The sequence below is a fragment of the Pristiophorus japonicus genome, chromosome 26, assembly GCF_044704955.1.
Source record: "Pristiophorus japonicus isolate sPriJap1 chromosome 26, sPriJap1.hap1, whole genome shotgun sequence".
Classification (NCBI taxonomy): domain Eukaryota; kingdom Metazoa; phylum Chordata; class Chondrichthyes; family Pristiophoridae; genus Pristiophorus; species Pristiophorus japonicus.
The window spans coordinates 12,883,922-12,953,838 of NC_092002.1; the positions used below are offsets into that span (position 1 = coordinate 12,883,922).

The following is a 69,917-nucleotide window of genomic DNA, read 5'->3' on the forward strand; positions in this document are numbered from 1 at the left end:
TTCCTTTCTGTCTATCCTTCCTGAATATTGAATACCCCTGGATGTTGAGTTCCCAACCTTGGTTACCCTGGAGCCATGTCTCCATAATCCCAATTACATCATATCCGTTAACAGCTATCTGCGCAGTCAATTCATCCACCTTATTACGAATGCTCCTCGCATTGAGACTCAGAGCCTTCAGGCTTGGTTTTTTTAACACTCTTTGTCCTTTTAGAATTATGTTGTAATGTGGCCCTTTTTGATTTTTGCCCTTGATTTCTCTGCCCTCCACTCTTGCTTTTCTCCTTCCAACTTTTGCTTCTGTCCCTTTTTATTTCCCTCTGCCTCCCTGCATAGATTCTTTTTAGTTTGACTTTACTCTGCATATCGCTCCTGTAAAGTGCCTTGGGGCCTTTCGCTATGTTGAAGGCACTATATAAATGCAAGTTGCTGTTGAATCTCCTTCCTATTTTTAGGCTGCCGTTCCTAAAGAAATTGAAATTATTTTTGAAATTTGAAAATGGTTATTTTATATGATAAATTGTAACCAGAATCGTGGATTCCCTCAAGGGTTCCGTCAGTGCACTGCTTGAGTGCAAAGTTTGACTCAATACACCAAAAAAAGCAGCCGACTCCAAAAAACGGCACAAATTACTGGGGAAAATGGAGCCCAATGAGAGGTGATCTAATTGAAACATATAAAATTCTTAAGGGGCTTGACAGGGTTAGTGCTGAGATGATGTTTCCCCTGGCTGGGGATTCTAGAATACGGGGTCACGGTCTCAAAATAAAGAGTCGGCCACAGGATTCAGAGGAGGAGAAATGTCTTCACTCAAAGGATTGTGAATCTTTGGAATTCTCTATCCTAGAAAGCTGTGGATGCTTAATCTTTGAATATTCAAGACAAGTGTTACATTTTTGGGAACAAAGGAAATTAAGAAATATGGGGATAGTGCGGGAAGGTGGAATTGAGGTAGACGATCAGCCATGATCTTGTTGAATGGTGGAACAGGCTCAAAGGGCCAAGTGACCTACTACAACTCCGATTTCTTATGTTCTTTTGTTAATAAGAATGCTTCTTATAAGAAAGTTAATATGGAAAGATTACTCTGTTGTATACCGTTTATTCCTACAGCTTGCCTGTACCAGCCAGTACTTTGCCTATGTAACAAAAGTCACTGCAATGCAAAAAATTCGTTGATTAAAGCATTTTGAAACATTTTGTGTGAAAACTTCTATTTAAATGCAAGTTTGTTATTTCTTAGCAATACTATCATAGGGCCAGTTCATTTGAAATTGTGAAAGGGAAATCGTGTTTCTATGGAAGCACACTCAAGTTATTGCCTTGGCTCACATCACTCCAACATGGTCAATCCAAATAGATTGGCTTAAATGGAGGTTGATAAGGGAGCTTTGTAAGCAAATATTTCTCCGAACTAAAATATTTTTTCTTGACAGATGGGAGAACTCTTTGGATAAGTATCGGCTTTCAATAGTAGCTACCGGTGAAGTTACTTTCTTCAACTTGCCATGCACAATAGGAAACCAAGCTCAAAGGTAGCTCAGGTTGGAGACTGTGCTGCGGTTGTAGCCCTATCTCTGACTGCACTGTTTTTGAGTGTGTATTATGTGAGCTGCGGGTCGGGCTATAAGAGCTGAAGCGGTGGGCCCTGGAACACCGTGGCCCCCTGACCTCATAGAATCATAGCAAATTGGTGCAGGAGTAGGCCATTCGGCCCTTCGAGCCTGCACCACCATTCAATAAGATCATGGCTGATCATTCCCTCAGTACTCCTTTCCTGCTTTCTCTCCATATCCCTTTAGCCGTAAGGGCCATATCTAACTCCCTCTTGAATATATCCAACGAACTGGCATCAACAACTCTCTGCGGCAGGGAATTCCACAGGTTAACAACTCTGAGTGAAGAAGTTTCTCCTCATCTCAGTCCTAAATGGCCTACTCCTTATCCTTAGACTGTGTCCCCTGGTTCTGGACTTCCCCAACATCGGGAACATTCTTCCCACATCTAACCTGTCCAGTCCCATCAGAATCTTATATGTTTCTACGAGATCCCCTCTCATTCTTCTGAACTCCAGTGTGTAAAGGCCCAGTCGAGCCAATCTCTCCTCATATGTCAGTCCAGCCATCCTGGGAATCAGTCTGGTGAACCTTCATTGCACTCCCTCAATAGCAAGAATGTCCTTCCTCAGATTAGGAGACCAAAACTGAACACAATATTCCAGGTGAGGCCTCGCCAAGGCCCTGTACAGCTGCAATAAGACCTCCCTGCTCCTGTACTCAAATCCCCTAGCTATGAAGGCCAACATACCATTTGCCTTCTTCACCACCTGCTGTACCTGCATGCCAACTTTCAATGATTGATGTACCATGACACCCAGGTCTCGTTACACCTCCCCTTTTCCTAATCTGCCGCCATTCAGATAATATTCTGCCTTCGTGTTTTTGCCCCCAAAGTGGATAACCTCACATTTATCCCCATTATGCTGCATCTGCCATGCATTTGCCCACTCACCTAACCTGTTCAAGTCATCCTGCAGCCTCTTAGCGTCTTCCTCACAGCTCACACCACCACCCAGTTTAGTGTCATCTGCAAACTTGGAGATATTACATTCAATTCCTTCATCTAAATCATTGATGTATATTGTAAATAGCTGGGGTTCCAGCACTGAACCCTGCGGCACCCCACTGGTCACTGCCTGCCATTCTGAAAAGGACCCGTTTATTCCTACTCTTTGCTTCCTGTCTGCCAACCAGTTCTCTATCCATGTCCATACATTACCCCCAATATCATGTGCTTTAATTTTGCACACTAATCTCTTGTGTGGGACCTTGTCAAAAGCCTTTTGAAAGTGCAAATACACCACATCCACTGGTTCTCCCTTGTCCACTCTACTAGTTCCATCCTTAAAAAAATTCTATTAGATTTGTCAAGCATGATTTCCCTTTCATAAATCCATGCTGATTTGGACCGATCCTGTCACTGCTTTCCAAATGCGTTGCTATTTCATCTTTAATGATTTATTCCAACATTTTCCCCACCACCGATGTCAGGCTAACCAGTCTATAATTCCGTTTTCTCTCTCCCTCCTTTTTTAAAAAGTGCTGTTACATTAGCTACCCTCCAGTCCATAGGAACTGATCCAGAGTCAATAGAATGTTGGAAAATGATGAACAATGCATCCACTATTTCTAGGGCCACTTCCTTAAGTACTCTGGGATGCAGATTTATTGAATGAACTGAATTTATATACCCCAGCTCATGTGATGGGATCATTAGTCCAGGCTTCTGGATTACTAATCCAGTAACATAACCACTATGCCACCGTACCCAATACTGTTAGGTTTGTAAGGTGTGCATTTACTTCACAGTACGATCTCTACTGCATTAAGAGACCGTCACTCCCCTTAGTGCTTTTGAGGGGGGGTCCATATGCAGTCAACCTACCCATCTTCGACAACTCTAAATAGGATTGGACAAGCTTTCAGAGCAGGTCAGCTTTGGTCAGGATACAACGTGCAATGAGTAGACTAGGCCTATATTCCCGAGAGTTTAGAAGAATGATAGGTGAAAAATTCATAAGGGGCTTGACAGAGTATATGCAGGGAGGATGTTTCCCCTGGCTGGGGAGTCTAGAACCAGGGGCAGAGTCTCAGAGTAAAGCGTTGGCCATTTTGGACTGAAATGAAGAGAAATGTCTTCACTCAAAGGGTTGTAAATCTTTGGAATTCTCTACCCCAGAGGGCTGTGGAAGCGCAGTCCTTGAGTATATTCAAGACTGAGGTCAATAGATTTTTGGATACTATGGGGATCAGGCGGGAAGGTGGCGTTGCGGTAGAAGATCAGCCTGAATGGCGGAAAAGTAGTTGGGCTAAGAGATGGGGCGCACAAGAGGCTCCAATCTTCTGTGAGGATTACCGGTAACAGTCCCAAAAATAAGGCTAGATCAACGTAGCGATTGGAATGTAAGCATACCATCAGAATTCACTGTAGAGCTCCCTTTTTGCACCAGGACAGGATATCATTTGTCGGCACTGTAGCATATTTTACAACCCAATTATTTAATAATTTAAGGCAACTGGCTAAAGAATTTGAGCGAGTTGTGATGATCTGAAAAGGCGATGGAAGCATATTCAATTTCAAAATGGAACTTGATATATACTTCAAAAGGAAAACAATTGAAGGGCCACGAGGAAAGAGCAGAGGGAATGGGACCAATGTTCCCGTAATTTTTGGGGGGGTGCGTGGTCCCTTCAACACTAGACGCATGAGCGAAAGCTCAACAAAACCTGTATTTATATAGCACCTTTTTAACGTAGTTAATTGTCCCAAGACGCTTCACAGGAGCGTTATAAAAACAAAATTTGACACCGAGCCATGTATGGAGAAATTAGGGCAGGGCAAGGAGCGCCTTAAAGGAGGAAAGAGAGGCGGAGAGGTTTAGGGAGGGAGTTGCAGAGCTTAGGGCCTTGGCAGCTGAAGGCACGGTCGCCAATGGTTGAGCGATCAGGGATGTTCAAGAGGCCAGAATTAGAGTAGCGCAGATATGTCGCTGGGGGGGGGGGGGGGGGTGCGGTTGGGGCAGGAGGAGATTACAGAGATGGGGAGGGGCGAGGCCATGGAGTGATTTGAAAACAAGGATGAGAATTTTGAAATCGAGGCGTTGCTTAACTGGGAGACAACATAGGTCAGCGAGCACAGAGATGATGGGTGAACGGGACTTGGTGTGAGTTAGGACACGGGCAGCAGAGGTTTGGATGACCTCAAGTTTACGGAGGGTAGGACGGGGGAGGCGTGCCAGGGGTGTGTTAGAATAGTCAAGTCTAAAGGCATGCAAGGCAAAGCTGGTAAGTGGCCTGCAAGGGACCTCCAGCCAGCTGCTCGGCCGCACAGCTTGGCGGGAATGTTGCAGGATAGCTCTTTCAAAAAGCCAGCACCATGTGCCGAATGGCCTCCCCCTGTGCTACAAGGTTGTATAAAATACGACCATTCGCCAGACAGGTATTTTTTTAATGATCTGTTTTTGCTTGAATTACTTCAGCTGCGCTATCAGTCGGTCTAGCTTGTCTCTCTTGGTCCCGGAGAACTCTCCCACCTTCTCCTGGCACCGGTAGAAGTGGAATGTGGGCATGCAGCTAATGGCTGCAGCCCGGGCCAGAGCCTCCGATTCATCCACGTCCACTTCCACGAAGATGACATCGCGGTACTGGTTGGATCTCATCTGGACGAAGGGCTTGATGCTGGAGCAGTTGTTGCACCAGCGGGCCGCGAAAAAGACCACGATCAGGGTCTCCTCCTCTTCCTCCAAAAGGGTCTCGAACTGCCTCCGTGTCCTAATGGGTCTCAGTACCATATTGCCGCGTCTGCCCCCACCTTTGCGGGTCTGCTCATGGTCCAGCCCGCATGTCTCACTAGCAGCCCCGCCCCGATAGTGACGTGATCTCAGCGTCATGTAAGTCACGCCCACGACTTGCAATGCAAGACCCTCTTGGGTCAACTGGGAAGAACCTCAAATGCTGACCTATCTCTACCAAATTGGATGGGAACGACCCCGGAGTCTGGGTGGGGAGGTGAGCGAGTCAGAGCCTGGAGTAACCGAATTTAAAAAAATCCAACTCCCAGAGATTCATCAATGGGCGAAACTGCTGGCCAGATGATTGACAGCAGTCCAAATCGGGAACCGCCCAGTTCTGAGTGGCTCAATTGTTGCCAGTTGACAGCCCAATCAGAATGTGCAGCAGCACTGCTTGGTTGCCAGGCAATCGTTTGATTGGTCGCTTGGGTTCCTGCCCTTTATGATGTCACGTGGGAATGCCCATTGGCGAGCCAAACAAGAGTCAAGTTGGGCCAAGCAGCTGCTTGCAATCTTAGTTCTGGGCCAACAGCAAATTGGGACATCTATAGGGAGGCTGTGAGCGTGTGGGAGGGGGGGAGGGGAAAAGGGGAGCTGCCAATACTCCTGTTCCTGCTGCAGAGTTTGAGAGGGGAAAGGAACAGTTACCAGCAAATTGGGACATCTCAGGAACTAACTCAGTGTGCTCAAGGAGTATCCAATGTTAAACTCAAGAATATTCTGAGTATTTTAAACTGTTTTCTAACATCTTTACAACAGTGATCTGCAGAAGTTTCAGATTGTACCCACACGTACATGTTTAGAGGGTGCCCACGATGCAGATTTTCATTACAAGAGTGACTACACTTCACAAAGTACTTAATTGGCTATAAAGCGCTTCGGGACGTCGTGCGGTTGTGCAAGCTGCTATATCAATGCAAGTCTTCCTTTCTGGATGGGACAAGCAGTAGATACATTCTCCGCAAATGCAAAGAATAATTGGAAATGAGCAGAAGATATCCGCACCTAATCTAAAGAGAAAAGACGGAGTAATATTTTCGGTGTGGACCCTTGGTACTGCAAAAAAACACATTCTGCCAAAAGAGCTCTTAACAGAATGAGGGGGAAGGGTGACCGCAGAACATGGGGAGGGGTGCCTGGAGTAGTAAAGGTATAAAGTTGTGCAAAAAGGGTTATTGGAAAGCTAGAAAGAGGTAAAAAAAACCTGGTGGATGATACCAGATCACCTCAATAAATCAAAAAGGCACATTAAAAAAAAACAAGAGGGTGTGAGTATGGGGTGAAATGCACGAGCGAGATGCACAAAGAAAATAAAACCTTTCTGAAATAGATAAAGTAGAAGGAAATTAGAAGAACAAGAAAGAAAATGTGGAGGGAGGGGAGTGTGTTTAACAAAATAGCTGGAAATATTGGATACACAGCAGACCCCCACCAGTACCTGAATGAGAAAAGACAGGCCAATTTGCCTCCCCATTCCCCACATGCCACTATGCTTCCTCAGCAGCTTCTGCTTCTGAGAAAGTGGAACAGCTCAGGTCAGTGTTCAATCCAGTGGGCTGCAGAGTACCCAAGAGAAAGACGAGATATTCTTCATTGAGCTTTCAATCTATCTTGGGGTGTGGGAGTTACTGGCAAGATTGCCATTTATTGCCCATCCCCAATTGCCCTCAGAAGGTGGATTGGGGATTAATACAACAGAATAGCTTGCTCGGCCAACCATCGTCATGGGCGGTCCCTCGAACGAGGATGACTTGCTTCCACATGAGTTCACAGATGTTTCAATGAAGGACTCAATGTTCCAGTCGTGGAAGATGCCTCTGTGTGGATTTTTTTTAACGTGTGGCTTGACAGAGCTAGGCCTTTACCCAGTTAACCAGGACGACTGGAGACCTGCTCTGCTGCACGGACCTAATGCGTGCACATATCGCAGTGTGGGCTGGGCCCGTGCTCCCCCTGGGCCCTCTGCTCTTCTGGGCCCCATAACATTCAACCACTTCAGTGTGAGACTAGAGACAGGCTGGCTAAAGCTTCCTTTCCTAAAGGACATTGGTGAACCAGTTTTTTGAAATAACAGTCCAACATCTTTAATGGATGCCAGTTTTTTGTTATTTCCCAAAATAGTTTCCTCAAACTGCCATGGTGGGCTTTGAACTCGCATTCTCTGGATTATTAGTCCAGGCTTCTGGATTGCTACTGTCAGTAACATAACCACTACACTGTTTCACTCATTACTGGTTAGAATAGTGTAGAAAGGCAGAAAGAGGATGAAGTGGCACTGGGAGTCCTAGTGATCACTTGCAGACAGAACTGAAGTATTTTTTTTATTCGTTCATGGGATATTCACATTGCTGGCAAGGCCAGCATTTATTGCCCACGCTAATTGCCCTTGCCAAGGTGGTGGTCAGCTGCCTTCTTGAACCGCTGCAGTCTATGTGGTGGTTTGGTACAACTGAGTGGCTTGCTAGGCCATTTCAGAGGGCAGTTAAGAGTCAACCACATTCCTGTGGGTCTGGAGTTACATAAGGATGGCAAATTTCCTAAATTACATTAGTGAGCCAGATGGGTTTTTACAGTAGTTTCATATCACCATTAAATTCCCCAGCAGCCGTGGTGGGATTTGAACACGTATCTATGGACCATTAGTCCAGGCCTCTGGATTACTCATCATCATAGACAGTCCCTCGGAATCGAGGAAGACTTGCTTCCTCTCTAAAAGTGAGTTCTCAGGTGACTGAACAGTCCAATACGGGAATTACAGTCTCTGTCTGTCGCACGTGTGACAGTCATTGGAGGAAAGGGTGGGTGGGGGAGTGGTTTGCTGCACGCTCCTTCTGCTGCCTGCGCTTGTTTTCTGCATGCTCTCGGCGACAAGACTCGAGGTGCTCAGCGCGCTCCCAGATGCTCTTCCTCCACATAGGGCGGTCTTTGGCCAGGGATTCCCAGGTGTCGGTGGGGTTGTTGCACTTTATCAAGGAGGCTTTGAGGGTGTCCTTGAAACATTTCCTCTGCCCACCTGGGGCTCGCTTGTCGTGTAGGAGTTCCGAGTAGAGCGCTTGCTTTGGGAGTCTTATATCAGGCATACGAACAATGTGGCCCGCCCAGTGGAGCTAGTCGAGTGTGGTCAGTGCTTCGATGCTGGGGATGTTGGCCTGATTGAGAACACTAATGTTGGTGCATCTGTTCTCCCAGGGGATTTGCAGGATCTTGCAGAGACATCGCTGGTGGTATTTCTCCAGCGATTTGAGATGTCTACTGTATATGGTCCATGTCTGAGTCATACAGGAGGGCGGGTATCCTCTACAGCCCTGTAGAGCATAAGCTTCGTGCCAGATTTGAGGGCCTGATCTTCGAACACTCTTCCAAAGGTTGCGCTGATGCACTGGAGGCAGTGTTGATGTCTAGACCAGTAACATAACTACTACCCTACCGTACTGTTTCATGAAACAGTCACTCAATCTGCATTTGGTCTCTTGACAAGAACATTCGGTATCCTAAATTGGAGGAAGTGTATGTAAATTGCTGTCTTGCACAAGAGTGTTTGAGAGCCTAGACAATGGGGCAGGCAAGAGTTGAATGAACAGATGTTGCATCTGCTGTGCTTGCATAGGAAAGCGGCATTGAAAGTCACTGTGATGTAAGAATAAACCAAGAAAGATCCCACAAAAGAAGGGAGGGGATGAAAGCTTGTTGGTGGGATCCTATTGTAGATAACAGATTTAAAAAACATAGAAACATAGAAAATAGGTGCAGGAGTAGGCCATTCGGCCCTTCTAGCCTGCACCGCCATTCAATGAGTTCATGGCTGAACATGCAACTTCAGTACCCCCTTCCTGCTTTCTCGCCATACCCCTTGATCCCCCGAGTAGTAAGGACTTCATCTAACTCCTTTTTGAATATATTTAGTGAATTGGCCTCAACAACTTTCTGTGGTAGAGAATTCCACAGGTTCACCACTCTCTGGGTGAAGAAGTTTCTCCTCATCTCGGTCCTAAATGGCTTACCCCTTATCCTTAGACTGTGACCCCTGGTTCTGGACTTCCCCAACATTGGGAACATTCTTCCTGCATCTAACCTGTCTAAACCCATCAGAATTTTAAACGTTTCTATGAGGTCCCCTCTCATTCTTCTGAACTCCAGTGAATACAAGCCCAGTTGATCCAGTCTTTCTTGATAGGTCAGTCCCGCCATCCCGGGAATCAGTCTGGTGAACCTTCACTGCACTCCCTCAATAGCAAGAATGTCCTTCCTCAAGTTAGGAGACCAAAACTGTACACAATACTCCAGGTGTGGCCTCACCAAGGCCCTGTACAACTGTAGCAACACCTCCCTGCCCCTGTACTCAAATCCCCTCGCTATGAAGGCCAACATGCCATTTGCTTTCTTAACCGCCTGCTGTACCTGCATGCCAACCTTCAATGACTGATGTACCAAGACACCCAGGTGTCGTTGCACTTCCCCTTTTCCTAATCTGTCACCATTCAGATAATAGTCTGCCTCTCTGTTTTTACCACCAAAGTGGATAACCTCACATTTATCCACATTATACTTCATCTGCCATGCATTTGCCCACTCACCTAACCTATCCAAGTCACTCTGCAGCCTCATAGCATCCTCCTCGCAGCTCACACTGCCACCCAACTTAGTGTCATCCGCAAATTTGGAGATACTACATTTAATCCCCTCGTCTAAATCATTAATGTACAGTGTAAACAGCTGGGGCCCCAGCACAGAACCTTGCGGTACCCCACTAGTCACTGCCTGCCATTCTGAAAAGTACCCATTTACTCCTACTCTTTGCTTCCTGTCTGACAACCAGTTCTCAATCCATGTCAGCACACTACCCCCAATCCCATGTGCTTTAACTTTGCACATTAATCTCTTGTGTGGGACCTTGTCGAAAGCCTTCTGAAAGTCCAAATATACCACATCAACTGGTTCTCCCTTGTCCACTTTACTGGAAACATCCTCAAAAAATTCCAGAAGATTTGTCAAGCATGATTTCCCGTTCACAAATCCATGCTGACTTGGACCTATCTTGTCACCTCTTTCCAAATGCGCTGCTATGACATCCTTAATAATTGATTCCATCATTTTACCGACTACTGAGGTCAGGCTGACCGGTCTATAATTCCCCGTTTCTCTCTCCCTCCTTTTTTAAAAAGTGGGGTTACATTGGCTACCCTCCACTCGATAGGAACTGATCCAGAGTCAATGGAATGTTGGAAAATGACTGTCAATGCATCCGCTATTTCCAAGGCCACCTGGGATGCAGTCCATCAGGCCCTGGGGATTTATCGGCCTTCAATCCCATCAATTTCCCCAACACAATTTCCCGACTAATAAGGATTTCCCTCAGTTCCTTCTCCTTACTAGACCCTCTGACCCCTTTTATATCCGGAAGGTTGTTTGGTTCGGTATTCACAAAGGAGGACACAAAGTACTTGTTCAATTGGTCTGCCATTTCTTTGTTCCCCGTTATGACTTCCCCTGATTCTGACTGCAGGGGACCTACGTTTGTCTTCACTAACCTTTTTCTCTTTACATATCTATAGAAACTTTTGCAATCCGTCTTAATGTTCCCTGCAAGCTTCTTCTTGTACTCCATTTTCCCTGCCCTAATCAAACCCTTTGTCCTCTGCTGAGTTCTAAATTTCTCCCAGTCCCCGGGTTCACTGCTATTTCTGGCCAATTTGTACGCCACTTCCTTGGCTTTAATACTATCCCAGATTTCCCTTGATAGCCACGGTTGAGCCACCTTCCCTTTTTTATTTTTACGCCAGACAGGAATGTACAATTTTTGTAGTTCATCCATGCAGTCTCTAAATGTCTGCCATTGCCCATCCACAGTCAACCCCTTAAGTATCATTCGCCAATCTATCCTAGCCAATTCACGCCTCATACCTTAAAAGTTACCCTTCTTTAAGTTCTGGACCATGGTCTCTGAATTAACTGTTTCATTCTCCATCCTAATGCAGAATTCCACCATATTATGGTCACTCTTCCCCAAGGGGCCTCGCACAACGAGATTGCTAATTAATCCTCTCTCATTACACAACACCGTCTAAGATGGCCTCTCCCCCAGTTGGTTCCTCGACATATTGGTCTAGAAAACCATCCCTTATGCACTCCAGGAAATCCTCCTCCACCGTATTGCTTCTAGTTTGGTTAGCCCAATCTATGTGCATATTAAAGTCACCCATTATAACTGCTGCACCTTTATTGCATGATTTTATATACTTTTAAAACGTGCTTTTATATAGCGCCTTTAACTTAGGAAATTGTGCCCTGGCTTCATAGGAGCATAATGAGACAAAGAGTGACACCGAACCAAAGGAGGTATTAGGGGCCCAAGTTTCCACAAGAAAAAAAACGGGCGCCCCTCCAAGCTGGGCGCCCGTTTTTCGCGCCACAAAGTGCGCCGAAAGAAATCCTCGGTATTCTCCACCTACTTGCAGGTCCTCTGGCCCTCGGCGCAGCCAGCACGAGCTGTGGGGGGGGCGGAGCCAGGTCCCTGCACTGAAAACAGTGCCGGGACCTCTGCACATGCGCGCTATAGTGGGCACGCAAGTGCAGTAGCTCCAGGCGCCGAACTGCGTGGGAGGGGCCCGAAGCGCGCAGCCCCTAGCCCTGGCCCAATGGCCTCACTGGGGCTGCGTGAATAAGGCTCCTCCCACGGCCAGCTCCTGCTTCCCCCCCCCCCCCCAGACTGGACCCGACACTCGCTCCCCCCCCCCCGCCTCCGGACCAGACCCAAAACCCGCTCCCCCCCTGCCTCTGGACCAGACCCGAAACCCGCTCCCCCCCCGCCTCCGGACTAGACCCGACACCCCCTCCCCCCCGACTGACCCGCGCTCCTGTTCCCGCTCCCCGCCCCCCCCCCCCCCCCCCGATTGGACCCAACCCGACCCGCGCTCCTGCCCCCCGACCCGCCCCCCCCCCCCCCCCCCCCCCCCACTGGACCCGACCCGACTCCTGCTCCCGGACTGGATCCGACCTCCCCCCCTCCTCTCTCTCTCTCTCTCCCTCCCCCCTCTCTCTCTCCCCCCCCCCTCTCTCTCTCCCCCCCCCTCTCTCTCTCTCCCCCCTCTCTCTCTCCGCCCCCCCCCCCTCCTCTCTCCTTCCCTCTCCCTCTCTCTCTCTCCCTCTCCCCCCCACCCCCCCCCCCCGACCCGAACCAAACCGAACCTCCCCGACCCGACCCAACCCAACACCACCTACCTGTAAATCTGGTGCTGGGGACGGGCCCTGCCTGAAGTCTTGGGCTGGCCCGTTCAGCCTTCGGTCCTGAAAGGCCTCCCTGAAGCACTTTCACATAGGTAGGAAGATGGTTTATTTAATCTTTTCTTTGCTTATAAATGTTTATTCAGGTTGGATTTATTTGTATAATATTTGTATAAGTATAAATAAGGATTTATTATCGAATTTAATGACTTCCCTTCCCCCCCTACCTCATTCTGGGCGCCTAATTTGTAACCTGCGCCTGATTTTTTAATGTGCAGAACAGGTTTTTTCAGTTCTACAAAAATCTTCACTTGCTCCATTCTACTTTAGTTTGGAGTACGTTTTCACTGTGGAAACTTTCAAATCAGGCGTCAGTGGCCGGACACGCCCCCTTTTGAAGAAAAAATTCTGTTCCAAAGTAGAACTGTTCTACCTGACTAGAACTGCAGAAAAAAAAATGTGGAGAATTGCGATTTCTAAGATAGTCCGTTCTCCACCAGTTGCTCATAAAAATCAGGCGCAAATCATGTGGAAACTTGGGCCCTAGGAGAGGTAACAAAAAGCTTGTTCAAAAGAGGTAGATTTCAGGACGGTCTTAAAGCAGCAGAGGTTTTAGGAAGGGAAGGGAATTCCAGAGCATAGGACCTGGGGCGAAGGGACTGTAGGGGTGTGTAAGAGGACAGAATTGGAGGAACGCAGAGTTCTGGGACGGTTGCAAGGCTATGCGAGGTTAGAGAGATAGCAAGGGGTGAGGCAATGGATGGATTGATTTGAACACAAGATGTGTTGGTGGATCAGCACGGGGTGTTAGGGATTTGTGTGATAGGATACGATCAGCAGAGTTTTGGATGAGCTCATGTTTATATAGTGTGGAAGATGGGAAGCCGACTAGGACATCAATGGAATAGTTGAGTCTGGATGTAACAAAACCCTTCTGATCGATCGGATTTCTGCCATTTTCAAATGTTCCTCCTCTCCCTATTTTCAACACAACTATTAGTCCTTAAAATTTTCGAGGGAAAGTGGACTTAAATTCAGATCAAAATTCAACAACAAGCTTTCATTTTTCAACAATGGAACAAAGAATATTTAAGAAAATAATAAACCCGTACAGATGTCTCAAAGTATAATGCAAAAATGTCCTCGGGACCACCTCTTCCAGAAATCTGGCACAGTGGTCTGTACATGGCTCAGGCGACTGATGCTCCCCATCAGTGTGAAATACTGTACTCTGTGCCAAATGGGACATTTGAACTGCAGTCTCTGATGACTCCGGGTTTGTGCGGTTTAATGGTATTTTTGAATCCAAGGTGAAGGGGGGCATTCAGGGGTAACCCAAATGCGGCTTGTGTATCGATCACCGCTGTGGGTAATCATAGAAATTTACGGCACAGAAGGAGGCCATTTGATCCGTCGTGTTGTAAGATTTATAAGATCTGTCAGAAGAGACTTACGTCCGTGACCACAACAAACCATACTGGGTACAGGTATTTTGTAAGTAAGCACAACAGATTTTATTAAGTAATTTGCTTCCAGTACAAAGAAATAATACTTAACAAGATGATAGTTAACTGGCTATTGCTTGAATCCTCAATGGTAGTCCAGAGTGACTGCAGTCCTTGTCTCTTACTGTGTTCTGTTGACTGTAGTCCTTCAGTTTCCTTCTGTGTTAGCGCTGCCCCCAAAGTCCAATAGCTGTTACTTTGTACCCTTTTCCTCCCATACAAATGCTGAGAGAGTCTGCAGCTGTCTCAAGCTTACAATAGATCATTCTAAGTCTGTGATTCTGACCTTCTATGTTATCTCTGCTTCGTCCCTGAGAACTTTTACAAAACCTGTCGCAGAATTCATTACTGAGCTTTTACAAAATGGTACATGCTGCATACTTTTATCTTATTGATTATTATTTGGCCTTGGCCATTCTAGTTCTAAATGAAGCTGTTTCAGCAAATTACAAAATAATGGTGGTTAACATAATAATGGTTCTCCCATCATGCTTTACTTAAAAAGTGTTAACATAATAATGGCTTAATCTACCATGACGCTTTGCTTAAAAATGGTTAACATATGCTTACACACATTTTAGTTTTATCAAATGTTATAATTTTTATCATAAAGCATTATAAAAACACTATTACAACATGCAGGTAAGTTTTATCTTAGTGTCTGTGCCGGCTGACAAAGAGCTACCCAGCCTAATCCCACTTTCTGACTCTTGAGGCTAGATTTTCACGTTTTTTACATAATTAACCCCCACTTAAAGTCCATTTTACCGCTGAAATGACGTATAACGCCCATATAGCCACAAAATGGAAACTGACAGGTATTTTTCGGAAACTTAGCGCTGAGCGTTACTTTCCCCATATGCATAACGCCGGGAAAAAATAATACCACCCGCCCACATTTTTGGGGCGGAATCATCAGAATGGGCGAAATCAACACCCATAATATCGCCGAGCTTTACTTTCCGCACGGAATTAACACCGAGGTTCAATAATACCGCACGCCCATTTTTTTTTGTCAAAGAGCGAAACTAACGCCCAGGAGATCGCCCACCATCACTTTCCCCACTTCACACACATCGGCCACAATATCGCTCACCCAAAAAAACGCCCAGAAAAAGTGGAACTGTTCTGAACTAAAGCCAGCGATGTGGCTTCCATTTTTTAAATCGCAGTTCGCTTCATTCAAAAGGCAGCTTCAACTTCAGGGGAGTTTGCATTGACTCTGGAGTTCTCAGGTGAAGTGACCATCTCAACAGACATATTTTCAGACTCTGGACTATTGGGGATTTACTCTAGGTGTATTTTAGTGAGGAAATTATTGCTTCTGATCAATCGCTATTATACTTTCATTGCAATGGGGCCAGCCATTTCTCAGCCTGCATTGATTAATATGCAGATGCTGCAGAGTGCAGATGGTTCAATGTGTGATGCATATCATTATGTCCCCAATTTAATACGTGCAAGAATGAGGAGGAGGGCCAGACCATACACACCCCGCACGTACAGGGAAAAGAGGTCTTACCTCGACATAGCCGACCACACCTGCCTTCAGAGATTGCGCTTCCACTAGATGGTGATCAATGAAATATGTGAGCCCATTAGGCCACATATGCAGCCTGCCATCAGGACATCAGTGTCACCACGACATTGTCTTTCTATGCATCCGGTTCCTTTTGGGCCTCCGCGGTCGAGATTTGCCCTCTGTCTCACCATGCAACCTATCGCTGCATTAGATAGGTCATGGAGGCCCTGTGCGTGAGAAGGATAGACTTTATCAGCTTCCCCATGACCATGGAGGCTCAAACTGACAAGGCTGGAGCATTCTAACGCATTGCTAAGTTCATAAGAAATAGGAACAGGAGTAGGCCATATGGCCCCTCGAGCCTGCTCCGATGGCTGATCTGATCATGGACTCAGCTCCACCTCCCTGCCCGCTCCCCATAACCTCTTATCCCCTTATCGTTTAAGAAACTGTCTATTTCTGTCTCAAATTTATTCAATGCCCAGCTTCCACAGCTCTCTGAGGCAGCGAATTCTACAGATTTACAATTTCTCCTCCGGGTGCAGGGAGCTATACAGTGCACTCACATCGCCATGCAGCCACCTTCTCAGGACCCGGAGTGTTTTCGTAACAAAAGGATTTCACTCCCTGAAGGTCCAACTAGTTGTCGACCACAACAAGATCATCATGGCAGTGAATGCCAAATGTCCGGGCAGCTTCGATGAGGCTCACATCATGCGTGAGAGTGCTGTCTCTGACATCTTTAAGAGTCAGCCACAAGGACAATGCTATTGGTGATAACCAATATGGTTGATGGCTGATGACCCCCCCTGCATGACACCCACACCGAGGCCGAGAAGTGATACAACCAGAGCCACAGAGACACACTCATTGTGGTCCAGAAAACACTAACTGTGCTTAAGCAGCGCTTCAGATGTCTGGACCACTCCGGAGGGGAGCTACAATACAACCCTGAGCAAGTCGGTAAATTCGTGGTCGTGTGCTCCATGCTGCGCAATCTGGCTATCAGGAGGAGCCAAGAATTGCCAGAGGGGACTGATGCTCCACCTCAGGAGAGAGAGGAAGAGGACGACGTGAGGCTGGACACTGACCTAGGGCCACACAATCAGGCTGGCTATGCAACCATGCCCACAAACCCCTCCAGACTGCAGGAAAGGGCCCGTGGTGGCTACATAGCTGCAAGACTCTTACGTGAGGAGCTGATATCTGAACGATTTGCCTGAAAGAACTTTGCTGTGAGTGACAACGCTGACACACTGCTATGTGTGTGTGGCTCAGACATCAATGGTGCCCATCACCTTGGTGCCAGTTAAAGTTTACGTTGATTGAAGTTAAGTTTTATTTAACCCTTTCATATTCAGGAATCACCAGTGTGTAACGGTTCAGCTATCTGAGATAATGCGCAACAAGGTTATGTTCAATAAAAAAAATGTTATACCAACATTGGTCTGAAATCATAAGTATCACAGGCAATAACACCCAACCCCCGCCCACACCCCACTTTTTCCACCATTGACATCAAGCAACACAGAATGCAAAGCAGGAGGGTGGTCCCCTTCCCCCATACATTACAACAAATTACATACACCCAGATGGAGATATCACCTGCGGACATGCACCTCACTTTCCTTCCCCGCTCCCCTTCTTCTCCCCACCTCTACCCCTTCCCCTCCTCGCTCCACGATGCCTGGCCGAGGAGCTCCTCAGGCGGTGCCTCACTGGGGGAGATGAAGGCAGAGGCGGTGGTTGCACGGGTACGGGAGCGGGGGGTGCCGAGGGGGCAACATTCTCTGATGCAGAGCAGAATCTTGGTCCTTGCTCTCATCTGTCGTTTGCAGTAGTGGTGCAGAACCTAGGGGTGGAGTGCCGCGCTCTGGGACCACTGGGAGGTCTATGCCAGCAGTGTTCCTGGCTAACTCATCCAGAGCCTCCACCATCCGCGGAATGTACTCCGTCATGGTGGCCAGCTGTCGGGATATGCCCTCCAATGCTTTGATGAGCTGGTCACCAATATCTACAGTCCTCCTGGACAACTGTACCATCTCTCCGTTCTCATGTGGTGCTCGTGGACCAGACCTTCCGCGTCCATGAGGCCGCCGTGGGGTCGGCGCCGTCCTGGGGACAAATGGGGTGTCCTGTGGCGAGGTGCTTGGGGCCGGTACCTCCAGAGTGGAGTCGGGAATGATCGGGGGACCATTAGATGGCCCTGGAGCATAGCGATGCAGGTTCCTCGAAGTCGGCGCTTTCATCCGTGGAGAACAGACCCAGCGGATTGACCAGATGTAGGAGAGTTGGGCAATGCGTCCCCACCTTCTGGCCTCTGTGGCCTTGCCTGGGGCCGCGCTGCTGGCTGAGCTGCAAAACACAAATGAGGTTATTAGAGGAGAAGAGGATGCTAGGGTCACAAGGTGAGTCCAGCGCTACACAACAGCATATGCACGACAAAAGCACCACCGCTATCAAAATCAGCACAGACGTCACATTTCATGACCATCAACACATTTGTATTGCAATGATTTTCATTATTTCTAGGACATTTTAGAATCATCTGTCATATATGATTGTTCGGCTATGAGTGGGTGTAGCATCTATTGAATCACACAATGGTGTAAGCTTTACTCACGTGGCATCACTTCAGGGTCTGCAGATGCTTCCGTGGGTGTCCAGGTGTGCTTCCCCACGAGTGCGAGCACCCGCTCCTCCATGTCAGTGATGTCGCTGGGGACTGGTGGCCCCCCACCCGTTCGCCTCTGCACGGACCTCATCGTCGATAGCTTCTTCTGTAACAGGTGACAGGACGACATGGCATGATATAATTGCTAGGTACTGTCAGAGACTGATAGAACACATAACCGACAGATGTAATCATGCTTATTATGATAATTATCATTCTTTACCTAAAGACGTGCAGCGTGACCGCAGGCTTTGAGTAAAACATTCCCGGTAAAAGTGGAAGACTTCACATCTGCTGATAGTCACTCATGACTGTTACAAATCAAATTATATAAATACATAAGTACATGTAAATAAATGTAATACTTACTCTTGCGGATCCCACAAGGTCGTTCCATTGTTTGCGGCATTGGTTGCCCTCACGCACCTTGTTGGTCGCCGACGAGACCACCTCTGCTATCTCGATCCATATTTTCTGGTAGGCCTTTGGGGTGGGCTTCCCACGCCCTCCCTGTGTCAAATCACCCCAGCGTAACTCAAACTCCCGCAGGAGGAAGGCATTTGCCTCTTCCGAGAACCTCCTTATTCTTTTGCGCCCTCCAATGTGCTCCTCTCCCACCTCACTGTTCTCTCCAGTGTTAGTCTCCACAGCGTGCTGTGATTCCTCCTCCTCTCCCTCCATTATAGGCCAAATTTGGGCAAATATGTGGCTGGTAACAGCTAATTCTTGTTTCCCTATTTGCTGTAAAGCTCTAAAGTCTCCCTCCTTCCTCCCAAAGCAGCCATACCACAGCCACACATGCCTTCAGTCCCTCTCAGCTCCCTCTCTCTCTGTCACCTCTTCTGCGCATGTCCCTTGACCTCCTGAATCATGGGAATCAAGTGATGCCATGCCGTTGCTAAGGACGGCGACACTTTACGGCAGAAGATCAGCGAGATTTAACGCTGCCACCCATTTCATATCGCTCCTGGTAACGCCCAATTTCAAAAATGGGGACTAGGTGCTTTGAGAATGGGCAAGAAGCCGGCGATTTGAAAACTCATTATTACCGCCCATGCCGGAAATAACACCCATTTTTGGGTGATAAGCACAAAAGTGTAAAATCTAGCCCTTGGTCTGTAGCCTTATAGCTAACAGCACTTCATGTGCATATCCAAGCACTTTTTAAATGTGATGAGCGTTTCTGCCTCTCCCTCACTTTCAGGCAGTGAGTTCCAGACCCCGCCACGCTCTGGATGGAAAAAGTTCCCCTCAACTCTCCTTTAGTATTCAGTGTCTCACATAAGGCGCTAGATGCCCATTAGCCCAGCCACAACCATCATTTTACTGTGATTGAAAGGCCGGGGCCATCAGGAGGGCGATGGCTGCGAAGTCAGGTCGCTGATTGCAGTGTGGCAGGCACAGCAGGAGGGGCAAAGGAGCGGCAAGTGTTTGTAGTAGGAAGTGACCGAGGCCCAGGAGAGACAAGGGCCCAGGGGCAGCGCGGCCCAGCCCACACTGTAATATGTGTGCACACTAGGTCTGTGCAGCAGAGCTGGTCTTGATTAATCCTCGCCACTGGACCAAGGCCTCGCTCTATCAAGCCCGTGTGGTGGCTGGTGTGCAACGGCCACCCCACGTTAAAAAAAATCCACCCACAGGCATCTTCCACCCTTTAAGATGTAGTTTGGAATATTAGGTCCTTTATTGAAACACCTGTCAACTCATTCCTTTTTGGTGTGGAAGCAAGTCATCCTTGCTTTGAGGGACTGCCTATGATGATGATGAATTGTTTTTTTTAAACCAAAAATTATTGCTTATGATATTCCTACAAAACCAGCAGATGGGGGTAACTGGTGTAGTGGGTTAGACCTGGGCATTTCACCTTGGACCTGGTTTCAGATCGATGGGACGGCTCCTCTGTCTCTGTATAGGTCCAGAGTTTGTTCTGTCTCAATCCAGTTCCTTGTGGGCATTGCCACACAGTAGATCTTTTTGTTTCTATAATAACTTTGAATAAAACATAGGGAAACGTATAAGCTAAATAGCTGTGAAAGCTCACAGGTTTGGAGAGCTGTTGAATTGTGAGTGGCTTAGCCAGTCACATGATGTTCACAAGACTCAATAAAACCCCAGCCAGTTGGGTTTAGGGGATCCACGATGAGGCATGCGGTTGTGAGCCTGGTGGATGAACTGGTAATGTGTAGTGTGATTGTTAAACCTAGCTTTCGAGCCCATTGAGGGGCGGCGTTTAAGCCCATTGAGGGGCGGCGTTCGCGCCCAGAGAGGGGCGGCGTTTAAGCCCATTGAGGGGCAGCGTTTAAGCCCAGAGAGGGGCGGCGTTTAAGCCCATTGAGGGGCAGCGTTTAAGCCCAGAGAGGGGCGGCGTTCGCGCCCAGAGAGGGGCAGCGCAGTATTTAATATCGGCCGTGTCGTGGCCCAGGAATGGCGCAGCATGTGACATCAGAGGAGTCGTGACTCAGGAGCGGCACAACATTTAACAGCAGCGGGGTTGGGCTCAGGGGAGGAACAACAGAGCTTGGTCTCCAATTGTCTTGGTCAATCCTTGCCACTGGAACAAGACCTAGCTCTGTCAAGCCTGTGTGATGGCTGGTGTGCAACGGTCACCACACATTAAAAAAATCCATGCACAGGCATCTTCCACCCTTTAAGATGTAACTCATTGAAACACCTGTGAGCCCATCTTTTTTTGGTGTGAAGAGCATCATCCGCGTCACGAGAGACTGCCTACTATGTTAAACCTTTGTTAATAAACCAACTAGTTATTAATAGCAATGTGCTGCAAAGAATCCATGAAGCAAATACATTATACTATCCAATTAGTCCCATTTCCCCCGCTCTTTCCCCATAGCCCTGAAAATTTTTCCTTTTCAAGTATATATCCAATTCCTTGGTTAAAATACTATTGGATCTGCTTTCAGGGAATGTACTCCAGAGCATAACAACTTTGTGTAAAAAAAAAAATTCTCATCTCCAATGCTCCCTGTAATCATTTTTGGGCCGTGTAGGGCTTTCAAAATACAGCGCATGCGTGGTTTATGCATTGAAAAGCCATCTGCACGGGTTCTCTGGAGTGCTGCGTGGCCACTCATCTTAAAGGGAACATAAGAAATAGGAGCAGGAATAGGCTTTTGGCCCCTCAAGCCTGCTCCACCATTCAATAAGATCATAGCTGATCTTGGCCTCAACTCCACTTCCCCGCCCGCTCCCCATGACCCTTGACTCCGTTATCTTTTAAAAATCTGTCTATCTCCACCTTAAATATATTCAATGAGCCAGCCTCCACAGCTCTCTGGGGCAGAGAATTCCAAAGATTCATGACCCTCAGAGAAGAAATTCCTCCTCATCTCCGTCTTAAATGGGCGACCCCTTATTCTGAAACCATGCCCCCTAATTCTAGATTCCCCCAGGAGAGAAAACATCCTCTCTGCATCTACCCTGTCAAGCCCCCTCAGAATCTTACACGTTTCAATAAGATCACCTCTCAGTCTTCTAAACTCCAATGAGTATAGGCCCAACCTGCTCAATCTTTCTTCATATGACAACCCCTTCATCTCAGGAATCAACCTAGTGAACCTTCCCTGAACTGCCTCCTGTGCAAATATATCCCTCTTTAAATAAGGAGACCAATACTGTACGCAGTACTCCAGGTGTGGTCTCACCAATGGCCTGTACACTTGTAGCAGGACTTCCCTACTTTTATACTCCATCCCCCCTTGCAATAAAGTCCAACATTCCATTTGCTTTTCTAATTACTTGCTGTACCTGCATGTTAACTCATCTCTGGCTCTTTTGCCAGCTTACCTTCAATCTGTGCCTGCAACAACTTGCATTTAAATAGCATCTTGAACGTAACCACAGTGTCCTCTAGTTACCGACCCTCCTGTCAGTGGAAACAGTTTCTCTTTTTTTTGCTCTATCAAACCCCTTCATAATTCTGAACCCCTCTTTCAAATCTCCCCATAATTCTGAACCCCTCTATCAAATCTCCCCATAATTCTGAACCCCTCTATCAAATCTCCCCATAATTCTGAACCCCTCTATCAAATCTCCCCATAATTCTGAGAAGGACAATCCCAGATTCTTTAGTCTCTCCACACTGCCAATACTCAACTCGTTGCCAAACACAGCATGTACCTTGGCGGATTTGCACCTCTTCAGGGAATTCCCTGGGATGTTAACTGTGAATCGACTTGAAATAATATCTCCGTACATTTCTCTCATGTGCACACTTTTTTAATTGCAAAAATCTGACATGTGCACGAATGGTGTGATGGACCAATGATTTGGGGCGTCAGCCATAAGCCACATCCTAATTTGCAGTAACACCATCCTGGCACCTTGCATAAATGTTTTAACATCAATACTCACTATAAATTAAACACCCCGCTATCTTCTCAGGCTTTTATAAACCACCTCCAATAAACAGCTGTCTATAAAGGAACAGTCAGTCCCATTTCTCCGTGAGCAGATTGCTGATTTTTTTTTGACTGTGGGTTGATGCATCAGTTATTGGTCTTTTCAAGCCTTGTGAGGATAACATGGCATATTCTGAAGTTCTTTTTTGTGAAAAGGATAAATTTTGAGCATCTAATTTGGAGCAGATAGGAACGATTCGGACCAGAGACCGAGGCTGTCACGCTGGAGGTGTAGAGTCTCCGCAGCATCCTGCAAATCCCCTGGGAGGACAGATGCACCAATGTTAGTGTCCTCGCTCAGGCCAACGTCCCCAGCATCGAAGCACTGACCACACTTGACCAGCTCCGTTGGGCAGGCCACATTGTCTACATGCCTGACTCTCAAAACAAACGCTCTACTCAGAACTCCTACACGGCAAACGAACCCCAGGTGAGCAGAGGAAACATTTCAAGGACACCCTCAAAGGCTCCTTGATAAAATGCAACATCCCCACTGACACCTGGGAGTCCCTGGCCAAAGACCGCCCTAAGTGGAGGAAGTGCATCCGGGAGGGCGCTGAGCATCTTGAGTCTCGTTGCCGAGAGCATGCAGAGAACAAGCGCAGGCAGCGGAAGGAGCGTGCGGCAAACCAGTCCCACCCTCCCCTTCCCTCAACCACTGTCTGTCCCACCTGTGACAGAGACTGTAATTCCCGTATTGGACTGTTCAGTCACCTAAGAACTCACTTTTAGAGTGGAAGTATGTCATCCTCGATTGCAAGGGACTGCTTATGATGATGATGTAGAGTGCTCTGGATACTGCGTCTAGTTCGGGTCGCCAAAGCACAGAGGAACATCCAGACCCTGACTGTGGTGGAGAAGGACCACAAAGCTACTGTCAGAGGACAAGGAAAAGTTAGGAAAACTCTTCAGCCCTGAAAGGTGGAAGGTCCTTAAGCATTACACAAGATACTAAAAAAATAGTTTTTAAATTTTTTTTTTAAAAAGCTTCATCTGGACCAATTTTACAAGTTAAATAACAGTTGCAAAAGGTGACATTAGGGCTGACATCAGAAAGCACTTGTGTCATGCAGAGTGATCGCTATCTGGAATGGGCTCCAGGAAGGGAAGTGGGCAGAAACTCGGGGATCGGTCATAAGAACATAAAAACTAAGAGCAGGAGTAGACCATTTGGCCCCTCGAACATGCTCCGCCATTCAATAAGATCATGGCTGATCCCATCCTGGCCTCAACTCCACTTCCCTATCCGCTCCCCATAACCCTTGACTTCCTTATCTTTCAAAAATCTATCTCCAACTTAAATATATTCAATGACCCAGCATCCTCAGCTCTCTGGGGTAGAGAATTCCACAGATTCTCGACCCTCTGAGAGAAGAAATTCCTCCTCATCTCAGTTTTAAATGGGCAACCCCTTATTCTGAGACTATGCCCCTAGTTTTGGAATCCCGCACTAGGGGAAACATCCTCTCTGCATCTACCCTGTCGAGCCCCCTCAGAATCTTATATGTTTCTATAAGATCACCTCTCAGTCTTCTAAACTCCAATGAGTATAGGCTCAGCTGCTCAACCTTTCTTCATATGACAGCTCTTTCATCTCAGGAATCAACATCCTGAACCTTCTCTGAACTGCCTCCAGTGCAAATATATCCCTCCTTAAATAAGGAGACCAAATTTGTACACAGTACTCCAGGTGTGGTCTCACCAACACCCTGTACATTTGTAGCAGGACTTTTATACTCCAACCCCTTGCAATAAAGGCCAACATTCCATTTGCTTTCCTAATTACTTGCTGTACCTGCATGCTAACTTTTTGAGTTTCATGTACAAGCACCCCCAGATCCCTCTGTACCGCAGCACTTTGTAATCTCTCCCCATTTAAATAATACGTTGCTTTTTTATTTTTCCTGCCAAAGTGGATAACCTCACATTTTCTTCCTTCTGCCAAATTTTTGCCCACTCACTTAGCCTATTTATATCCCTTTGCAGATTCTTTGTGTCCTCCTCACAACTTGCTTTCCCACCTTTTTTTGTATCATCAGCAAATTTGGCTACATTACACTCAGTCCCTTCATCCAAGTCATTAATATGGATTGTAAATAGTTGAGGCCTCAGCACTGATCCCTGTGCCACCCCATTAGTTACAGTTTGCCAACCTGAAAATGACCCATTTATCCCGACTCTCTGTTTTCAGTTAGTTCGAGTGGAATTTAGATGCTATGGGAAAGTGGGATTGTGGTTTTTTTTACTTGAATAACATAGATGGGTACAATGGCTTCCTCATTATTGAGTCTAGTCCCAATAGGCATGCTTCACAGGAGTCCCTCCTACCCGAGGTCTTTGAAGCATTTATCCTTTCTCAATAAGCCAACTAGCTGGCATGTATGATAGATGAAGTTACAATATAGATCAGCCAAGATCTAATTGAATGGTCGAACAGGCTTGAGCAGTTGAATGGCCGACTCCTGTTCCGAGCTGAAGAAACATGTTGATAAAGAAACTAGATCAAAAATCAGTCACATACTTGGGTCAGCACTTTATAATGAACGAATAAACTCAATAAAGGCACTACCTTATATAGTACTAAGTCAAACAGCTCAGAATGTCCCTGGCTCAATTCCTGCTGATGATCCGATTCAGGGTGTTTGTAGGGAAGCTACAATTGACCTCAGAACCCCTGGTCTAAGGAAGAGGGGAAAAAATCAGCTCGGATTCCTGACTGCTATCCAATTATCACTGCTGGAAAAGTGTGCGGATGTGAGGCGAGGTCAGAATGATGCCATTCCGTGGTCGAATGCCCTGCTGACACGCATTGTCTGGACTCACTCATCATGAATGGTGACTTGGGCAGGCTTCTGGGTGCCGACCAATTCCTGTGGAACCATACACCTTCCAGAGGCAACATTTTCAGGAGAAAATTGGAACACGAAATTGGGTTGGGAGAGGAGTACCCGCTTGCCACAGAATTTCACTTCATTATGTCTTAATCCTGCACTCAGCTCTAGACACCCTGAGCCATGAATGCTTTCTGATTTGCCATCCAAGTCTCTCACTATTCAGACACTTATTTGGGGCAGTGGGAGTTGAATACACAACATTTTTTTTCCTGAAGGCTTAAGATTACAAATCACCAGGTAACCGTGACATTACGCAGAAGCAAGCCTACAAGAGACAGTGACAACACTTCAAAAAGTAATTAATTGACTGTAAAAAGAACTTGCATTTATATATGAACATAAGACACAAGAATTGGATCAGGAGTAGGCCCATCAAGCCTGCTCCGACATGCAATAAGATCATGGCTGATCTTCAATCTCAACTCTTTATTTTCTGCCCGATCTCCATTATCACTTGATTCCCTTAAGAGTCCAAAAATCTCTCTCAGCCTTGAATATACTCAACGATTCAGCATCCACAGCCCTTTGGGGACGAGAATTCCAAAGATTCACAACCCTCGAGTGAAGAAATTCCTCATCTCAGTCTTAAATGGCCAACCCCTTATCCTGAGACTGTAACCCCTGGTTCTAGACTCTCCAGCCAGGAGAAACAACCTCTCAACATCTACCCTGTCAATCCCCCTCAGAATCCTTTGTTTCAATGAGATCACCTCTCATTCTTCTAAACTACAGAGAGTATAGGCCCAGTCTATTCAATCCCTCATCAGATAACCCTCTTATCCCAGGAGTCAATCTCGTGAACCTTCGTTGCACCACCTTCAAGGCAAGTATATCTTTCCCCAGATAAGACCAAAACAGTGCACAGTACTCCAGATGTGGTTTCACCAAAGCTCTATACAATTGTAGCAAAACGTCCTTACTCGTACTCCAAACCCCCTTGCAATAAAGGCCAACATGCTATTCACCTTCCAAATTGCTTACTGTACATGCATACTAACTCTCTGCATTTCCTGTTCAAGGACACCTACATGGCGCTTTCCACAACTACAGGATGTCCCAAAGCACTTTACAGCCTACTTTTGAAGTGGAACCAATGTAGGAAATGCGGCAGCCAATTTGCGCCCAGCAAGCTCCTACAAACAGTCATTTAGTAATCACCAGATAGCTGTTTTAGTGTCTGTTTTTAGTTGAGGGATAAATGTCGGCCAGAACACCAGGGAGCACTCTTCTTCGAAATAAGGGATCTTTTACATCCACCCGAGAGAGCAGACGGGGCCTCGGCTTAATGTCGCATCCGAAAGGCAGTTCTCTCTCAGCCCTAGACTGACAGCCTGGATTTTCTTTGGCGTGGGACTTGAACTTGCAACCTTCTGACTCAGAGAGGCGGGAGTGCTACTACAGGGCATTCAGACATCCCAAAAACATGAAATGCATGATGTAAATATACTCTTTCTTAATGTGGGAGCAACACAAGCTTTTTACTCCCAACCAGCCCCAATCCAAAATACCCGTGTCTAAGCTTCCCTTTGTAACCCACACCTTTCTAAGGTCCCATTTGGCGCCCATAAACCATTGTGATTGACTTCTAACTGCCCTCTGAAATAGCCAAGCAAGCCAGCCAGTTGTTTCGAAACCGCCACAATAGCAGCATTCAAGAACTTGGTGCGCCAGTCTACTCAATCTCTCATCACACAATCCTCTCATCCCAGGAATTAATCTCGTGAACCTTTGTTGTACCACCTCTAAGGCAAAGCATATCATAGAAAATAGGTGCAGGAGCAGGCCCTTCGAGCCTGCACCACCATTCAATAACATCATGGCTGGTCATGCAACTTCAGTACCCCCTTCCTGTTTTCTCTCCATACCCCTTGATGCCTTTAGCTGCGAGGGCCACATCTAACTCCCTTTTGAATATATCTAACGAACTGGCCCCAACAACTTTCTGTGGCAGAGAATTCCACATGCCCACAACCTCCTCGGGGCAACGCGGGACGGGCAGATAAATGGCGATGCCTGCGTCGCAAGGGTGAACGTTCAGGAAAAAAATGCCTCCCTTACTTTCTCTGCTTGGATTTTTGTTTTAAGATGCAGATTTATTTCTCCCGAAAATTCAAACAAATTATTATTTTTTTTCTCTAAGTGCTTTCTCTCTATTTTCTTTTTAGAGGGGGATTGGGATTAAATTGTGACTGGCCGCTTCACTGCAGCTCGTCTAGCAGGTGCTCCAGCTTCTCCCGCTTGGTGCCCGAGAACTCGCCCATCTTGGTGGAGCGCTTGTAGAAGTGGAAGGTGGGCATGCAGGTGATGCCGGCCGTGCGGGCCAGCGGCTCGGCGTCGTCCACGTCTACCTCGACGAACACCACGTTGGCCAGCTGCTCGGACAGGTTGTAGAAGTGGGGCCGGATTATGCGGCAGTTGCCGCACCACTCGGCCGAGTACATGATCACCACCAGCTTCTCGGTCTGGCCCAACAGGCTCTGCAACTGCTTGGCGTCCTCCACGTGTTTCACCACCATGGCTGCTTCTGGCCCGCTGCCCCCGCCCACCAATGTGGGGTCCCGCCCCGTTCCCCATAGTGACGGGGGCGGGGCGCGTCAGCCCTCTCCAGCTCCCATTGGCTGATTCTCATTGAGGTCGCTACTTTTTTGTTGTTGCGCCCTCGGGTGGGGGAAAAGAGAGCAGGAAGGCGTCGATTGGCTGGAATGCCTCTCACAAAGTGAGCTCCAAGAAAATGTGGCAGGCAATTTGGCGCACAGCAAGATCCCATCTCAATGATCCAACTCATCATAGGCAGTCCCTCGGAATCGAGCAAGACTTGCTTCCACTGCCAACGTGAGTTCTTTGATGGCTGAACAGTCCGATACGAGAGCCACTGACCCTGTGACAAGGTGGGACAGACCTTCGTCGAGGGAAGGGGTCGGTGGAGCTGGTTTGCCACGCGCTCCTTCCGCTACCTGCGCTTGACCTCTTCATGCTCTCGGCGTTGACACTCCTTTGGATGCTAACGGTAGCATAGTTTGGGATCTGGAATATTAGGTCCTTCATTGAAACAGCTGTGAATTCATCCCTTTTTGGCGTGGAAGCAAGTCATCCTCGAAACGAGGGACCGCCTATGATGATGACTGGACTAGTAATCCATTGGCCTGGACTAATGATCTGCAGAGGTGACTTCCCCCACCACGGCAGTGAGCCCCCTTGCAGGGGGCATTGGTTTAAAGTGCACAATTAAATTAGTTGAACTGGTGATGTGAAGTGTGATTGTTAAACCTTTGCTAATACTGATACAACTACAGTGAGAGTGAACCCAGGACCCTGTGAGGAGAATGTAATTTCTAGTAATTAAATAAATGTGGAATTTTTAAAAATCCAGTGTCAGTAATGGTCACCATGGAACTTTCGGATTATTGTAAAAAAACTGGTTCGCTAATGTCCTTTTAGGGAAGGGCATCTGGTCCTTATCCGGTCTGGCCTCTGTGTGACTCCAGACCCAATGTGGTTTACTCTTAACTGCCCTCTGAACTGGCCCAGCGAGCCACTCAGTTATAACAAAGTGCTACGAACAATAATAAGAACAAAACCAGACAGACCACCCGGCAACGCCCACATCCCATGAACGAATAAAAAAAAAACTTGTATTTACATAGTGCCTTTACAGAGGGATTTGAAAACAAGGATGAGATTTTTTAAATCAAGGCGTGGCTTAACTGGGAACCAATGTAGGTCAGCAAGCTCAGGGGCGATGGGTGAACGGGACTTGGTGCAAGTTAGGACACGGGCAGCCGAGTTTTGGATGACCTTATGTATACGGAGGTTGGAATAGTCACGTCTAAAGGTAACAAAGGCATGGATAAGGGTTTCAGCAGCGGATGAGCTGAGGAGGGTGACTTTGGACCTATGGTTCCCAAAGCTGTCGACTACTGGCAGATTTCTCACCTCATGTCTGTTGTAGACTAATTGAAGATAGAGCACACGGTGTCCACCAATATGCTTGTGGCCTTTCGCGAGAGATGGGTGCCGGAGGGACTGGAGTGTATCATCACCCCCGGCAACCAAATTTTAATTTGACCGTTTAAAGATTAAAGTTTCATTTGTTTAAATTGTCGGTTTTAGTGCCCCTTTAATAAGGAGGCATTTGATTTACATTTGATTTATAGGTGCAACTAAAATAGTTGTAGACTAATTGATAGAGACTGATTGCTGTGAATAGACAACTCCATTATCGTATCATGTGACTACCAGGATGGTAGAGGGTGAATTAGATGGACCTTGGTTGTTTTTTGTCTAGCAATTCCTATGTTCCCTGTCTGCCCTTTAGACCCCATGGCACTATTTGAAGAACAGAGGAGGTCTCCCCGCTGTCCTGGATAATATTTATCCCTCAACCAACATCACTAAAACAGGTGATCTGGTCATTGCTGTTTGTGGGACCTTACGGTGCACAAATTGACTGCTGTCTTCGGTCTCTGTCATTGGTCCCCGCCACAAACTCCTTTCCCTAGCCACTGACTCCATCCTTCTCTCTGTCTGAGACCTTGGTGTCGTATTTGACACAGTGATGTGGTTGCACATATAACCGCACGATCACCAAGACCGCCTCCATAGCATCGCCCGTCTCCGTCCCCTGCCTCAGCTCATCTGCTGCTGAAATCCTCATCCATGCCTTGTTACCTCGAGACTTGACTATTCCAATGCTCTCCTGGCTGGCCTCTCATCTTCTACCCTACATAAACTCTAGCTCATCCAGAACTCTGCTGCCCTTACCCTAACTCGCACCAAGTCCTGTTCACCCATCACCCCCTGTGCTCGCTGACCTACATTTGGCTGCTGGTCCGGCAATGATTCGATTTCAAAATTCTCATCCTTGTCTTCAAATCCCACCATGGCCTCGCAAGGCCAGCACAAGGTTAGTCAATGAACTTGCACATGGATTATTTGAGACCCATGTCTTAGTATTCACTGCCATAACCGAGTACCGACCAGGATTAACCCCTTCATGACCTTCCTTCCTCTGCCACATTCCAGGACCATGGGAGCCTTCTCCACTTTGCTTGATTGTCCATGCTTTTCTCCCCTCGACTGTAACCATTCACACATCCCCTGGATGTACATTTTATTTCTCTCGATCACCTTCTTTTGCTTTGTACTATCATTACTTCTGCCATTTAATAATTTGCTTCCCTCCACCCAATCACAGACCTCTTATCTTTTGTTCTCCCTGCCCCCCACCCGCCCTCCTCTTTCCCTGGCTTGCTCCCTGATTACAAGCTGTTCATCTGTAACAGCTTCTAGTTCTGATGAAAAGTTATTAACCTGAAATGTTAACTCTACGATCCTCTCTCCACAGAGGTTGGATGTGTTTCCGGCATTATCTGTTTTTTATTTTTAACCTTGCTCGTGTCTACGGCTCTATTCCACTGTGCAGAGCATTTGCTCACTGAGCTACTGGGATGCTCAGATTAAAATATGATCAATAGGTCTTTTTACACTGCAGCAACTCGCCAAGGCTTCTTCGGCAGCACCTTCCAAACCCCCTAGAAGGACAAGGGCAGCAGGCGCACGGGAACAACACCACCTCCACGTTCTCCACCAAGTCACACACCATCCTGACTTGGAAATATATCGGCCGTTCCTTCATCGTCACTGGATCAAAACCCTAGAACTCCCCTAACCGCACTGTGGGAGCACCTTCACCACACGGACTGCAGCGGTTCAAGAAGGTGGCTCACCACCATCTTCTCAAGGGCAACTAGGGATGGGCAATAAATGCCGGCCTTGCCAGCGAAGCCCACATCCCAGGAATGAATTTTTTAAAAGCCCAGTAATCAGCCCAGTGCGTTTTGTTACTGGGTCTGTGGTGAAAATGAAAATTGTTTAACACAAATTACCGGTGGTTTGATGCTTGCTACACTGAATCTGCAATAGCGATTCCCAACGTAGGGCACTAAAGATAAGATTTGGTAATAGTGTCTAAAGGGCACTTACTGCAGCGAAACAGGACACTTGTACACAAGCAAGTCGTTTGCAGTCACAAGTGTACGCACATAGTGGGGGTTAAGGGAGTAAAGGTTAGATCAAGCAGTTTGCTCAAACATACTCAGATACAGAAAGGATATTAATTATCAATGCTGCTGCTTTATAATTTTCAAAGAAAAATGGACACAATTAAAATATACCAATATCCCATGTAATAAAAGTAGAATATGGCTTATTCAGTGAATGAAAGAAAGATTTGCATTTATATAGCACCTTTCACGTCCTCAGGACGTCCCAAAGCACTTTTCAACCAATGAAGTACTTCTTTTAAGTGTAGTCACTGTTGTAATGCAGGAAACACAGCAGCCAATTTGCGCACAGCAAGCTCCCACAACCAGCACTGTGATCGTGACCAGATAACCTGTTTTTGTGATGTTGATTGAGGGATAAATATTGGCCAGGACACAACGAGAACTCCCCTGCTCTTTTTCAAAACAGTGCCATGGGATCTTTTACATCCATCTGAGAGAGCAAACGGGGCCTCGGTTTAATGTCTTATCCGAAAGACGGCACCTCAGAGTACAGCATTCCCTCAGCACTGCACTGGAGTGGCAGCCTAGATTTTTGTACTCAAGTCTCTGGAGCAAGTCTATGAATCCACAATCAATGATTCTGATCAGAGGGTTTGGAACCCTCAATGCTTGGAGAAACATTGTATAATTTGACACAAATTATACAATGTTACAATTGACACAAAACACTATTGGTAAAAGAATTATGAATGAGCATATATTAATATTGTGTTGGGGTCTGGCTCCAAGACAACCTCCAGGGCCAGTCTTTGTACATGAACCTAGGCTGGGAGGGTTGGCAATCCTGACTTTTATATAAACGATCCCTTTTAAATTCTAAAACACTCAGTTGGTCCAGCTCCATTCCAGTCTTTGATCGGAGATGTGGACTAACGCAGAATCTCAAGCAGAAAAGATGCGCACGAAAGCTGCTGGATTATTGTAAAAGCTCAAATAATAGACCAATGCTCATCAATGAAGGGAACCCACAACCCGTACATGTGACCATTCCCACATCGCACTAGAGAGGGCACAGAGGGGATTTACGAGGATGTTGCCTGGAATGGAGAATTTTAGCTATGAGGAAAGACTGGATAGGCTGGGTTTGTCTCTTTGGAACAGAGGAGGCTGAGGGGAGACCTGATTGAGGTGAATAACATTATGAGGGGTCTAGATAGTGGATAGGAAGGGCCAATTTTCCTCAGAAAAAGGGTCAATAATCAAGGGGCATTGATTTTAAATGACTGATAGAAGGATTAGAGGGGAGTTGAGAAGAAGTTTTTTCACTCAGAGGGTGGCGGGGGTCTGGAACTCACTGCCTGAAAGGGTGGTAGAGGCAGAAAGCCTCATTGCAATTAAAAGTACTTGGATCTGCACTTGAAGTGCCGTAACCTGCAGGGCTATGGACCAAGAGCTGGAAAGTGGGACTGGGCTGGCACAGACATGATGGGCTGAATGGCCTCCTTCTGTGCCGTAAATTTCTATGATTATGTGCTCAGCTCAATGCCCTCCAAAGTGGCCTAGGAAGTTATAAAAACAATAGCCCACCTCAACTTTCTCAGCAACCAGGGATGGGCCATAAATGCAACATTTCCCGTGTGACCCGTATCCTCATACTTGGCTAAAGACAATGGATGCTGCTAGTCCAGCTCCCTGAGCCAATCAGTACTATTTAGTGCTCTATCCTGGGGGTTATTTCTCATGTGCAAGACCAGTCAGTAAGTATCCTTCAATTCCCCTAGAGCCCAATAATCTATCTCATCATCATAGGCAGTCCCTTGAAGTGATGATGACTTCTCTGGACTCTGGGGAGGTACCAGCGGATTGGAAAGCAGCTAATGTAACGCCTCTGTTTAAAAAAGGGGGCAGACAAAAGGCAGGTAACGATAGGCCAGTTAGTTTAACATCTGTAGTGGGGAAAATGCTTGAAGCTATCATTAAGGAAGAAATAGCGGGATATCTACATAGGAATAGTGCGATCAAGCAGACGCAACATTCATGAAGGAGAAATCATGTTTAACTAATTTACTGGAATTCTTTGAGGATATAATGAGCATGGTGGATAGAGGTGTACCAATGGATGTGGTGTTTTTAGATTTTCAAAAGGCATTCGATAAGGTGCCACACAAAAGGTTACTGCAGAAGATAAAGGTACGCGGAGTCAGAAGAAATGTATTAGCATGGATAGAGAATTGGCTGGCTAACAGAAAGCAGAGAGTCGGGATAAATGGGTCCTTTTCGGGTTGGAAATCGGTGGTTAGTGGTGTGCCACAGGGATCGGTGCTGGGACCACAACTGTTTACAATATACAGAGATGACCTGGAAGAGGGGACGGAGTGTAATGTAACTAAATTTGCAGATGACACAAAGATTAGTGGGAAAGCAGGTTGTGTAGAGGACACAGAGAGGCTGCAAAGAGATTTAGATAGGTTAAACGAATGGGCTAAGGTTTGGCAGATGGAATACAATGTCGGAAAATGTGAGGTCATCCACCTTGGGGGAAAAAAACAGTAAAAGGGAATATTATTTGAATGAGGAGAAATTACAACATGCTGCGGTGCAGAGGGACCTGGGGGTCGTTGTGCATGAAACTCTTTTTGAGTTTACCTGAAAAAAACATAAACATTAAACCGTGCCACCCGCCCTGGATGACACAGCAGACATTTACAAGGCCCTTTTTTTCTTTTTTTTGTGGTTTTTTTTTGTGTTTTTCTTTTTTTTGGTTTTTTTTTGGGCGCTAAAATCACATTTTTTCCAGTGCCCCCTATAAAAGGGGAGGGGGACACTAAAAGCACCGGCAATTAAAACAAATTAAACTTTAAAACGTAATATCAAATTAAAATTTGGTTGCCGGGCGTGATGATGCACTCCAGTCCCTCCAGTGCCCACCTCTCGCGGAAGGCCGCGAGCGTACCGGTGGACACCGCGTGCTCCATCTCCAGGGACACCCTGGCTCGGATGTAAGAGCGGAAGAGAGGCAGGCAGTCAGGTTGAACGACCCCCTCGACCGCCCGCTGCCTGGACCGGCTGATGGCACCCTTGGCCGTGCCCAGGAGCAGTCCTACGAGGAGGCCTTCGGACCTACCCGCTCCCCTCCGCACAGGGTGCCCAAAGATCAGGAGAGTGGGACTGAAGTGCAGCCAGAATTTCAGGAGCAGCCCCTTCAAATAATAAAACAAGGGCTGCAACCTCGTGCATTCCATAAAAACATGGAACACGGACTCTTCCAGACCGCAGAAATTGCAGGCGGCCTGGGAGTCCGTGAACCGGCTTAAAAATTTGTTGCACGGCACTGCTCCGTGCACCACCCTCCTGGCCAAGTCCCCGATGAATAGTGGGAGGACTCCCGCATAGAGTGCCCTCCATCGGGGACCCCCGCCTCCTCCGGACGGCAAGATGGTACGCCATGGCGTGTCCGGACGGCCGGCGAGGATGGCAAAGTTGAGAGTGTGCAGGAGTAGCCCGTACAGGAAACCCCTCCGTGCGGAACTGAAAGGCACGGAGGGGATTTCCCCGAGGCGGCTCAAGTTGTGAGGCGCCGGCCCCCGAGGGAGGTTCCGGGATTTGGCGCCAATGAGGAATTCCGTCCGGACGGGGGTCGGTTCGGACGGGATCTCCCCACGTGCTTGAGCCTCCTCGATGCACCTAACAGAATCAGGGCCCAAAGCTGTTTTTAGCGACTCGATGGCTTCGGCCGCGTGGCGGACGTCGGCTGAATTTAGGCGCCGCGCCAGCGTGCCTGGCGCCATCCAGCCCGCTCCTCCGCCATCGAGCAGGTCCCTGACCCTGGTCACCTCACCAGCCACAGCCCTCTCTTCCGACCGCCACATAAAACCTCGGTCGTGGAGGTACGGATTCCCGAGCAGCGGCTCCTGCAGGACAGCCGCCACTCCAGCCGGCGGAGAGCTGCGCTTGGTGGAGACTTTGTTCCAGACCCTGATGAGGTCCCTGTAAAAGACAGGCAGCTCCCGGAGGGCGGTCCTGACACCCCCCCAAGTTCACAAACAGGAGCTGCGTGTCAAAGAAATACGTCGCCAGAGCGCACCACCTAGGAGGGGGCTCGACGGAAAGGTATCTCTGCAGGGTCTGAAGACGGAAAGTCGCGAGCTGGGCGCTGACGCACACCAACGACTGACCGCCCTCCTCAAGCGGGAGACTCAAGACCGCAGCAGAGACCCAGTGCTTCCTGTTGTTCCAGAAGAAGTCCACCAGCTTCTTCTGTATCTTGGCGACAAACGCAGGGGGAGGGGTCAAAGTGACCAGCCGGTACCACAACATTGCGGCCACCAGCTGGTTTATGACTAGCGCTCGACCCCTGTAGGACAGCACTCGGAGCAGTCCTGTCCAGCGCCCGAGGCGAGCGGCGACCTTGGCCTCCAGCTCCTGCCAGTTCGCTGGCCAGGCTCCCTCGTCGGGGCTAAGGTAGACTCTCAGATAGAGGAGATGGGTCGTGCTCCAGGCAAAAGGCCTGAGCTCCTCCGGCAGGGAGTCCACCCACCACTGACCCACCAGGAGTCCGGAACATTTCTCCCAGTTGATCCTGACGGAGGACGCGGCCGAGTAAATCTCTTGGCACTCACGCATCTTCCGCAGGTCTGCGGGATCCTCTACCGCGAGGAGCACATCATAGGCGTAAGCCGAGAGGACGACCTCCACGCCCGGCCCTTGCAGAGCCAGTCCCGTCAACCTCGTCCGCAAGAGGCGCAGGAAAGGCTCCACGCAAACGGCGTATAACTGGCCGGACATGGGGCATCTCTGGCGCACCCCTCTCCTAAAGCGAAGGGGCGCTGTCAAGGACCCGTTAACCTTAATCAGACACTCCGCGGCGGCGTACAAAAGTCGGATCCGGGCGACGAAATGCGTCCCGAACCCGAAAGCGCGCAGAGTTCCGAGCAGATAGTCGTGATCCACCCTGTCGAATGCCTTCTCTTGGTCGAGGGATAGGAAGGCGACCGACAGACCAGCCTCCTGGGAACAATGGATGAGGTCCCGGACCAGATGGATGTTATCGTGGATTGTCCGGCCCGGGACTGTGTAGGACTGGTCGGGGTGGATCATGTGGTCCAGCACGGCACCAAGGCGAGCAGACATCGCCCTGGCGAAGATTTTGTAGTCCGTGCTGAGGAGGGAGACCGGGCGCCAGTTCTTAAGGAGGCGGAGATCGTCCTTCTTAGGCAGCAGGACGATGACTGCCCTGCGCCAAGAGAGGGGCATCTCCCCGGTCGCCAGACTTTCCCCCAGGACTCGCACGTAGTCGCTTCCCAGGACGTCCCAGAACGCCCTGTGGAACTCCACGGTCAGCCCGTCCAGCCCCGGGGTTTTTCCCCTCGAGAGCCGGTCGAGGGCACAGGTCAGCTCCGCCAGGCTTAGCGGAGCTTCCAGATTTTCGGCGCCCTCCGGGCTGACCTTCGGCAGGTCCTCCCACAAAACTCTACGCGCTTCCTCGCTGGACGGATCCGGAGAGAACAGAGCCCCGTAATATTCACGGGCCCTGTTGTTGACGCCCTCCGGATCCGAGACGAGAGAGCCGTCGTCGGCCAGCAGCGTCAAGAGCTGCTTACGGACACTCTGCCTTTTTTCCAGCGAGTAGAAGAAGGGGGAGCCGCGGTCCAGATCCCGCAGGAACCGGATCCGCAACCTCACGAACGCGCCTCGGGACCCGACGAGCTGCAGGTCCTTCAGCGTGGCCTTCTTCGCTTCGTACAGCGTCCGCAGGGCCGGGTCCTGGACGACTTGACCGAGACGGGATTCCAGGTCGAGCACCTCTTTTTCTAGGCGCCCGACCCTGGCCGCCTGCCTCTTGGTCGACCCCCTCGCGTACTCTTGACAGAAGACGCGGACGTGAGCCTTGCCCGCGTCCCACCATAGCCTCAAGGAGGGGAAGCCCCCCTGCTTCCTTCTCCAGTCGGACCAGAATCGACGGAACGAGTCCTGGAACCGCACGTCCTCCAGCAGCCGGTTGTTAAAGTGCCAGTACGCGGACCCCGTCCTCGCGCGGAGCGAAGCGAGCTCCGCCCACACCAGGTGGTGGTCCGAACACGGCACCGGCCGCATGGAGGCCGCCGGGACGCAGGAAACGTACGCCCGAGACACGTAAAGGCGGTCGACTCTAGACCATCCTACTCCAGGCCTCACCCAAGTAAAGGCGCTGGAGTCGGGGTGGAGATTTCGCCAGACGTCCACCAAGTCGAAGGACCCGACCAGGTCCCTCAACTTCTCCATCGCCGTCATGCACTGCGGGGCACCGGAGCGGTCCCTCGCCTCGAGGGTGCAGTTAAAATCCCCCCCGAGGACAATGCAGTCGCCAACGTCAACGGAGCCAAGAAGAGCGGACACCTCTTCAAAGAAGCGCGTTTGCTGCGGGCCGCGCTGAGGGGCGTACACGTTCACGAGATGGAGCGGCACGTCCCCCTGGCGAACAGTTATGTGCAGCAAGCGGCCTGGCACGGGCTCCTCGACCCCCAAGATCTCCGGCTGAAAATGCGGGCCCAGCAAGATGGCCACCCCACTAGAAGTGGCGGTGAGGTGGCTCATGCGGACCTCTCCTTGCCATTCCAGGAGCCACGTGGCTTCGTCTCCCGGAACGGTGTGGGTTTCTTGCAGGAAGCACACCGCATATTTCCCCTCCCGCAGGAGCGAAAAATTGTCAAATCTACGGCGTGCCCCTCTGCCGCCGTTGATGTTGAGGCTGACTATGGTTATCTTCATGGCAAAAGCATAGTGCAACCTCTACCTTAACCTATTGTGGGGGAGGGAGCGGAGTCTTTTGTTGAACTCCACTCCCTCCGCAGCCTCGTTGTGCATGAATCCCCCAAAAAAAGTTAGTTTGCAGGTGCAGCAGGTAATCAGGAAGGCAAATGGAATGTTGGCCTTCATTGCAAGAGGGATGGAGTACAAAAGCAGGGAGGTCCTGCTGCAACTGTACAGGGTATTGGTGAGGCCGCACCTGGAGTACTGCGTGCAGTTTTGGTCACCTTACTTAAGGAAGGATATACTAGCTTTGGAGGGGGTACAGAGACGATTCACTAGGCTGATTCCGGAGATGAGGAGGTTACCTTATGATGATAGATTGAGTAGACTGGGTCTTGTTGGAGTTCAGAAGGATGAGGGGTGATCTTATAGAAACATTCAAAATCATGAAAGGGATAGACAAGATAGAGGCAGAGAGGTTGTTTCCACTGGTCGGGGAGACTAGAACCAGGGGGCACAGTCTCAAAATACGGGGGAACCAATTTAAAACCGAGTTGAGAAGGAATTTCTTCTCCCAGAGGGTTGTGAATCTGTGGAATTCTCTGTCCAAGGAAGCAGTTGAGGCTAGCTCATTGAATGTATTCAAATCACAGATAGACAGATTTTTAACCAATAAGGGAATTAAGGGTTATGGGGAGCGGGCGGGTAAGTGGAGCTGAGTCCACGGCCAGATCAGCCATGATCTTTTTGAATGGCGGAACAGGCTCGAGGGGCTAGATGGCCTACTCCTGTTCCTAATTCTTATGTTCTTATGTTGCTTCCACGCCAAAAAGGAATGAGCTCATAGGTGCTTCAATGAAAGACCTAATATTCCAAATCCCAAACTACATGTTGAAGGGTGGAAGATGTCTGAGCATGGAATTTTTTAATGTGGGGTGACCGTTGCACACCAGCCACCACATGGGCTTGACAGAGCTAGATCTTGGTCCAGTGGCAAGGATTACCCAAGAAGATTGGAGAGCAGCTCTGCTGCACGGACCTAGTGCGCACACATATCGCAGTGTGTGCTGGCTCGTGTTGTCCGTGGGCCCTTGCTTCTTCTGAGCCCCAAACTCAAGGCTCTCCTGGGCCCCGATCACTTCCCTCGACAATCTCTTGCCGCTCCTTCGCCCCTCCTGCTGTGCCTGCCCGCACTGCAATCAGTGACCTGGCTTCGCAGCCGTCGCCCTCCTGTAGCAGCACGCGCTGCTCCCTGCAGTGATATACCACCGTACGCTGCTCCCTCTAATGGCCCCGGCCTGCTGATGGTCATGCAGGCCGGGATCTATCTATCACAGCCTTGAATATGCTCAATGATTGAGCATCCACAGCCATTTGGGGCAGAGAATTCCAAAGATTCCTGAGTGAAGAAATTCTTCCTCATCTCAGTCTTCAATGGCCTCCTCCTGTGCTGTCACCACTACACTTTCAAATTCCCAACTGTCTAGCCTTCGGCCCTCAGTGTCAGCTGTGGGTCAATGGGTAGCACATTCGCCTGAGCCAGAAGGTTGTGGGTTCAAGCCCCACGCCATCAACTTGAGCACAAAAATCTAGGCTGACACTTCAGTGCACTGTCGGAGGTGTCGTCTTTTGGATCAGACATTAAACCGACATACCATCTGCCCTCTCAGGTAGACGTAGAAGACCCTGTACACTACTGGAATAAGAGCAGGGGAGTTATCCACGGTGAACTGGGCCAATATTTAACCTTCAATCAACATCACTAAAAACAGATTATCTGGTCATCATCACATTGCTGTTTGTGGGAGCTTGCTGTGTGCAAATTGGCTGCTGTGTTTCCCATATTCAAAAAGTATTTCAGTGGCTGTAAAGCATCCTAAGGCCGTGAAAGACACTATATAAATGCAAATCTGTCTTTTTTTTAAATGATGAATGGCAGTGATCTCTGTGGAATGCCACGTTCCACGTTTTGCCACTCTGAGTATCTACCTTTAAACCCTGCTCTTTTGTTTTCTGTTCTAGAAACATGGAAAATAGGTGCAGGAGCAGGCCATTCGAGCCTGAACCACCATTCTATAAGATCATGGCTGATCATCACCTCAGTACCCCTTTCCTGCGTTCTCTCCATACCCCTTGATCCCTTTAGCCTTAAGGGCCACATCTAACTCCCTCTTGAATATATCCGCGGCCGGCTTGCTGTCTACTCTGCTACATGTCCCCAGACTCCGGGGCACAGTCGTGAGTCGACCTGTCGCAAGAACGTCTGGAAACCCCAAATACATTATGTCTACTGCATCGCCCCGCTCTAACGCTTTCTGATACTGTGGTCAAACTTATGATAAGCAGCCAGAGACGCAGGATGGAGAGGGTGCTAGGTGGTACAGATCAGGCTTTTTAATTTTGGGGCGGGGCGGCCGAGCCGTTGCCCTGCAGCTTTTGGATCATCCGCTCCAGGAGGCAACGGTTGGGCCCCTTGAACTGGAAGACCTTGCAGCCGCTCTTGTAGAACTGGAAGGTGGGGAACCACTCGATGCAGCAGCGCTGCACCACGCCCTTGGCCGCGTTGACGTCCACCTCGTAGAAGGCCACGTCCGGGTAGCACTCAGCGAACTGGTCGAAGTAGAGCTGGATCATCTGGCAGAACTCGCACCAGTTGGTGGAGAAGAGCAGAACCACCAGGTGCTGGTCGCTGAGCCGCAGCGCCGCATCATAGTCCGCCGCGCAGCAGATGGCTGTCACCCCGCCCATCGTCGCCCCGCCTACTGACAGCTGACCCCGCCCCGCAGGGAACCCCCTGGCCCCGCCCTGTGACGTCCGTCCACCCGTCCAGTGACGTCGGCCCACTCAGTGACGTCCGCTCACCTGATGACGTCGCCCAACCCCGTGACCTCTGCCCACGTGACACAAGCCCGTGCCGCGACGCCATTGGTTGCGCCTCAAACCTCTTCCCCCCCCCCCCCCCATTCCGGGTCGCCCAATCAGTACCGCTCCTCTCCCGTATCTTAGCAACCGGGGAATTAAAAAAATTAGTGAATAAAAAATGCTGGAAATACACCGGCGGCACCTGTGGCGAGAGAAAAACACAGTTAAGGTTTCGGCTCGACGACCCTGCGTCAGAGAATTATTATTATTTTTAAAATGGATTCAAACTCGGGCCGTCAACCGATCCATTCCTCGGGATATTGTCGCATTTTCCTCGCTTGTGATTGGTCGGCGCCGCCGTCAGTCAGCGGCGGGATCCCGCCTTCGCTTTTTCCTTTGCTCGGCTCCACGATGGGCAGCGCGACTGGCCAATGAGAGAGGGCAGCTCCTCTCCGCGCCACCACCCGCACACTCCGCTTCCATTGGTTCCCAGCCTGGGCCCAACGCGGCCCAATGGGAGAGGGGAGGGGGCGGGTGCTCATCTCCGCCGGCGTCACCGCCCCCCGCGCGCTCCGATTGGGCCGCGTTGGCCGAGCTGGGAGCCAGTGGGAGCGCGGCGATGCCGAGGGGAGGCGGGCGCATCCGGCGCGGCGGCCGAGGGGGGCTGAGGCAAAGAAACAACATGAAGAGTTCGGCGGGGAGCGGGCGGCCGATGGTGGCGGCGGGTCGGTGAGGAGGGAAGTGGCCGCTTTACATCGCTCGGAAGAAGATTCAATAACCGCCCCCCCCCCCTCAAAACCAACCCAAGCCCCTCCGCAGGTGAGCGGCCCCGGGAAATTCGGCTTTTTTGTTGGGGGGGGGGCAAAAAAAAAATGATTCGGCTTCAGTTTATATTTTTTTTGTTGCAGCAAGCCCCATTTGTACCCGATTGGGTGGCGGGTCCCTCCCCGCCCCACCGGCCGGAGTGTTCCCGGGAGGGGCGGCAGGCCTCCCGCTCTAGGGTCGTGGGGGTGGGGGAACCGAGCGCCGGCTGCCCCAACTGCGCATGTGCCCGGCCGCGCCGTGCACTCTGGGACATGTAGTTCTTTTTTTTTAAATTGGATTTTTGTAACTCGCTGGTTTGTGAACTCGATTTTAATCCCCCCCTTTCTCTCCCCGTTCCCTCGCCACTTCTGTTGGTCCCACGTTAGAGGGGAGGGCATCACTGGGTGGGTGAATTTTGCCGGCTTTTAAAAAAATTTTTGAAACTAAAATGAACGAATTAGAGGGGGAAGAGAGAGGGCATTACTGGGTGTGGGGGAGGGGGGGGGATACTGAGAGAGAGTGCAGCACTGGGGATGCGGGGGTGGCAGAGGTTTCAGAATGTAAAGGGTTAAGGGATTATGTGGTATTATTCTGGTCTGGATGGAACTGGGGGAGTTTGTTAGTTTTAATACTAATTTTTTATTTTGAGAGTGAAGGCTGACCCACTCCTCTCCCTTTGCCCCCAACCCTCTGAGGAATGGCCCTGGGGTTTTGTCCAGTATGGCGTTGAGCCAGAGTTCCTAACAGTACTTTGCATTTATAGAGCGTTCCCAACATGGATGAAACAATTCGGGGGTGAATACTGAGCCTTTTTATGGGCAGAGATGTTAATGTAGGTGAGTGTGCGCTTGAGAGAGGAGGAGGGTTTTAGGGTGAGTTCTCGCTTATGATGAGGGCTTTAAAACTAATGGTGTTAGTCATCAGTGCAGTACTGTTGGAGGTGCCCTCTCGGGTGGATGTCAAAGCTAAAATCCCACGTTTCGAAGCAGAGCAGAGTCCTGGCCAATCATCATCATTGTAGGCAGTCCCTCGGAATCGCTTCCACTCTAAAAATGAGTTCTTAGGTGGCTGAACAGTCCAATACCAGAACCACAGTCCCTGTCACAGGTGGGACAGACAGTGGTTGAAGGAAAGGGTGGGTGGGACTGGTTTGCCACATGCTCCTTCCGCTACCTGCGCTTGGTTTCTGCATGCTCTCGCCGTCAAGACTCGAGGTGCTCAGCGCCCTCCCGGATGCACTTTTTCCACTTAGGGCAGTCTTTGGCCAGGGACTCCCAGGTGTCGGTGGGGTTGTTGCACTTTTTCAGGGAGGCTTTGAGGGTGTCCTTGCAATGATTACTCTGCCCACCTTTGACTTGTTTGCCGTGTAGTAGTTCAGAGTAGAGCACTTGCTTTGAGAGCAATATGCGAACAATGTGGCCCGCCCAGCAGAGCTGGTCGAGTGAGCTCAGTGCCTCGATGCTGGCCTGGGGATACTTATTTCGTTATTTGTGGGAGCTTGCTGTGCGCAAATCAGCTGCCATGTTTCCAACATTACAGCAGCGACCGCAGTTCAAACGTACATCCTGAGGTCGTGAAAGGTGCTCCATTAATGCAAGTCCTTTCCCGATATTTGCACGGGGCCAATTGTGGCTGTTGTCAGCATGTCGATGAAGAAGAAGAGGGGGCACAAATTGATCTTTGGAAGATGCTGGAGATGATCAAGTGGGGGCTGGGTGAGCAACCATGGGCTGTGTTGCGATGGGTAGGTGTGTGATTGAAGTGGCTTCACGAAGACCCGCTTGATGACAAACGTGTTATTTTATTCTCTGGATGTGGCATTGCTGACGTGGCCAAATTGAATATTGGGAAGACCGAGGCCATTGTTTTCGGTCCCCGCCACAAACTCCGTTCCCCAGACACTGACTCCATCCCTCTCCCTACCTCCTGTCCAAGGCTGTGAACCAAACTGTTCGCAATCTTGGTGTCATATTTGATCCTGAAATGAGCGTTCGAGCACGTATCCACAGCATAACTGAAACCGCCCATTTCCAGCTCCGTATCATCTCCCATCGCCGCCCTTGCCTCAGCTCCTGCACTGCTGAAGCCCTCATCCATGTCTTTGTTACCTCCAGACTTGACTATGCCAATGCACTCTTGGCTGGCCTCACACATTCTACCCTACATAAACTAGAGGTGATCCAAAGCTTGGCTGCCCGTGTCCTAACTCGCACCAAGTCCCGCTCACCCATCACCCCCTGTGCTCGCTGACCTGCATTCCGGTTAAGCAATGCCTCGATTTCAAAATTCTCATCCTTGTTTACAAATCCCTCCATGGCCTCGCCCCTCCCTATCTCTGTAATCCCCTCAAGCCCCCCCCCCCCCCCGAGATGTCTGCGCTCCTCTAATTTTGCCCTCTTGAGCATCCCTGATTATAATCGCTCAACCATTGGTGGCCATGCCTTCTGTCCGTCTCTCTACCTCTCTTTCCTCCTTAAAGGCACTCCTTAAAACCTACCTCTTTGACCAAGCTTTTGGTCACCTGCCCTAATTTCTACTTGTGCGGCTCGGTGTCAAATTTTTATCGCATAATACTCCTGTAAAAGCGCCTTGGGACGTTTCACTATGTTAAAAGCGCTATATAAATACAAGTTGTTGGTATCTGGTCGCCCTGAGAAGGTGGCGCTATGCCACTGCCTTGACTGCTGCAGCGCCTGTGGATTCCTTGGAGTGGTTTAATAATCAGAGTCACTTGTTGGGCCAGAGGGGAGTTAAGTATCCATGACCATGGTGTGCCCAGACCAGGTAAGGGCGACAGGTTTCCGTCCCGAAAGGATATTAGTGAACCACTTGGGATTTTCCAACAATCCTGCAGCTTCAAAGGCTACATTGACTGATGCCAATTTTGTATTTCCAGATTGATTTTTTTTAAAAAGCTGAATTCAAATTCTCAAACTGCCACGTTGGGATTTGAGCTCCTGTTCTCTGGATTAGTGGAGCAATGTCTACCCATCAATGGCAGAGTCAGCGACTGGTAACTGAGCTGCCGGAGGGGCTCTGGGGCACTAATGGTGACCCGCCAGTCTGGCTTACCGGTGAATTGTGGTGAGTAAACTTGTCACTGGGAGCTGCCTATTCCCGCTGGGCTGAGTACCCTGCGAGCCAATATCCTGATGGGTCGGGCGGTGTGTGTCCGGCAAGCAGCTGATGTTTGCCAGTGTTCTGTAAATACAAGCTGTGCAGTTTTAGCCCGTTAAACGCCAGTGCTTTTTAGGAACATCGGAACAAGAGCATAAGAACCATTCAGCCCTTTGAGCTTGTTCCGCCATTCATTGAAATTATGGCTGATCTGTTCCTAACTCCATATACCCGCATTTGCCCCATACCCTTAATACCTTTGGTTAACAAAAATCTATCAATCTCCGATTTAAAATTAACAATTGCTCTAGCATCGGTTGCTGTTTGGGGAAGAGAATTCCAAACTTCTACCACCCTTTGCATGTAGAAGTGTCGCTTAACCTCGCTCTTGAAAGGCCTGTCTCTAATTTCTAGACTCTGCCCCCTAGTCCTAGAATCCCTCAACCCTATATCTGTTCCCCTTAATATTACATACACGGAATATACGGCACAGAAACAGGCCATTGGGCCCAACCAGTCTATGCAACCTTTGTGCTCCACTCAAGCCTCCTCCTATCTTTCCTCATCTGTCAGCATAACCCTCTATTCCCTTCTCCCCCATATGCTTGTCTAGCCTCCCCTTAAATGTATCAATACTATTCGCTTCAACCACTCCCTGTGGCAGCGAGTTCCACATTCTCGCCACTCTCTGGGTAAAGAAGTTTCTTCTGAATTCCCGATTGGATTTTTTGGTGACTGTCTTGTATTGATGGCCTCTAGCTTTGCTCTTCCCCACAAATGGCAACATTCTCTCTGTCATCATCACAGTCGGTCCCTCGAACGAGGATGACTTGCTTCCACAAGTTCACAGGTGTTTCAACGAAGGACCCATGTTCCAGTCCTGAACTCCAATCGAGGGGGTGGAAGATGCCTGTGCATGGATTTTTTTTAACGTGTGGTGACTGTTGCACACCAGCCACCACACGGGCTTGACAGAGCTAGGTCTTGGTCCAGTGGCAAGGATTAACTAAGACAACTGGAGACCTGCTCTGCTGCACGGACCTAGCGCGCACACACATCGCACAGTGTGGGCTGGGCCCGTGCTGCCCCTGGGCCCCATACCCTCATCTGTCGCACCTCCGCCACGATCTCTCGCCGCTCCTCCACCACAAACATTCACCGCATCTTGCCACAAACACTCGCCACTCATCCGCCCCGACCTCCCACTCCTCTGTACCTGGGCCCTGCCGATATTTCTGCCCACGCTCCAAAACGGTGAGCAGGGTTAGATGATGTCACTCAGTCACCCATCTCAAAATCATTAACTCGCCACAGAAAGTTAGGGCTGGCATTTACTCTGTTAAGTACGCTTTTAATGATCTGAAGATTCAGATTATCGTGGCCCCCCCCCCGACCTGCGAGAGAACAGCTCCGCAGGTCGGGCTATAAAAGAGCTGGAGCAGCGTACCACTTCTCTGTATTCACTCTATCAAAACCTTTCATAATTTTAAAGGCCTCCGTTAGGTTACCCATCAGTCTTTTTTCAAGAAAAAAGTCATCCAGTCTGTTCTTGAAGATCTCAATTGAATCACCCCTTAGCCATTTAAATTCCAGGAAATGCAACCCTAGTTTGTGTAATCTCACCTCGGAATTTAATCCAGGTATCATTCTGGTCAATCTAGACGGCACACCCTCCAAGGCTGATATATCCTTCCTATGGTGCCCAGAATTGCTCCCAGTGCTCTGGGTGTGGTCTCACCAACGCCCTGTACAGTTGTACAAGAGATTGTAGAACGACATGATTGGGGCCCAGAGGTCGGGGCGGATCAGCGGCGCCTGTTCTTCTTCGAAATAGCGGCCGCGGGATCCTTTACGTCCACCTGAGAGAGCAGACGGGGCCTCGGTTTAACGTCTAATCCGAAAGACGGCACCTCTGACAGTGTGGCGCTCCCTCAGCACTGCACTGGGAGTGTCAGCCTGGATTATTGTGCTTGAGTCTCTGGAGTGGGGGAAAAAAATCCACGCACCGGCTCTTCCACCCTTCAACATGTAGTTCGGGACCTGGAATATTAGGTCCTTCATTGAAACACCTGTGAACTCATCCCTTTTTGGTGTGGAAGCAAGTCATCCTCGATATGAGGGACTGCCTAAGAAGTACTTCCCTACTTTGATACTCCATCCCCCTTGCAATAAAGGCCAGGTTAAGAACATAAGAAATAGGAGCAGGAGTAGGCCATACGTCCCCTCGAGCCTGCTCCGCCATTCAATAAGATCATGGCTGATCTGATCATGGACTCGGCTCCACTTCTCTGCCCGCTCCCCATAACCCCTTATCGTTTAAGAAACTTGTCTATTTCTGTCTTAAATTTATTCAATGTCCCAGCTCCAACAGCTCTCTGAGGCAGTGAATTCCACAGACTTGCAACCCTCTGAGAGAAGAAATTTCTCCTCATCTCAGTTTTAAATGGGCGGCTCCTTATTCTAAGATCATGTCCTCTCGTTCTAGTCGCCCCCATCAGTGGAAACATCCTCTCTGCATCCACCTTGTCAAGCCCCCTCATAATCTTACACGTTTTTTGATAAGATCACCTCTCATTCTTCTGAATTCCAATGAGTAGAGGCTCAACCTTCCCTCAATCAGCATCACTAAAGACAGATTATCTGGGTCATTATCACATTGCTGTTTGTGGGAGCTTGCTGTGCGCATGTTGGCTGCCACGTTTCCTGCGTGCTAACTTTTTGTGTTTGGTGCACAAGGATAGGGATAGTGCCTGTGAAGAGTTAAAACAGCGCTCCTATCAGTATACATGGAAATGGAGGGCATACACTGAATTACACACATACACCTTCCACCCTCTCTTTCCCCCACCCCCTCAACGTACATTAAGGTTGCCACAGTCCCTCTACAGGCGGTGCTGACTCCTCCTTTCGAGCTCTATGTTGCTGTAGAATTTTGCTAGCAGGTGTACCTGACATAACCGTTGCTCCTTTGGTGATGGTTGCTGATAGGAGAGGGAGCGAGCAGAGTGCTCCGATTCTCCAGGGCTTCTCTTTCTTGCTGCTCTCCTCGGGCAAGGCAAGCAAAGTCTTGCCTCGGCATGTCTGCCAAGATGTCTCCCGATCGCTTCATATTCTATTTTTGGACTCCAGTCACTGTTGGTAGAAGCAGCAGCAACAGAATGAACAGTTAGTCATTTTTGGTTGTGGTTGCGGAAGGAATGTTGGCCAGGACATTGCTCCTCTTCAAGTAGTGTCCTAGTGTCTCTGTCTCTCATTTTCATCCGCGTTCCCAGTCTCTCGAAAGAAAGACTTGCATTTCTATTGCGCCTTTCAAGAGCACCGGATGTCCCAAAGCGCTTTACAGCCAATTAAGTGTTTTTTTTTAAGTGTAGTCATTGTTGCAATGTAGGAAACGTGGCAGCCAACATGCGCACAATAAGCTCCCACAAACAGCAATGTGATAATGACCCAGATAATCTGTTTTTAGTGATGTTGATTGAGGAATAAATATTGTCCCCAGGACACCGGGGGAGAACTCCCCTGCTCTTCTTCGAAATAGCGGCCACGGGATCCTTTACGTCCACCTGAGAGAGCAGACGGGGCCCCGGTTTAACATCTCATCCGAAAGACGGCACCTCTGACAGTGCGGCGCTCCCTCAGCACTGCACTGGGAGTGTCAGCCTAGATTGTTGTGCTCGAGTCTCTGGAGTGGGACTTGAACCCACGACCCCCCCCTGGCTCGGGGACACGAGTGCTACTCACTGAGCCACGACTAACACTAATCCATGCTGTGGTACCTCGTCCAACTCTGCCCCCGAGCCGAGAGTGAGTGTTGACAGGTTACTTGACTCTGGAGGGATACGCAGCCAAGGTTGATCATTTCCTCACGCGAACATATCTGAATTTTTCAACCTAGCTGATTTGGCAAAATAATCTAGGGGAGATGTTGTGCAACGAGTTATGATCTGTAATGCACTACATGAAATGGTAGTGGAAGCAACAACAACTTGTATTTATATAGCGCCTTTAACGTAGTAAAACGTCCCAAGATGCTCCACAGGAGTGTTATAAGACAAACCAATAAATTTGACATCGAGCCACATGAAATTACAGCAGATGACCAAAAGCTTGGTCAAAGAGGCAGATTTTAAGGAGCATCTTAAAGGAGGAAAGAGAGGCAGAGAAGCAGATGCAATAGCACCTTTCACTGGGGAATTGGATAAATACTGGATAGGAAAAACTTGCTGGGCTGTGGGGGAAGAGTGGGTCTGATAGGATCGCTCTTTCAAAGAGCTAGCACCGGCCCGATGGGCTGAATGGCCTCCTGTGCTGCATGAATCTCTGTTATTGGAGATCAGTCAGGAGCAGGAATCCATGCTGACTGAATTTTCCCTTTCCCCTTCCCTTCCTAGCCCAAGATCGAGAAGTATATTCTGATGAAGGGTGGGAAGAGGCTCGTGTAGAGCATAAACGTCGGCATAGACCTGTTGGGCCGAAGGGCCCCGTTGTGCTGTAGGCTAGTATCAGCACAGATTGAGCGGATAGACAGGGCCTATTTCCCTTGGAGGGGTCAACAACCAGGGGGCATCGATTCAGTGTCATTGGTGGGGGGGATTTGAGGAGAAATTCTTTCGTCCAGAGGGTGGTGGGGGTCTGGAACTTACTGCCTGAAAGGGTGGTAGAGGCAGAAACCCTCACCACATTTAAAAAAAATACTTGGATGTGACTTGAAGTGCCGTAACCTGCAGGGCTATGGACCGAGAGCTGGATAGTGGGAATGGACTGGGTAGCTCTTGGTCGGCCGGCACGGACACGATGGGCCGAAGGCCTCCTTCCGTGCTGTCGATTTCTGTGATGTTGGGTTGCGCCGATTGCCTTCTCCTCTGTTGGGCTCAGTGCCCCACCGAGCCGTTGCGCGTACGCCGTATTGAACGCTCTCCTTTATCTCGGCAGGTCTCGATGGTGGGGAAGGGGGTGAAGCGGAAACGCCACGCCGATGGGGGCGCGGACGCCGGCCAGAGCCTCGCCGACTGCCCGCCGTCCTACGGCCTCCAGCGGCAGCTGGTGCTCAACACCTCGCTGAACAAGATGCAGAGTGGCCGGGCCGTGCCGGAGTTGAGCCTGCGGCGCACGGTGCTGATCGCCAACACCCTGCGGCGGATCCAGGAGGAGATCCGGCTGGAGAGCAGCCAGCTGGCCGTGGCGCTGCAGGGCAGGGATGCGGCGGCGGGGGTGGGCGGCCGGCGGGAGCCCCCGCCCCCGCGGCTGGCCGCCGAGGGCCGCCCCGACGGCCCGGAGGACCCCGCGCCCGCCGACGAGGACTTCTCTCTCTCCTCCGCCATCAGCTCCATCCTGCGGGACCTGGACCTCGTGCTCGACGGGAGCCCCTCGCCGCTCCGCGACGCCTCGGAGGCGATGGACACGGCGTCGGAAGACGGGGGCGAAGAGGAGGGCCCCTCCTCGCAGCCCGCCCGGCCCCTGGAGTCGGTCTTCGGCAGCTTCGAGATCATGAGCTCCAGCTACCTGGTGGGCGTGACCTTGGACGATCTGTTTCTCGACATTGACACTTCCGTCTGCGACTGCGACCCAGCGCCGGGCGGCCGCGCGGCGCCCGCTGGCGGCCCCGACGACCCGCCCAGGCCCTTCTCCTCGTGCAATTCCTCGTCGCTCGGCACCTCCCCGGGCTTACGGACCGACCTGAACGACCTCGATCACATCATGGAGATCCTGGTCAGCTCCTGAGGCGAGCTCACCTCACTGTGACAGGCTCCCAACCGACCACCACAAGCCAAAGACCCCGGCCTCGCGCCCCCCCCCCCCTCACTGACCGCGGGAGTTAGCGATGCTGGTGCAGTCCCCTTCGCTCATCTATCTACTCAGGGCTCCAAATCAACATGGGGCAACGTTTCAGATCAGTGTGTAATATGATGCGGGGGCGGGCAGGGAGGGGGTGTGTAAATAGATGGCATTTTTATCAATTGGTTTGGGCCCCGGCCAACATCATTGAGCAAAGGTGCCCCTCGGCAGCTGCACAAGGCCCTACAAGAGACAGATCAAAGTTACTCCATATTGTACCCGAGATGATCAAGAGGTTTTTTTTTTTAGTAACAATCGCGCAAAGGTGTGTTTCCTCTAAATTTTGGTTTTATTCATCCGCGAGCTAGATTTGAAGTTTTTTTAAATTGAGATTATTCAAGGCAAGAGTTTTTTTTTGAGCCTCCGTTTGAATGTGAAGCAACGGAATGTGACGTTGGAAGCGGGGAAATGGAATGAAGTTTCCCTCGGAGCGGTTGGGGAGGGTGGGGATGGGCGGAGAGAGGTACTGGCCACTGGCCTCCACTTCCACTCCCTGGTGCTGTTACACGGGAGGTGGCTCCACGATCTGGTCGGGCTGGTCCTCCGCCTTTCAGCAGTGGATTCGAGTTCCGGGCAGAGTTTTATATGAATGCCTGTCGAGGTGAATGTGGATTTGAAATCACATTTAATCTCTGCGTTTTTTGACCCGGGGGAGCGTGCAGACTGCAAGTGTCTTGCTATGCTGTTGTTTCAAGACGTGGCACACTTCTCGTCCAGCTTTTGAGACCAGTTTCTTATTTCCCCCACCTACTGCAACCCGAAACACCCCCCACCCACCTATGCACAACCCGAAACCCCCCCCCCCCCACGTACTGCAACCCGAAACACCCCCACCCACCTATGCTTAACCCGAAACCTCCCCCCCCACGTACTGCAACCCGAAACACCCCCACCCACCTATGCTCAACCCGAAACCCCCCCTCCACCCACCTGCACCTTCAAACCCCGCACATCCCCCAAACCCCCACCTGCACTCCAAACCTCCCGCACACCCCCTTAAACCCCCCCACCTACCCACCCACCCCAAACCCCCCATAACCCCATCCCCCCTACCTGTCCCCCGCAACTCCCAAACCCCCCACCTAACTCCCCGCAACCCCAAACCCCTACCTACCCACCCACATTCCCAAACCCCTCCACCCCACCTCCAAATCTCCCACCCACACCCCAAACTTGCACTGTGGATATTTGGCCTGTGAAGGTGCAGAGCAAGCCATTGTCGAATCCCCAGCCCCCATTGTGGTTCTGAGCAGTGCTTTGCCTTAATGTTTACGCCCCTTGCAGAGAGAGAGAGAGAGTGGGGATTTGGTCTAGTGCCGACCTCCCACCCGGGGGCCGGTCTGGAGTATTCCTATCCGAGCGGAACCGTTTGCAGTGTCAGCTGTGTACTTTGCCTTTTCCCGAACGAGAACGCACCGTTTTTCTCCTGGTGTGGAGGAGGGTAGCGACTGACGGTGGGGCTGTTGGGAAACCCTTTGGGTCGTGACACAAACTGTAATGCCCTTGTCTGCTCAAAAAGCCCTTTTTGTGCAGCCAGCGAGCCAGTCTCGGCGGGTGTGGGGTAGTGGTGCTGGAGTGACCCTGCGCTGACTCTGTGGCTGTTTGTCTGCCTAAAAAATGTTTATTTACTTCTACCTGCAGAATATGGGGCGCAAGATCTGAATTTCAGGCGGGGAAAAGTCCAGTTTTCCAGCTTTTGACACTCGCTTTTCACCACAAGGGGTGCTGTACCATTCAGTATTTTAGTAATTTTTTTAAGGTTTCTTGATTGGTTTTCTGACGGTTTAAGTCGATATTAAGAACATGGGCACTGCTGAAATAATGTGGAGGCCCCTTTCTCTTTTATAAGACAAACTAGGTTAAATAGCCATATTAACCGATCGGTGTTTCACGACCGCACTATAGGCACAGTTAAATATTGTTAAACTGTGTTTCCTGGTGGCACATTGCACGGAGCAGAGTTTTACAGCAATCTAAGTTGAATTTTTGTACTGTATATATGCCACTTAATTTGTCTTCCTGTGTGCTGTTTTGAGGGAGGTAGGGTTGAGATGAAGTGTATACCTTTAATGAGGGGGTGCCGCCAGTCCCAGAATGTTCCTTTTCACATGGGGGCTGGAGAAATTGAGCAGAAATTTCAAAAATAAGACTGCGTGAATGAGCCAACGTGTTCCCGGCCACAGCAGGTTCACGGTGGGTTTTCTTGGAACTAAATGGAAGGCGACTGAATGAATTTTGTAAATCATGGAGCAATCATCATCATCATAGGCAGTCCCTCGGAATCGAGGAAGACTTGCTTCCACTCCTGAAGTGAGTTCTTTGGTGGCTGAACAGTCCAATACGAGAGTCACAATAAGAGTGGTTTAACACTAGGCGCCTCTTGGACCGCGAGCGGCCAACAGCGGGAGTGCAAGCCTGCTGGACTGTACCAGGGTATCTGTACCAGGGTATCTATACCAGGGTAGGGAAGGATTCACTGAATCATTCTTCCAGCCGCTGTGCTGTCTCGTTACCGCCCGCCCCCCAAATCCCTGCCAGTTTTAGCTTCCTCGGATTCATATTCCGCACATTTGAGCACCACAGTGCTGACTGGAATAACTAGGTGCGTGCTTTTAATTTGTTTGTTTTTGGGTTCTGTCACTTTATATTAGATTTGCACCCGTTATCCTGGGATACTGATGTGACTTTTAATGAAACTTTTTTTTTTCCCCTCCCACTGTCTTTTAACCCCACTCACTGTTCCTGCATCTTCACGACGTCCCGTGGCCTGAATTTTGAACCCCTGTTTGAGCCATGTTTTGATTGCATCACTTTTTTTTTTCCTTTTCTGCCGGTGAATGTATCTGTCTCTTCTGCACAAGGCTCGATGAGAGGTGCCGTTGCACCCTCCCGACTGTAGGCAGGCTTTAGAATTAGATTAATTTTTACAAGGTTGGCAGTTCCGGGAGCTGGAACCCGGAGTATTTGGGCCCTTACTGAATCATGCTGCTCTCTCTCTTTCTCTCTCTCCCCAGCAACTGATGTTTGATTTCCTTGTTTAATTGGCCACTGGTGACACTGCCTGCATTTCAGTGTCGACATTTTTGACACTTGCAAACCTCGTTTAGCCTCCCTCCCAGACTTGGTGGCTGCTTCCTGTGTGTGAGAAGCAGTGCATACTTCACCCCCCCCCCCCAGCCCCCGTCTCTGATGCTCACTTTGGTCTATGCAAGTTTTAGCCTTATTCTCTTGTTACTGAGAGCTATTAATTATTTTAAATGAATTTTTAATTTTGCTTCTGATCTTTAAATATCGACTGGGGTGGGGCATTTGGCTGGTTAAGAAAAAGGGGTTCAAAAAGGTTTTAACATTTCCCCACGATTTGAATAATTGTTTTTTTTAAATGGTGCATTGCAGAGTTAGTTCAGTAAGAGCTACTGTAAAGGTGGGGGGACTGCCTGTGTGTTTTTAAAAGCTGATTTTGATGTGGGAATTCTACCACTGGTAATGGTGGGGGAAGCTGGTCTGCTGTGGCTAATCTTGTGGTGTCATTAATCACTGGTTTAATGATTGGCAGCACTGAGATCCTTTTTCTGCCTCCAATCCAGGCTGCACTGATTCCTGGTCCAAGGTGCAGCTCCTCTATTGTCCCTGGCCCGGGCAGCTGTGTTTCCTGCTGCCTGACTGATCGAACGCTGTGGAGGGAGGATACGCTGCAGCAATCTGGCCCAAGTTGAGATCCATCCTCATCTCGCAGTCCCGTTGATGTGAATGCAGCTGCCCCACGCGGCTGTGTAACTTCCCTCGGCCCTACCCTGAACAGGCAGCCCCATCGGGATGTCGAGGAAGGATTTGTCCACCAGCCCCTGTCGCTGCCATCCTGAACAGCTCACTCACCCTGGGAGAGTGCAGCATCAGTGACTGGGCAGGCCCAAGGATGTCGAGTCAGGTCCTGGACACCAGGGCTAGCTACAGACACCTTGGGTGAGTGCTGTAATGGTACAAGCACTCGGGCAGATCAATCAGCTTCTGAAAGGGATGGGCAGGTTACTGTTTTGGGTGGGACCATTCATTTAACCGCTCTCTCTTTCCCAAGCTGACTGTCCTTTTGTGCGTTTCCAAATTCCTGGTTTTCCCTGGGCAAATTCCATATCCTGTCTTTCTGGAATTCAAATGGATAACGGGGCTGTTAACTTGCCGATTATCCTTCCATTGCAATATTAAGGGTCGCGAGCCATAGAATACATAAAGTTGACTATAAAGCCTGTTTTGATTATGCCAACTTTGTGTTGGACAGAGATGGTTCAGAAATGTGTGTGTGTGTGTATATATTTAAAAAAAAATGACTATCTTGAGTTAAGGGAGAATTATGTGAATTTTATTTAATGTTAATAGTTATATATTTATGAAAATGTTTAACAGGAAGTTTTGCTTCGATGCAGTAAGTCTTTGAGTGAAATGACACATCCTACCTGTAAACAGTTCCACACCAACCCACAGCACAACTGCCACACACTGACCTCTTTAGGGAAAAGCAGTGGCCTCCAGTGGGTTAGTTTGATTCCCCCCTGTCCTAGAGGCACTGACGTGCTGAAGTGCAGTTGCCACAGTGCCTGCAGACTCTTCCCACATGGACCCTACCCCCCCAAGCCTGTTTAGGTCACCCTCACGTCCACATATATACACACACGTGCACTTTCCAGCAAGGATTGCTGAACAGTGACCTGGAATGGGAACTCTTAACTTCCCTTCCCCACCCCCAACCCCCTCTTCCGAGAAGCCATGGTTTACTGCCACTGTGTGAGAGGAGGTCACTAACTCCACTCTCTTGAACTGGTTAGCCAGTGTCTCCAGCTCCCAAGCCTGCTGCTCCGTGCTTGTATCCGCAAGCAAGCCCCGTTCGCCATCAGAGCGAGGGCTGTAACAGGAGCAGTGAATTCGGGGCACACGAGGTGCTTGTTAGTTGAGCTGCTAATGCAGTATCTGGTTGGTGCCAGCGGATGTGCTGTGGTTTAGTGTATCCAGCAGACTAAGTGGTGCTGCTCAAAATGTCTATGCAATTACTGTCCAATGAAAATGCAGGTATTTACATTTTCTTAATAAAATGTTTTAAATGACATGCATTATGTGCATCTGCAGTTTTATTTCCTTGCCTATCATTTCATCCCTTTTTTTTGGGGGGGTGGGATTGTGCAACAATAGGTATAAAACAGCCTTGAATTTGTATAGCACCTTTTGCAACCTTGTTTTATGAAAGGGAAATCAAGTTTGACAAATTTGCTGGAGTTCTTTGAGGATGTAACGAGCATGGTGGATAAGGGGGAACCAGTGGATGTGGTGTATTTGGATTTGCAGAAGGCATTCGATACGGTGCCACATAAAAGGTTACTGCACAAGATAAAAGTTCATGGGGTTGGGGGTAATATATTAGCATGGGTAGAGGATTGGCTAGCTAACAGAAAGCAGAGAGTTGGGAGAAATGGGTCATTTTCCGGTTGGCAAACAATAACTAGTGAGGTGCTGCAGGTATCGGTGCTGGGACCTCAACTATTTACAATCTATATTAATGACTTGGATGAAGGGACCGAGTGTAATGTAGCCAAGTTTGCTGATGATACAAAGATGGGTGGGAAAGCAAATTGTGAGGCGGACACAAGAAATCTGCAAATGAATATAGACAAGCTAAGTGAATGGGGAAAAAAATTGGCAGATGGAGTATAATGTGGGAAAATGTGAGGTTATCCATATCCACTTGGGCAGAAAAAATAAAGAGGCAAATAATTTATGTGGAGAAAAATTGCAAAGTGCTGGAGTACAGAGGGACCTGGGGGTCCTTGTGCATGAAACATAAACTTAGTATGCAGGTATAGCAAGTGATCAGGAAGGCAAATGGAATGTTGGCCTTTATTGCAAGGGGGATAGAATATAAAAGCAGAGAAGTCCTGCTACAACTGTACAGGGTATTGGTGAGACCACACCTGGAGTACTGCGTGCAGTTTTGGTCTCCGTATTTAGGGAAAGATATACTTGCATTGGAGGCTGTTCAGAGAAGGTTCACTAAGTTGATTCTGGAGATGAGAGGGTTGACTTATGAAGATAGGTTGAGTAGGTTGGGCCTATACACATTGGAGTTCAGAAGAAGGAGAGGTGATCTTATCGAAACACAAGATAATGTGGGGGCTCAACAAGGTAGATGCAGAGAGGATATTTCCACTCGTAGGGGAAACTAAAATTAGGGGTCATAATCTCAAAATAAGGGGCTGCCCATTTAAAACTGAGATGAGGAATTTCTTCTGAGGGTTGTAAATCTGTGGAATTCTCTGCCCCAGAGCTGTGGAGGCTGGGTCATTGAATATATTTAAGGCAGAGATAGACAGATTTTTGAGCGATAAGGGAATAAAGGGTTATGGGGAAGTGGAGCTGAGTCCATGATCAGATCAGCCATGATCTTATTAAATGGCAGAGCAGACTCGAGGGGCCAAATGGCCTACTCCTGCTCCTATTTCTTATGTAGGATGGCCCAATGCGCTTTGTAGCCAATGAAGTACTTTTTGGAGTGTAGTCACTGTTGTAGTGTAGGAAACAAAGCAGCCAATTTCTGCACAGCAAGCTCCAACAAACAGCAATGAGATAATGACCAGATCATTTTTTTAAATATATATAACGTGTTGTTGGTTGAGAGGCTCTGGTAAGGTCTATCTGGCATTCATTAAAAGTACATAAGTGACATTTTACCTTTTGAGGGGTAAGCTAGAGCAACGTGTAGGGGGCATCATTGGCTTAATGCAATGATAAATATTCCCAATGGTACCAGTTGCAAATGTAACCTTTGTAACAATCGTAAACTCACCAGATATCTGGAATAAACAAGCTCTATTTTCCTTAGTCTCAATGGAGGTTCAGAGGTCAAATTTAAAATGTTGCAAAACAATTAGGTTGTTGAAAACAGTGTGCATTTCAGACATGTCAGACTTCATTTATATAGTGCCTTTCATAACCCCAGGCATCCCAAAGCGCTTTACGGCTAATGAAGTACATTTTGAAGTGTTGTAATGTGGTAAATGACGCAGATAATTTGGGCACAGCAAACTCCCACAAACAGTCATGTGATAATAACCAGATAATTTTTTTTTTTGGTTATGTTGATTGAGGGATAAATATTGGCCCGGGACACTGGGGATAAGTCTCCTGCTCCTCTTCAAAATAGTACCGTGGGATCTTTTACGTCCACCTGCGAGAGCAGACGGGGCCTCGGTTTAAGGTCTCATCTGAAAGGCGGTACCTCCGACAGTGCAGCGCTTCATAAGAACATAAGATTTAGAAACAGGAGTAGGCCATCTAGCCCCTCGAGCCTGCTCCGCCATTCAACAAGATCATGGCTGATCTGGCCGTGGACTCAGCTCCACTTACCCGCCCGCTCCCCGTAACCCTTAATTCCCTTATTGGTTAAAAATCTATCTTATCTGTGATTTGAATACATTCAATGAGCTAGCCTCAACTGCTTCCTTGGGCAGAGAATTCCACAGATTCACAACCCTCTGGGAGAAGAAATTCCTTCTCAACTCGGTTTTAAATTGGCTCCCCTGTATTTTGAGGCTGTGCCCCCTAGTTCTAGTCTCCCTGACCAGTGGAAACAACCTCTCTGCCTCGATCTTGTCTATCCCTTTCATTATTTTAAATGTTTCTATAAGATCACCCCTCATCCTTCTGAACTCGAACGAGCAAAGACCCAGTCTGCTCAATCTATCATCATAAGGTAACCCCCTCATCTCCGGAATCAGCCTAGTGAAGCGTCTCTGGACCCCCTCCAAAGCTAGTATATCCTTCCTTAAGTAAGGTGACCAAAACTGCACGCAGTACTCCAGGTGCGGCCTCACTAATACCCTATACAGTTGCAGCAGGACCTCCCTGCTTTTGTACTCCATCCCTCTTGCAATGAAGGCCAACATTCCATTCGCCTTCCTGATTACCTGCAAACTAACTTTTTGGGATTCATGCACAAGGACCTCCAGGTCCTTCTGCACCGCAGCATGTTGTAATTTCTCCCCATTCAAGTAATATTCCCTTTTACTGTGTTTTTTTCCAAGGTGGATGACCTCACATTTTCCGACATTGTATTCCATCTGCCAAACCTTAGCCCATTCGCTTAACCTATCTAAATCTCTTTGCAGCCTCTCTCTGTCCTCTACACAATCCGCTTTCCCACTAACCTTTGTCATCTGCAAATTTTGTTACACTACACTCTGTCCCCTCTTCCAGGTCATCTATGTATATTGTAAACAGTTGTGGTCCCAGCACCGATCCCTGTGGCACACCACTAACCACCGATTTCCAACCCGAAAAGGACCCATTTATCCCAACTCTCTGCTTTCTGTTAGCCAGCCAATTCTCTATCCATGCTAATACATTTCTTCTGACTCCGCGTACCTTTATCTTCTGCAGTAACCTTTTGTGTGGCACCTTATCGAATGCCTTTTGGAAATCTAAAAACACCACATCCATCGGTACACCTCTATCCACCATGCTCATTATATCCTCAAAGAATTCCAGTAAATTAGTTAAACATGATTTCCCCTTCATGAATCCATGTTGCGTCTGCTTGATTGCACTATTCCTATGTAGATGTCCCGCTATTTCTTCCTTAATGATAGCTTCAAGCATTTTCCCCACTACAGATGTTAAACTAACCGGCCTATAGTTACCTGCCTTTTGTCTGCCCCCTTTTTTAAACAGAGGCGTTACATTAGCTGCTCTCCAATCCGCTGGTACCTCCCCAGAGTCCAGAGAATTTTGGTAAATTATAACGAATGCATCTGCTATAACATCCGCCATCTCTTTTAATATCCTGGGATGCATTTCATCCGGACCAGGGGACTTGTCTACCTGGAGTCCCATTAGCCTATCCAGCACTACCCCGCTAGTGATAGTGATTATCTCAAGTTATGACGAACCTGTATAAAACACTGATTTGGCCTCAACTGGAGTATTGTGTCCAATTCTGGGCACCGTACTTTAGGAAGGATGTGAAGGTCTTAGAGAGGGTGCAGAAAAGAATGGTTCCAGGGATGAGGGACTTCAGTTACGTGGGTAGACTGGAGAAGCTGAGGTTGTTCTCCTCAGAGCACAAAGTTGAGAGGAGATTTGATCGAGGTGCTCAAAATCATGAGGGGGTCTGGGCAGAGTAGATCGAGAGAAACTGTTCCCATTGGCGGAAGGGTCGAGAACCAGGGGACACAGATTTAAGGCGATTGGCAAAAGAACCAAAGGCGACACGAGGAAAAGCATTTTTTATGCAGCGAGTGGTTAGGATCTGGAATGCGCTGCCTGAGAGGGAGGTGGAGGTAGACTCAATCCTGGCTTTCAAAAAGGAGTTGGATAAGTACCTGAAGGAAAAAAAAATGCAGGGGTATGGAGAAAGGGCGGGGGAGTGGGTCTAGCTGAGGTGCTCTTGCAGAGAGCCGGCACGGGCTCGACAGGCCGAATGGCCTCCTTCTGTACTGTAACCATTCTATGATTCGAGTGAATGCATGGTGGTTTCTCGCAAGTCGGGACCATAAAAGGAGCAGAGGTGCGGGGACCCAGGAGCAGTGTGGAGGCACACCACTTCAGGGAGCAACGTGAGCTGATGCAAGAGGGGGATGACTTGGAGAAGGGCGACTGGATTGCACGTCACCAAAATCAAGGTCGCTATTTGGAGCGTGGGCAGGTACAGCAGGAGAGGCGGTGAGGTCGGGGCGAAGGAGCAGCGAGAGATTGTAGAGCGACGTGATCGGGGCCCAGGAGAGGCGAGGGCCCAGGGGCAGCACGGCCCAGCCCACACTGTGCGATATGTGCGCGCACTAGGTCTGTGCAGCAGAGCTGGTCTCCAGTCGTCCTGGTTAACCCTTGCCACTGGACCAAGACCTAGCTCTGTCAAGCCCGCATGGTGGCTGGTGTACAATGGCCACCACACGTTAAAAAAATCCACGCACAGGCATCTTCCACCCTTCAACATGTAGTCCGGGATCTGGAATATTAGGTCCTTCATTGAAACACCTGTGAACTCATCCCTTTTTGGTGTGGAAGCAAATCATCCTTGATCTGTGGGACCACCTAAGAAGGAGGTGCTTCCCATTCAATGAATGGGAATGCCTGGTACTTTCCATTCAAGGCCTTACTGGCGAAGGATATGCAGGCTTTTTCTCCTAACATCTTTATTCACCAGGGTTAAGCAACACCTCGATTTTGAAATTCTCATCCTTATTTTCAAATCCCTCCATGGCCTCGCCCCTCCCTATCTCTGTAATCTCCTCCAGCCCCACAACCCCCCGAGATGTCTGCGCTCCTCTAATTCTGCCCTCCTGAGCATCCCTGATTATAATCGCTCCACCATCGGTGGCCGTGCCTTCTGTTGCTTGGGCCCCAAGCTCTGGAACTCCCTGCCTAAACCTCTCTGCCTCGCTACCTCTCTTTCCTCCTTTAAAATACTCTTTGACCAAGCTTTTGGTCACCGGCGCTAATTTCTACTTGTGTGGCTCAGTGTCACATTTTTAAAAATAACACTCCTGTGAAGCACCTTGGGATGTTTCGTTGCGTTAAAGACGCTATATAAATACAAGTTGTAGGATGGCAGATTGCACTAGCAGAGACTCTATAAGCTGAAATCAACAGCTCGGTTGTGTGCAGGGTTAGTGATGCCCAGGTTTACCAAGGTTTACTGCAGAATCCATAGGATGTCCAACATGACCTGTCACCTTTTAAAGATTGAAACTAACCGGTTTCAGGTGATAGGCCCCTTTTAATATGGAAACCGGGATCCTGTAATGGAAATATGATCTCGATTGGCATTTTAGGGCCTTCCAAGAAGCTCCACCAAAGGTATTTTTGTGGGCCTCAAAAAATAATCTGGGCTGACACCCTCTGCGATTACGATCCGCACCCTCTCTCCCCGCCCCCCCCCCCCCCCCCCTCCGGTAGACTGCCGCACCGGCCCAAATTTGATGCCTCGAGCTGCACCGGGACACCTGTTTGGCTTGCCATAGCTCACTGTCCAGATTTAATTAAAGAAAGAAAGACTTGTATTCATATAGCGCCTTTCACGACCACCGGACGTCACAAAGAGCTTTACAGTCAATGTGGCTAATGGTGAAGTGGTTGGTGCCTGTGGAACCTGTCCCCAACCAGAGTCAGCACCTTCGGGGAAGGGAGTAGGGAAACTATGCAAGAAAAGCAAAGCCATGTTTAAAAAGACTGTAAAGTCAACATTCATCATCATAGGCAGTCCCTCGGAATCGAGGAAGACTTGCTTCCACTCTTAGCATAAGTTCTTAGGTGGCTGAACAGTCCAATACGAGAACCACAGTCCCTGTCACAGGTGGGACAGATGGTTGTTGAGGGAAAGGGTGGGTGGGGAGCCTGGTTTGTCGCACGCTCCTTCCGCTGCCTGCGCTTGATTTCTGCATGCTCTCGGCAACGATACACGAGGAGCTCAGCGCCCTCCCGGATGCACTTCCTTCACTTAGGGCTGTCTTTGGCCAGGGACTCCCAGTTGCCGGTGGGGATGTCGCACTTTATAAGGGAGGCTTTGAGGGTGTCCTTGTAACGTTTCCTCTGCCCGCCTCTGGCTCGTTTGCCATGGACGAGTTCCGAGTAGAGCACTTGCTTTGGGAGTCTCGTGTCTAGCATGCGGACTATGTGGCCTGCCCAGCGGAGCTGATCAAGTGTGGTCAGTGCTTCAATGCTGGGGATGTTGGCCTGGTCGAGGACGCTAATGTTGGTGTGCCTGTCCTCAGGGGATTTGCAGGATCTTGCGGAGGCATTGTTGGTGGTATTCTCCAGCGACTTGAGGTGTCTACTGTACATGGTCCACATCTCTCAGCCATACAGGAGGGCGGGTATTACTACAGCCCTGTAGACCATGAGCTTGGTGACAGATCTTCAAACACTCTTTTCCTCAGGCGGCCAAAGGATCTCATCATCAATGCCTGCTCTTGTTGATAGGAGGCTCCCGAGATAGGGGAAGTGGTCCACGTTGTCCAGGGCCGCGCCGTGGATCTTGATGACTGGGGGGGGGGCAGTGCTGTGCGGCAAGGACAGGCTGGTGGAGGACCTTTGTCTTACTAATGTTTAGTGTAAGGCCTATGCTTTCATACGCCTCGGTAAATACGTCGCCTATGTCCTGGAGTTCAGCCTCTGTCTGTGCACAGATGCAGGCGTCGTCCGCGTACTGTAGCTCGACAACAGAGGTTGGGGTGGTCTTGAACCTGGCCTGGAGACTGCGAAGGTTGAACAGCTTCCCACTGGTTCTGTAGTTTAGCTCCACTCCAGCAGGGAGCTGGTCAAAGAGATGGGCAGTTGCACATCAGGAAGAGGCAGAAGGTGATTCAGAACGACAAGCAGAAGTACCAGCAGAAGTAACACCCGAAGGATATCCAGACGAGAGTCCAGAATTGTTTCCTGATTTTGAGCAGGACGATCTGGATAATGGCCAGCATGAAGATCCCCCCACTGATCAGATGGTCATATTGGACCTGTAGCCGGTGGAGCCCATGGTCAGGATGCAGGTCCCAGTGTGGTCCAGCAATGCACATGTGAGAGGGATGCCCAATAGGGTCGAGGAACAAAGAACAGGTGGGAGACGGCGAAGGAGGCTAGAAAGGATAGCTGAACGACAAGCGCAGGTAGACATGGTACAGCTCATCGGGATGAGTGGGGAGAGTATGTAGCTAACCAGATTGCTCCTGGACACCATGGGTGTCCAAGTTTGCAGATGACACTAAGCTGGGTGGCGGTGTGAGCTATGAGGAGGATGCTAAGAGGCTGCAGGGTGACTTGGACAGGTTAGGTGAGTGGGGAAATACATGGCAGATGAGGTTATCCACTTTGGTGGCAAAAACAGGAAGACAGAATATTATCTGAATTGTGACAGATTAGGAAAAGGGGAGGTGCAACGAGACCTGGGTGTCATGGTACATCAGTCATTGAAGTTTGGTATGCAGGTACAGCAGATGGTGAAGAAGGCAAACGGCATGTTGGCCTTCATAGCTAGAGGATTTGAGTATAGGAGCAGGGATATCTTACTGCAGTTGTACAGAGCCTTGGTGAGGCCACACCTGGAATATTGTGTTCAGTTTTGGTCTCTTAATCTATTGAGGGAGTACAGCGAAGGTTCACCAGATTGATTCCTGGGATGGCAGGACTGACATATGAGGAGAGACTGGATCAACTGGGCTTGTATCCACTGGAGTTTAGAAGAATGAGAGGGGATCTCACAGAAACATATAAAATTCTGACGGGATTGGACAGGTTAGGGGCAGGAAGAATGTTCCTGTTGTTGGGGAGTTCCAGAACCAGGGGTCACAATCTAACTAAGAATAAGAGGTAAGCCATTTAGGACCGAGATGAGGAGAAACTTCTTCACTCAGAGAGTGGTTAACCTGTAGAATTCTCTACCGCAGAAAGTTGTTGAGGCCAGTTCGTTAGATATATTCAAAAGATAGTTAGATATGGCCCTTACGGCCAAAGGGTTCAAGGGGTGTGGAGAGAAAGCAGGAAAGGGGTACTGAGGTTGAATGATCAGCCATGATCTTATTGAATGGCGGTGCAGGTTCGAAGGGCCGAATGGCCTGCTCCTGCACCTAATTTCTATGTTTCTATGTTTCAACTGTGAGGTGGAGCATGGCAGCGAGGAAGATTGAGAAGAAGGTTGGGGCGATGACGCAGCCCTGTTTGCCCCCGGTCCAGACATGAATTGGGTCTGTGATGGATCCATTGGTAAGGATCACTGCTTGCATGTCGTTGTGGAGCAGGCGGAGGATGGTGACGTATTTTTGGGGGCATCCGAAACAGAGGAGGACGCTCCATAGACCCTCGCAGTTGACAGTGTCGAAGGCCTTTGTCAGGTCGAAGAAGGCCATGTATAAGGGCTGGTGCTGTTCCCTGCATTTTTCCTGCAGCTGTTGCGCTGCAAAAGTCATGTCCGTTGTGCCCCAGAGGGGACGAAATCTGCACTGCGACATTAATACAATAGCAATGGCCTCATCATCCCACTCCAGGAACTTGAGCACGTAAATCTAGGCTGACACTCCCAGTGCAGTGCTGAGGGAGCGCTGCACTGTCGGAGGTGCCGTATTTCGGATGAGACGTTAAACCGAGGACCCGGCTGCTCTCGGGTGGATGTAAAAGATCCCGCGGCACTATTTCAAAGAAGAGCAGGGGAGCTATCCCTGGTGTCCTGGGCCAATATTTAACCCTCAATCAACATCACTAAAACATTATCTGGTCATTATCACATTGCTGTTTGTGGGAGCTTGCTGTGCGCAAATTGGCTGCCGCGTTTCCCACATTACAACAGTGACTGCACTCCAAAAGTACTTCATTGGCTGTAAAGTGCTTTTAGACGGCTGGTGGTCGTGAAAGGCGCTATATAAATGCAAGTTTCTTTCATTCGAACACGTTTCAAAAGCAACGGAAGCATAGGGTGGAATTTCCGCAGGAATTTTCCTGCCATAACTTTGGGGTGGGGGGGGAATCCCAGAGAAACTGTTGTTTATGCTGATCTAGCACCAAAGTTACAGTGTGTGAATAGAACCACTGTTTCCCCCCCTCCCCAGCCCCTTCCCCTGGAATATATTCCCTCCCCACCCCCCCCCTGGAATATATTCTCTCCCCCCCCCCCCACCCCCCCCAGCCAACTTAAACCTTGACAGATAGACCAAAGAGATTGGCGGGTCATGGGAACATCGTCATGTTGGAATGTCAGAAATTGCAGGAAGTAAAACGTCTAAGGTCCATCCCATTCACCTGCTGCCATTCTGGTAGTTACATGATGCACCAACCATGGGGTTGTTGACTCATTGTAGCAATCAATCTTTAGCAATTAGTCTACAACAGGCCCAGACATGACTCGAGAGAAACCCCAGGGGTGTGGAGCATCGGGAACCATTGGTCCAAAGTCACCTGTTCTCCCCGAGCAACATTTCCAGTTCCCTTCCAAGTCACACACCAACCTGACTTGGCCATATATGGCCGTTCCTTCATCGTCACTCGATCCATATTGTAGAATGCCCTGCCCTGAAAATTGCAAAGTGCCGCAGTACAGCGGGACCTGGGGGGACTTGTGCATGAAACACAAAAGGTTAGTATGCAGGTACAGCAAGTGATCAGGAAGGCCAATGGAATGTTGGCCTTTATTGCAAAGGGGATGGAGTATAAAAGCAGGGAAGTCTTGCTACAGTTGTACAGGGTATTGGTGAGGCCACACCTGGAATACTGCGTGCAGTTTTGGTTTCCATATTTACGAAAGGATATACTTGCTTTGGAGGCAGTTCAGAGAAGATTCACTAGGTTGATTGCAGAGATGAGGGGGTTGACTTATGATGAAGGTTGACTAGGTTTGGCCTCTACTCATTGGAATTCAGGAGAATGAGAGGTGATCTTATCGAAACGTATAAGATTATGAGAGGGCTTGACAAGGTGGATGCAGAGAGGATGTTTCCACTGATGGGGGAGACTTGAACTAGGGGGCATAATCTTAGATAAGGGGCTGCCCATTTAAAACTGAGATGAGGAGAAACTTCTTCTCTCAGAGGGTTGTAAATCTGTGGAATTCGCTGCCTCAGAGAGCTGTGGAAGCTGGGACATTGAATAAATTTAAGACAGAGATAGACAGTTTCTTAACCGATAAGGGAATAAGGGGTTATGGGGAGCGGGCAGGGAAGTGGACCTGAGTCCATGATCGGATCAGCCATGATCGTACTGAATGGTGGAGCAGGCTCGAGGGGCTGTATGGCCTACTCCTGCTCCTATTTCTTATGTTCTTATCACCATTGTGGGAGCACTTTTACCACACGAATCACCGCCACCTCCTCAAGGTCAATTAGCGTCACACACATCCCGAAGGTTTTGTTTTAATGTTTTTTTCCCCTTTCGGCTGATCTCCGTGCTGTCGCTGGTCTCAACTTCTGTGGGCACCAGGGGGAGAAATCAGCCCAGGTCCTGCTCCTGGTTATTAACCAGTGACTCCTGCCACAAGAAACATTTGCATTTATATAGCGACTTTCACAACCACTGGACATCCAAAAGCGCTTTACAGCCAATGAAGTATTTTTTGGAGTGTGGTCACTCCTAATGTAGGAAAGGTGGCAGCCAATTTGCGCCCAGCAAGCTTCCACAAACAGCAATGTGATAATAACCAGATAATCTTGTTATATTGATTAAAGGATATATATATCAGCCAGGACACATAAGAACATAAGAAATAGCAGCAGGAGTAGGCCATCCGGCTCCTCGAGCCTGCTCTGCCATGCAATAAGATCATGGCTGATCTGATCTTGGCCTCAACTCCACTTCCCCGCCCGCTCCCCATAACACCAGGGTTATCTCTCTTGCTCTTCCTCGAAATAGTGCCATGGGATCTTTTACATCCACCTGAGACGGCAGACAGGGCCTCAGTTTAACGTCTCATCTGAAAGACGGCACCTCCGACAGTGCAGCACTCCCTCAGCATTGCACTGGGAGCGTCAGCCTAGATTTACGTGCTCAAGTCCCTGGAGTGGGACTTGAACCCACAACCTTCTGACTCAGAGGCGAGGGGGCTGCCCACTGAGCCACGGGCTGACACGCGTGCGCAAGATGTCGGATGGACTGAGATGGGGACCATACCTTGCGGGCACTTTCGGAGATTTGGGGAGAGGAGGGGGAATGGGGAGTGGAAAGAGACTGGATCGACTGGGCCTTTATTCACTGGAGTTTAGAAGGATGAGAGGGGATCTCATAGAAACATATAAAATTCTGATGGGATTGGACAGGTTAGATGCTGGAAGAATGTTCCCGATGTTGGGGAAGTCCAGAACCAGGGGTCACAGTCTAAGGATAAGGGGTAAGCCATTTAGGACTGAGATGAGGAGAAACTTCTTCACTCAGAGTTGTTAACCTGCGGAATTCCCTGCCGCAGAGAGTTGTTGAGGCCAGTTCGTTAGATATATTCAAGAGGGAGTTAGATATGGCCCTGACGGCTAAAGGGATCAAGGAGTATGAAGAGAAAGCAGGAAAGGGGTACAGAGGTGAATGATCAGCCATGATCTTATTGAATGGTGGTGCAGGCTTGAAGGGCCGAATGGCCTACTCCTGCACCTATTGTCTATGTTTCTATGGCACCCCAGAATGTGTCAAAACTATCAGAAGAGAAAGGGAAATTTGGCAGGGCATTGGGTGCCAGGCAATGCCTCTAGATTATGTTGGCATTCCCACTGGATAGTTCAGCACTGGCACCTCCAAAGAGAACCACATGTTTGGGGAATTCTCTGCTCCAAAGGGCAGTGGGTGGTTAGTTGTTGAGTATATTGAAGGCTGAGAGAGTCAGACTGAACGGCGGCACAGGCTCGGGGGACTGAATGGCCTGCTGTGCCTGTGCCCCAAGGCCCGCTGCTGAACGGCGACCTGGGAACTACAACTCCCGGAAGGCACCAGCTTGGTGCACAGGCGTTCGCATCCGGCAAAGGGGGGATAAGGCTAGCACCCTCCTCCTCCCACCCCCCAAAAAAGCAAGTTGCCCAGCAACTAGATCCGGGTCCGCGATCGGAAGCAGCTGACTCCGGCCGAGGGCGAGCGAAACTGACACAGCGAAAGGTTACAATGTAGCGCGGCGGTGAGTGACAGTGTCAGTTTAATGTATCTTTCCCAGAGTGGATACTTTGGTAAATCCTGCTCATTTCCCTCAGCCCCTCCAAAAAAAGATCTTTATTCAGAATAAGAGTTGTTCATTTCACTTAAAAGCTTGAAGTTGACACGAAATCCCAATTGCTCTAAAGCTCCAGTCTGTGTGTTGAGAATCGTGATATTTCAGTTAAAAAAGTAAGGGTGGAAAAGGCGGGGAGGAGGGTGAGAGAGGAGGAAGGTAAGAGAATTGTGTGCGAACTAGAACGAGTGATTCACCGCTCAGCACGGCAGGAGAGAGCGCCTTCGGGATGGTGACGAATAGACCAGGCTCGGCGCCGACCTTGTCCCCTCCTCCCCAGATTAACTCTCTTCGCGCCGTTTACACAGAGAGAGAGAGAAACTTTCTGGGAGTGTGTTTGAACTCCAGAAGGGGTGTTGAAGTCCTGCTTCAGCACTGAAACTTGCTGAGGTGCGGCTCAGGGTTGAGAGTGGTCCCGATTGCAGTCTCTGGCAGAGGAGAGAGAGGTGCCCGAAGAGGCTTTGTCGAGTGGGGCGCAGTTGGCAGGTTGTTGGACGGGGCAATCTCGGTGAAGGGTGAGTGTCCCAGTTTCTCTGCTGACTGTCACTTGCTTTGTGTGGGCGCTCGCTGCTCTCCGATCCCCGCAGCGGCCGCACTTCACGCCCTGGCCTAGACGGTGAGTTTGGCGGGCTATTCGACCGGGGAGGGCAGGATGGCTGACCTTGGCCGTCATTTCGCTTCAAAATTCGCACTTCCCCGCAGCAGCCCCTGGAAAGTGATCCTGTAAAGAACCCCGATCTAAATGGTCCTCCCCCTCACCCCCTTTTCTTCTCTCTTCCCCCCCCCCATTTCTTTCTCTCCCCCTTCATTTCTGTCTCTCTCCCCCATTTCTGTCTCTCTCCCTCCATTTCTCTCCCCCTCCATTTCTCTCTCATCCCCCATTCTCTCTCATCCCCCCATTTCTCTACCCCCCATTTCTCTCTCGTCCCCATTCTCTCTCGTCCCCCCCATTTCTCTACCCCCCATTTCTCTCTCGTCCCCATTCTCTCTCGTCCCCCCCATTTCTCTCCCCCCATTTCTCTCCCCGCCATTTCTCTCTCGTCCCCCCCTCTCCCCCATTTCTCTCTCCCTCCCCCCCATTTCTCTCTCTCCCCCCATTTCTCTCTCTCCCCCATTTCTCTCTCTCCCCCCATTTCTCTCTCTCCCCCATTTCTCTCTCTCTCCCCCATTTCTCTCTCTCTCCCCCCCATTTCTCTCTCTCTCCATTTCTCTCTCATCCCCCATTCTCTCTCGTCCCCCCATTTCTCTACCCCCCACTTCTCTCTCGTCCCCCATTCTCTCTCGC

General features: G+C 49.3%; 2 protein-coding genes and 3 pseudogenes across 3 annotated transcripts in view; 2 read left to right on the forward strand and 3 right to left on the reverse strand.

Annotated features, from left to right (window-relative positions):
* Nucleotides 1-5,004: 5,004 nt before the first annotated feature.
* Nucleotides 5,005-5,412, reverse strand: LOC139239084 (thioredoxin pseudogene; annotated as a pseudogene).
* Nucleotides 5,413-27,657: 22,245 nt separating this feature from the next.
* LOC139239198 (thioredoxin pseudogene) lies at nt 27,658-28,119 on the reverse strand (annotated as a pseudogene).
* A 12,593-nt stretch (nt 28,120-40,712) lies between these two features.
* Nucleotides 40,713-41,067, reverse strand: LOC139239042 (thioredoxin pseudogene; annotated as a pseudogene).
* Nucleotides 41,068-41,842: 775 nt separating this feature from the next.
* LOC139239199 (SERTA domain-containing protein 3-like) lies at nt 41,843-56,039 on the forward strand. Of its 2 annotated transcripts, XM_070867839.1 has the most exons (3): nt 41,843-42,000; nt 44,882-45,069; nt 50,035-56,039. In XM_070867839.1, exon 3 carries the CDS (start codon nt 50,041-50,043, stop codon nt 50,821-50,823), a length of 783 nt encoding a protein of 260 aa, XP_070723940.1. In that variant the 5' UTR covers nt 41,843-42,000; nt 44,882-45,069; nt 50,035-50,040; the 3' UTR covers nt 50,824-56,039. The 2 variants fall into 2 exon arrangements, with proteins under 2 accessions (XP_070723940.1, XP_070723939.1); XM_070867838.1 differs by lacking the exon at nt 44,882-45,069.
* Nucleotides 56,040-68,441: 12,402 nt separating this feature from the next.
* LOC139239200 (SERTA domain-containing protein 1-like) overlaps nt 68,442-69,917 on the forward strand; it is a 7,314-nt gene continuing 5,838 nt past the window's right edge. The window contains exon 1 of the mRNA XM_070867840.1: nt 68,442-68,542. The gene's annotated coding sequence lies outside the window, so the exon portion shown is untranslated. The remainder of the gene's footprint in view (nt 68,543-69,917) is intronic.

Bases quoted from the DNA above. Each gene is read 5' to 3' on its own strand.
- LOC139239199 (XM_070867839.1), top strand. From the start codon at position 50,041: ATGGTGGGGAAGGGGGTGAAGCGGAAACGCCACGCCGATGGGGGCGCG.